General features: G+C 42.7%; 1 protein-coding gene, 1 long non-coding RNA gene and 1 other non-coding gene across 3 annotated transcripts; 1 reads left to right on the top strand and 2 right to left on the bottom strand.

Moving 5' to 3' along the window:
* Positions 1-17856: 17856 nt before the first annotated feature.
* Positions 17857-17965, bottom strand: LOC132535684 (U6 spliceosomal RNA). The gene has a single exon (XR_009547399.1). It is a non-coding gene; the product is annotated as a U6 spliceosomal RNA (small nuclear RNA).
* Positions 17966-18269: 304 nt separating this feature from the next.
* Positions 18270-19679, top strand: LOC103125132 (tripartite motif-containing protein 75-like). The gene has a single exon (XM_007535901.1). It carries the CDS (start codon positions 18270-18272, stop codon positions 19677-19679), a length of 1410 nt encoding a protein of 469 aa, XP_007535963.1.
* Positions 19680-29986: 10307 nt separating this feature from the next.
* Positions 29987-45316, bottom strand: LOC132535502 (uncharacterized). Its single transcript, XR_009547293.1, has 3 exons — positions 45279-45316; positions 44986-45063; positions 29987-30156 (listed from the first exon to the last, which is right to left on the bottom strand). It is a non-coding gene; the product is annotated as an uncharacterized LOC132535502 (long non-coding RNA).
* Positions 45317-72089: the final 26773 nt, after the last annotated feature.

The following is a 72089-nucleotide window of genomic DNA, read 5'->3' as shown; positions in this document are numbered from 1 at the left end:
TGAGTGTGGGAAGCTGTGTGATTGAGGAGAGTTAGAAGAATAACACAGTGACGCTGTTGTATCTGCTGATGGAGTCAACTCATCTAGTTTGCTTACCCTGGTATAGGAGACAGCTTGCCATCACTCATAGCAAGAACTGCTGATATGTATGTTGTTCTCGTCAGCACAGGGTGGCTGGATACATGTGGGCTCACTTCTGAGCTCTTGATTTCGTTCTACTGATTCAAATGGCCATAATTGTCCCATTAAAACCCTATTATTTTACTACTACTTTGTAGTATGCATTGAAATTGATGACTGTCACCCTCCTTTTTGTTTTTCTTTTTACTTGAAACACTTTGGCTATACTAATTTTTTGTTTCTTTTGTGGTTCCACACAAATTTTTGTTTATGTAGGTCAATTTCTTTGAATAATGTCATTGAAATCTTGGTAAGGATTTCATGTAAATTGTATATTGATTTTAGAAAAATGTCCATTTTAGTAATGGTTATTTTTCTAATCCAGGAGTAAGGAATGCTCCTCCATTTCTGTGCCCATGTTTCTATTTTTTTTTTTCTATTTCTATTTTTTAACAACGTCTTATAACTTTTCCCTGTAAATATGTTTTACCTCCTTAGTGAGATTTACCCCTGTACATTTTTGTTAGATTGTAAATGAAATTAAATATTTTATGTCCCTTTTATTTGACTCATTTGTATGCAGAAATGTCACATCCTGAAAGAAAATTCTTAGGGGCTCAAAGACACATGATGGGGTCCTCTGCCCAAGGAAGTTAGATTGGCATCATGGTATCATCTGGAACCTGGTGGTGGAAAAAGAGTTAAGATATAAAGCAGAACAAATTTTTGACTAATCATGAACCTAAAGGCATGAATATTGCAGATGAAGATTGTGGTCTCCTTTTTGGAAAACGCTAGTAGGTCTGTGTTAGGTATATTCCAGAGGGCCCATGACTTTACTAGTTTTTGCCTTCGCCTGGCATGTAATAGGCAGGTGGACTCAGGTTATTGTCTGGGGAGATGGTGTCATAGTTGGAAAAAGGACTAGGAAGCTGGATCAGGGAAGAGAGTATCTCCCAAATATGGGGAAAATATGTAAATATTTTTAACTGTAAGCCCCACTGGTTGATCTGGAGCCCATATTCAGCTTAGGAGCCTATGTAACCTGTGCATCCCTGTAGGTCTGGGCTCACATTCTGTGGTCACAGCTGGGAACATTCCAGGCTGCACTAATTAGGGAAAGAGAGAGACAGAGTATGGATCAACCTGCCAATGCCCATGTTCAGCGGAGAAGCAATTACAGAAGCCAGACCTTCCACCTTCTGTACCCCACAATGATCCTGGGTCCATACTCTCAGATGGATAAAGAATAGGAATGCTATCAAGGGAGGGCATGGGATATGGAGCTCTGGAGGTGAGCAATGTGTGGAAATGTACCCCTCTTATCCTATGGTCTTGTCAATGTTTTCATTTTAAAAACAAAAAAAAATAATTAAAAAAGGAAAAAACTCTTGCTCTTAAAAAGATCAGGCAGATATCCCTAGTATACATTTTCTGCTATAAAAGGTAGTGTTGCAATTAATATTCTCTCACAAGAAATTTTATAGATCCTTTGATCCAAAAGGAAATTACAGGGGCCAGCTGGTGGTGCACCTGGTTAAACGCATATATAACAGTGTGTAAGGACCCAGGTTCAAGCCCCTGGTCCCCACTTGCAGGGAGAAAGCTTCACAAGTGGTGAAGCAGAGGTGCAAGTGTCTCTCTGTCTCTTTCACTTTCTGTCTCCCTTCTCTTCTCAGTTTTTCTCTGTCTCTAATAGTAAAATTAAAAGAAATTATAAAAAAAGGAAAGTACACATCAAGTTTGGCACTTTCTTTTTGCTATGTATGACAGTTTTTATTGCAAAAAATTAATGTAAAAGTAAAAAAAGTCATGGAAGACATTTTTATAGCTGACTTTGCAGAACATTACATCATAATTTAATTAATGCACTTAGTGAAACTGTCTTAAGAGAGATATTTTTCTTTTCTTCAATATTTTTTTAAATTTCTTTATTGGAGAATTAATGTTTTACATTCAACAGTAAATATAATAGTTTTGTACATGCATAACATTTCCCAGTTTTCCATATAATAATACTCAAAATTTTTAAAGTATTTTATTTATTTTATTTTTGAGAGAGATACAGAGAAAGACACAGAGAAAAACACCAGAGCACTGCTCAGCTCTAGCTTATGGTGGTGGCAGGGATTGAACCTGGGACTTCAACTCAGGCATGAGAGTCTCTTTGCATAACCATTATGATATCTACCCCACCCAAGATATTTTCTTGTTTACAGCCCACATTTATTCTTTCTCCAGGCTTAATTGAATGCAAAAACTCCCATGTATATAATTGTTAATACTTGAGAATTTTTTGTTTCTGTTCACGAAGCATGAGATACATTTTTATGTGCTTTGTACTATATGTGTTGAAACAGCAATAACATTTCTCACAGCACTACAAAAATTAAACTAATGTGGTGATTTTAAGAGTAAAACTACTAGATTTAGTTAATAACAGAGAGATATTCTTCTAAAGATTAAGTGAAGATTTTACTTAAGACCAACTCAGCAAAGAAAATTAGGTTTTCAATTGTTATTTGGAATCTGTCAGGTAGCTTCTTAATGGCGTCATTTTATTATCTGGTAGCAAGTTTTTACTAGAAGTAATTTTCTGATTGACTTGCATTCTATCACATATTAATTATTTAAATAAGGTGAATTAATCACCTTTATTATAATTAGCACTGTACATACTGTGATCTCCATGAGCAATATCTATATGAAAAGATGGTTACCACAGACTGTTTCAAATATGTTACTTACCTGGATTCAACTTTTATTTTATATTTGTGAAAATATACTGCTTTACAAATATAATTTCATTGTCCAATGGAAACAAAGGTGTAGTCTGGGAGGTGACACAGTGAATAAAACACTGGACTGTCAAGCATAATGTCCTGAGTTCAATCCCCGGCAGCACATGTATCAGAGTGATGTCTGGTTCTTTTTGTCTCTCCTCCTATCTTTTTTTTTTTAATATTTACTTATTAATTTATTCCCTTTTTGTTGCCCTTGTAGTTTTATTGTTGCAGTTATTATTGTTGTTGTTACTGATGTCGTTGTTATTGGATAGGACAGAGAGAAATGGACAGAGGAGGGGAAGACAGAGGGGGAGAGAAAGATAGACACCTGCAGACCTGCTTCACCGCTTGTGAAATGACTCCCCACTAGAACCAGGATCCTTAGGAAGGTCCTTGTGCTTTGCGCTACATGCGCTTAACCTGCTGTGCTACCGCCCGACTCCCTCTTCATATCTTTCTAAAAAATTATATATATATATATATATATATATATATATATATATATATATATATAATTTATTTATTCCCTTTTGTTGCCCTTGTTTTTTTATTGTTGTAGTTATTATTGTTGTTATTGATGTCGTCATTGTTGGATAGGACAGAGAGAAATGGAGAGGGGAGGGGAAGACAGAGAGGGAGAGAGAAAGATAGATACCTGCAGACCTGCTTCACCTGCCAGGGGCTCGAACCGGGAGCCTTATGCCGGTCTTTGCGCTTCACGCCACATGCGCTTTACTCGCTGTGCTACCGCCAGATTCCCCTTAAATAAAATCGTTTAAAATTAAAAAAAAAAAAAAGAAAGAAACAAAGGCTTATTATAGCTAAGAACTTTACAAACTCAAATGTATCAGTTATAATAATTGCCAAGAAAAGGTTTATTTCTTGCCAGGGAGGTTAGTGCAGATGTTATCTTCCTGGCAAGAGAAAAAAAAAAAAGATATTCTTAGCACTTTCCTCCATCTGGGAGGAATCTTCCTCTACTTGCATAAAATCAAGGTTATTCCACACTCCTCTAGTTCCCATGGCACCATGTAAAAACTAGGGACAGAGGGGTTTAGGTTAGAATAATGATTGTGCAAAGAAGACTTTTATATCTGATACACCAAAGGCCCCAGGTTTAATTCTCAGCATTTTTTCTCTCCCGTTTTATATTCCCCTCCTATCTCAATTTCTCTTTGTCCTACCTAATAAAATTAAAGAAATAGAAAAAGATTTCCACTGGGAGCATTGGACTCCTAGTGCAGCAGCAGGCTTCAGTAATAAGCATGGTGATTTATGGAATATTCATGTATGAAAACCAAAGGTGAGGTGGGGATATATAACATGAGAGTTATGCAAAGATTCTCTCATGCCTGAGGCTCCACCATAAACTAAAGCTGAGCAGTACTTTGGAAAAAGGGAGGGAGAAACAAAGATATGACATTGCTCCAATGAGGAAGGCCTCCGGAAGCCTCTCTGTTCAGGAGCATGGCTCTGAAATAGAGTCTTTGTCTCATTACCCTGGTGGTGGGAAAGAACTGTGTGCTCACCTCCCAAATTACACATGTTGTACATGTGTAAATATGTACACTACAGGTTTTGGTGTCTGAGGGGACAATTGCCCGCCTCCAAGCAAAGACTGAAAGAAAATGCATCCTTGAGGGTACTGCTGGAGAGGTATTTTTTTTAAATAATTTATTTCTTTATTGGGGAATTAATGCTTTACATTCAACAGTAAATACGATAGTTTGTACATGCATAACATTCCCCAGATTCCCATTTAACAATACAACCCCCACTATGTCATTCATCATTTTTCATGGACCTGTATTCTCCCCACCCACCCACCCACTCCAGAGTCTTTTACTTTGGTGTAATACTCCAATTCCATTTCAGGTTCGACTTGTGTTTTCTTTTCTGATCTTGTTTTTCAACTTCGGCCTGAGAGTGAGATCATCCCATATTCATCCTTCTGTTTCTGACTTATTTCACTCAACATGATTTTTTCAAGGTCCATCCAAGATCGGCTGAAAACGGTGAAGTCACCATTTTTTACAGCTGAGTAGTATTCCATTGTGTATATAGACCACAACTTGCTCAGCCACTCATCTGTTGTTGGACACCTGGGTTGCTTCCAGGTTTTGGCTATTACAAATTGTGCTGCCAAGAACATATGTGTACACAGATCTTTTTGGATGGATGTGTTGGGTTCCTTAGGATATATCCCCAGGAGGGGAATTGCAGGGTCATAGGGTAGGTCCATTTCTAGCCTTCTGAGAGTTCTCCAGACTGTTCTCCACAGAGGTTGGACCAATTGACATTCCTACCAGCAGTGCAGGAGGGTTCCTTTGACCCCACACCCTGGAGAGGTGTTTTGAACAACATACCTCTTTACCTCTTCTTTCACATAGTGGCAAACCCCCCCCACCACCACCACCACCACCACACACCCTTTCAGGAAAAGTCTTTGCCAAAATTCACCTGGTTTCCTTTGCTGTTAGCTGCTATGTAACAAAGCTGCAGAAACAAATTGTGTCCATTTTCTTTCTTTCTTTTTTTTTTAATTTAAGAAAGGATTAATTAACAAAACCATAGGGTAGGAGGGGTACAACTCCACACAATTCACACCACCCAATCTCCATATCCCACCCCCTCCCCAGTAGCTTTCCCATTCTCTATCCCTCTGGGAGCATGGACCCAGGGTCATTGAGGGTTGCAGAAGGTAGAAGGTCTGGCTTCTGTAATTGCTTCCTCGCTGAACATGGGCATTCAGCCCATCTTGGATGGACCTTGAAAAAATCATGTTGAGTGAAATAAGTCAGAAACAGAAGGATGAATACGGGATGATCTCACTCTCAGGCCGAAGTTGAAAAACAAGATTAGAAAAGAAAACACAAGTCGAACCTGAAATGGAATTGGAGTATTACACCAAAGTAAAAGACTCTGGGGTGGGTGGGTGGGTGGGTGGGGAGAATACAGGTCCATGAAAAATGATGAATGAAATAGTGGGGGTTGTATTGTTAAATGGGAATCTGGGGAATGTTATGCATGTAAAAAAAAAAAAAAGAAGTAGAAACGCAAAAAAAAAAAAAAAAAAGGGCGACCAGTCAACACCCATTTTTTTTCTTTTATTAATTTTTATTTATAAAATGGAAATGATTGACATGACTATAGGATAAGAGGGCTGCATATCCACACAGTGCCCACCTCCGGAGCTCCATATACAATCCCCTTCCCTGATAGCTTCCCTATTCTTATCCTTCTGGAAGTATGGACCCTGGATCATTGTAGGGTGCAGAAGGTGGAAGGTCTGGCTTCTGTAATTTCTTCTCCACTGAACATGGGGGTTGGCAGGTCAAGTCGATCCACACTCCCAGCCTGTTTCTCTTTCACTAGTGGGGCAGGGCTCTGGGGAGGCAGGGCTCCAGAACATACTGGTGAGGTCATCTGCCGAGGGAAGTCGGGTTGGCATCATGGTATCATCTGGAATCTGGTGGCTCCTTCCAAGTCTGACTCAGGCATAATCTCTGAGATGAGACAACCCTGGCCAATTGTGTCCCTTTTTAATCAACTGCAGGAAAGGCTGAAACTGACAGACTTAGAGATTTTGTAGGGCTGGTGGGGGACCTGTGAGGTTTCCAAATCTAGCTTGGTTATTCTTTATGACCAAGGCTATTCTCTAAGGTATATATTTAGAACATTTGGGTACATGTTTTTAACCAAGACTGAGAAGACACGGGATGGTCACTCTCCCATGGTCTTTGTTCTTCAATCTGTACTCTAATCCTATCTCAGACTTCTCAGATCACAGTTCCAGGTTTCCTGGTGGGTTATTTCTAAATATAAGTAAGTTCAAGGTCCATCACATTCCTTTCCCCTTCAGGATACTAGTCAGGCAGGCATTGGATTCTATTGACCTAGAACATGCTTTTTATCAGTCATCAAGGACACAGACAACTGACTCTTGATGCCTGAGTTATTAGAAAAAAGTGTAAGTTATATAAAGGGACAAAATCATGAATACTCTTGCTTTGTTTGGCTGAACAGATAGATCACAAAAAATAGGAGACATGTTGTCTGAGTCTACATTGTAAAATTCCTAGAAATATGTGTATGTATACCAGATAGGCAGTGCAGTGCAAAAGTCATAAGTTCTCAAAGGAGGGGGGAATGTTAGAAATGGAGACGATAACTAGAGGGCTCTGAAAGTGAACAAGAAAAAATTAAGGACATTCAAAAATAGCAATGGGTATAGATGTGACTTAGGAAGAGAAGGTAGTACTATAGAAATAATAGTTCAACCCATATCTGTGACCTTTGGAGAACTACTGAAGTTTCCAGTGAAGGGAATACAGACACAGCAATTTTATGGTGGCAATGGTATAGAATCATATCCTTATTATTTCATATTCTTTTTAAATAGTATTATCTTTATTTATTTATTGGCTAGAGAAAGCCAGAAATTGAGAGGAGGGGTAGATAGGGTGAGAGACAGAGAGACACCTGCAGCCCTGCTTCACCACTTGTGAAGCTTCCTCCTGCAGGTGGGGTTATCTCATAATTTTGTAAGTCAATATTAAATCACTAATAATAAATGCCTTCAAAGTTTTTAAAAGTTCTAGAAATGTGTACCTCTATTGTCACTATAAGCATTACTTTGAGCAGAGGGTTAGGAATTATCAGAAAATCCAGAGAAATTCTTTTTTTTTTTGTTTTTAATTTCTTTATTGGGGAATTAATGTTTTACATTCAACAGTAAATACAATAGTTAGTACATGAATAACATTTCCCAGTTTTCTGTGCTCGCTTCGGCAGCACATATACATTTCCCAGTTTTCTATATAACAATACAACCCCCACTAGGTCCTCTGTCATCCTTCTTGGATCTGTATTCTCCCCACCCACCCACCCCAGAGTCTTTTACTTTGGTGCAATCAGAGCATTCTTTTAAATTCAGGGTAGAAATGCAAATACTCTGGCCCATTCTTAGACATCAAATTATCAAGGCTCAGGAGCCTCAAGAAATAAAATTTTCTCACTTAAGGCAAAAAAGTAGGAGCAAGCTCTTTAAAAAATTTCTTGAGTGGTCTGGGAGGAGGCGTAGTGGTAAAGCTTTGGACTCTCCAGCATGAGGTCCTGAGTTCGATCCCTGGCAGCACATGTGCCAGAGTTATGACTGGTTCTTTCTCTCTCCTCCTATCTTTCTCATAAATAAATTTAAAAAAAAACCTTCTTAGGTGGGTTGGCACATCTGGCAGAGTTCAAATACTACTAAAATCTTGTCAAGGGCCTGTAGACAGTATCATGGTTATGAAAAAGCCTTTATACCTGAAGCTTGGAAACTCTACAATCAGCAAGATCTGAGAAGGGCTTCTGTCTCTCTTTCTTTCTTTCTCTCTACACATTTTTTATTTTATTTTTTTTACCAGAGCACTGTTCAACTTTCTTATGGTGGTGTGGGAGATTGAACCTGGGACTTTGGAGCCCCAGGCATGAAAACCTGTCTGCATAACCATTATGCTACCTACTTTCCACCCTCTACACATTTCTCATGAAACTCAACTAAACCAAAATTTAAAAAAATAATAATAATAGGAGATATTTAAAATATACCACTGGGGACTGGTTGGTAGTGCAGCTGGTTGAGCACACATGTTACAATGCACAAGGACCTGGGTTCAAGTCCCCACTCCCCACCTGCAGGAGGAAAGCTTTTTGAGTGGTGAAGCAGTGCTGCAAATGTCTCTTTCTCTCTCCTTCTGTATCTCCCCTTACTCTCTAGATTTCTGAAAGTCTTTATCTATTAAACAAAGATGATTATAAAATAACACCATTCCAGTAGCTCATTTAAATGTGACAATGCAGGGCTGGGGAGACAGCATAATGAGTATAGAAATTACTTTCAGGGGAGTTGGGTCGTAGTGCAGCAGATTAAGCTCAGGTGGCTCAAGGACCAGCATGAGGATCCTGGTTCCAGTCCAAGGCTCCCACCTGCAGGGGAGTCGTTTCAGAAGCAGTGAAGCAGGTCTGCAGTTGTCTATCTTTCTCTCCCTCTCTTTGTCTTCCCCTCCTCTCTCCATTTCTCTCTGTCCTATCCAACAAAGGTGACATAAATAACTACAACAATAAAACAACAAGGGCAACAAAAGGGAATCAATAAATAAATATTTTTAAAAACTACTTTCAGTACTGAGGCTCTGAGCTCCCAGAATCAATCTTTCACTCCAAACCCCACGAACATTACCACCTGAATCAGAACTGAGTATCGTTACTGTAAAAAAAAAAAAAGTATGACCTTCTTATAATTTGCCTTTATAAATGCATGTAAGAGTCTGGTGTGGTATTTGCAAGGTAGTGCAATTTTTCCCCACAAGGTGCAGAAAGGCTTCTTGAGACATGAGATCCTCTGTCCTCTGCACTCGGCATCATACTACTCAGCAGCTCTGAATCTTTTTTAAATTTTTTTTATGTTTACTTATTTCCCCTTTTGTTGCCCTTTTTGTTTGACATTGTTGCTGTTATTGATTTCATTGTTGTTGGATAGGACAGAAAGAAATGGAGAGAGGAGGGGAAGACAGAGGGGGGAGAGAAAGATAGACACCTGCAGACCTGCTTCACCGCTTCTAAAGTGACACCTCTGCAGGTGGGGAGCCAGGGGCTCGAACCTGGATCCTTACTCTGGTCCTTGGACTTTGTGCCATGTGCACTTAACCCACTGCACCACCACCTGGCTCTCTAGCAGCTATGAATCTTAAGCACATGAAAATTGAGGTGTGTCAGGTTCCATGTACTGTCTCCATTCCTGGGGAGACTACACTCTCCATACTGAGCCTATGTTTGTTCTTCTTCAGAGGTGTTTCTATATTGAGCAAAGGAGATACACAGAGGCCATGCCATCTGTGAGGCACAGATATCATCCTTGCTTAAGGACCAGGATCTCAAAATGTATTTATTGTTGTGGTCTGGGAGATGGCGCAATGGATAAAGCACTGGATTCTCAAGTATGAGGTCCTGAGTTCAATCCCCGGCAGCACATGTACCAGAGTGATGTCTGGTTCTTTCTCTCCTCCTATCTCTCTCATGAATAAATAAATTAAAAAAATTTAAAAAATGTATTTATTGCTTTCCAACAGAGCTACCTGCCTGGCTTTCCTAATTCTCATCAGTGAATTTACTAGGCTATTTGATGTGGGAACACAAGCCACTGTTTGAGACTAAAATCTCCACACAGGCTAGCTAAAACAAGGAAAAATATTCCAAGATGTAATTTATTTTTAGGAAGTGCTGGTGTGAAAAACACTCTTCTGGGGCCAGGTGGTGGCACATCTGGTTGAGTGCACATATTGCAGTGCACAAGGACCTGGGTTCAAGCCCCCAGTCCCCACCTGCAGAGGGAAATGCAGAAAGATTTAAAGAGGGAAACCAGAGCACTGCTCAGTGCCTCATGCATGAAATTCATTAGCATAACCATTGTGCTCTCTCTCTCCCACCCAGGTCTGTTCTACTTCTTTAATTGAGAAGGTATTTGAAAACTACATATCTCACTCAGTTTAGTAGGATTGAGACACACACTAAGTGGGAGATACCTTTTTTAAAAAATTTATTTATTTTCCCTTTTGTTGCCCTTGTTGTCTTTTTATTGTTGCTGTAGTTGTTGTCATCATTGTTGGATAGAACAGAAAGAAATGGAGAAAGGAGGGAAAGACAGAGAGGGGCAGAGAAAGATAGACACCACCTACAGACCTGCTTCATCACCTGTGAAGCGATTCCTCTGCAGGTGGGGACCTTATGGTCCTTGAGCTTGGTGCCATATGTTCTTAACCCTCTGCATTTCCGTCCAACTCCCAAATTATTTTTTACCTTTATATTACCACATAAGAACCATGTTGGAAACTTTTGTACTCTCCTAGTCATATTCTACGTATTGTGTTAAGTCACTAGGACATTAACTAAACTGGTTTTATTACTCTTAGCCTAAAACAAAAGAGATATTTAAACATTCTTTAAGGATTCAAAATTGAAAAAATAAAAGAAACAGTGGTTGAGCATTTGATACAAGTTGCATTGATGTGACATATCACCCTCTTATAGCCCACAGCACCTCATGAGAACCCCTTTAATGATATCCCAATGATACCCCTTGACAGTATCAACTGTGGATATCAATTCATTGACAAGAAAGCAAGCATAGGGGCTGAGTGGCTGGTTGAGTGAACTCATTACATTGCCCAAGGACTCAGGTTCAAGCTCCTGGTCCCCAACCCACAGGGGGCAAGTTTTGCAAGTGGTGAAACAGAGCTGTAGGTGTGTCTCTGTCTCTCTCCCTATCTCTCTCTTTTTTTTTATTGTTTACCAGAGCACTGCTCAGCTCTGGTTTATGATGGTGTAGGGGACTGAACCTAGAACTATGGAGCCTCAGGCAGGAAAGTCTCTTTGCATAACCATTTTGCTATCTACCCCTGCCATCTCTCTCCTTCTCTATCTCCACCTCCCCTCTTCTTCTTGCGTTTGCCCTTCTTCCGTAGCCAGTCAACAGTGTCAGGTTGAAAGCTGTCAGGAGCTGCTTGTTGCTGGCTTTGAAAGTGACTGGGATCCATGTGGATTCAGTCGGCTAGGAAGGATCGTCAGTTTCCCCAATGAATGGGTACTCACAGGATGCACCACGAGAAGATCGATCCAATGCATCCCACCTCCCCTCTTAACTTCTGACTCTCTCTATCCAATAAATAAAGATAATTAAAAAAGGGTGGGGGTAGAAAGCATAATGGTTATGCAAAGTAACTCATGCCTGAGGCTCCAAGTCCCAGGTATAATCCCCTACACCATCATAAACCAGAGCTGAGCAGTGCTCTGGTAAAAATAAATAAATAAAAATAAAATGATACTATTAATAAAAATAGAATAAATAAGAGTCAATAAAAAAAGAAGTCAAGTATAATTTAAATATGAACAATTCTCAGCTTTGGTTTGTTTGTGGTGGGTGAAGGGTGGGGTTGGGTTGGTTGAATGTGAGTGCTCACAAGCATCCCAACAAAAGTCCTTTTCATGCTCATCCTGTTGATCTCCTGAACCTGCCTTACTTTAATGAGAAAAGTAGGTGTAGAGGACTGGTCACCAGAAGTTGGGCGGTAGTGCAAGGACAGGATTAAGGATCCCGGTTCAAGGCCCCCGGCTCCCTACCTGCAGGGAAGTCACCTCACAGGCAGTGAAGCAAGTCTACAGGTGTCTCTCTTTCTCTCCCTCTCTCTGTCTTCCCCTCCTCTCTCCATTTCTCTCTGTCCTATCCAATAATGACAACATCAATAAGAACAACGATAATGACTACATGAACAATAAAAAACAAGGGCAACAAAAGAGAATAAAGAAATACTTAAAAAACAGAAGACTGGTCACCATCAAATGCTTCATGACTGAGTAAGCAGACTGAATATCAGACATTTCATGGAACTGTATGATCTGGAATCATCTTTTTTTTTTTTTTTTTTTTTTTTTTTTTGTGAAAGGCTCCTATCAACTTCTGTCCTATGAATATTTTTTTCCTGACAATATCTTGTATAGTTTTCCACTTCTAGCAGGTATAGTGATAAAGAGAAGGTATTTGTTTATTATTCTTTTAGACTAGAACACTGCTCAGTTCTGGTTTATGGTGGGGCTGGGGATTGAATCTGGAAACTCAGAGCCTCAGGCTTAAAGGCTTTTGCATAACCATTATGCTATCTTCCTAACCCAAGATTAGGTATTTTTCTTTCACATTTCTATGTCACCTACTCTTCTAGAACATGGAAAAATAAAAAAGTCTAAGTATATAGTCCAATTTCACAAGACCCGGCATAATGCCCATTTAAGTTGGTGCTTGTATCCATGTGGCTCAGTAAACAAATTGTTGTTTCAAATACAAATTAAAGGCTATTAAACTTTTTTTAACTGCGAAAATTGATCCAAGGATCTTCCCTACTGAAACATGATTAATTAAATCTGAGGGACCAGAAGAATACTAGAGCTCTTCCAGATCTTCATGGGGCCTTGTTGGGGAGTGAACTTGTGGCTTCAGGCCTCAGCAGGCAAAGCTCGAATTTGATGGAATCACCAAAATCAGACCAACAAGGAGTTTACAGAGAGGAAAGGTGGGACAGAAAGGGAGGGGCAAACTGACAGGCAGGGAATGGCCCCATCCTGCAATGGGGCAAGAGGAAAGCTAGGAATCTCATTAAGTTTTGAAATTGACCAATGGGAGGGAAGAGAGGATGCACTCTAGAAGTATATAAAGTGGGCTTGTCTCTGCCCAGAGCAGTTAGCTGAGACTCTGACAGGCATTGAGTTCTCTGTACTGGATCTAGGCACCAGGCTGCTCTGAAGGAAGGAGACTGAGTACCTCAGCACAGGCCACACTTGGGCAGACTTTTACAGGAAACAGGTGAGAAGGACAATGAAGCTGCCAATGTGGAGGTGGGAACCCTGAGGTCAGACACCCCGGGGAAAGGTGGTTCTAGGATACTGGCAGCTGGGAGTATGTGTGTGTGTGTGGGGGGGGGGGGGTGCAGGGATACTGAGAGGACAGGCTTTCACTCTGACCCATTTGAATGTTATATCTGATACAGATGTGGGGGCCCCTTTCAGTCAGGTCCCACATCAGTATGGATCTATTTATTTATTTTTGCCTCCAGGGTTGTTTCTAGGGCTCCGTGCCTACACCACGAATTCACTGATCCTGGAGGCTTTCCCCCCCCCTTTTTGTTTTATTGCTGTTGTGGTTATTATTATTCTTGTCATTGGTGTCATTGTTGTTGGATAGGACAGAGAAATGGAGAGGGATGGGGAAGACAGAAGGGGAGAGAAAGACACCTGCAGACCTAGTTTACCGCCTGTGAAGTGATCCCCCGACAGGTGGGGATCCATTGGCCAAACCGGGATCTTTACGCAGGTCCTTATGCTTTGCACCATGTGCGCTTAATCCACTGCGCTACTGCCCAAACCCCTGGATCTATTTTCTAAATTACAAACTATCAGTTTTGTTGTTGGGTCTCTTACCTCACTGTAGATAGAACGTTTGCTGACATGTTTTTATTCAGTGAAATTTTGAACTTTCAGAAATCTCTGAAATTGCCCTTGTGACAAAGTGTGAAGAAAAAACAGCAAAATTAGTGGTCTGGAACATTTAGGGAGGGAAGGTATAAATACTAAGTTTTTTTTTTTTAATTTCCTTATGGGGAATTAATGATTTACATTCCACAGTAAATACAATAGTTTGTACATGCATAACATTTCTCAGTTTTCCATATAACAATAAAAGCCCTGCTAGGTCTTCTATCATCCTTCTTGGACCTGTATTTCCCCTCCCCCAACCCATCCCAGAGTCTTTTTTTTTTAATTTTATTTATTCCCTTTTGTTGTCCTTGTTGTTTTATTGTTGTAGTTGTTATTGTTGTTGTCGTCGTTGTTGGATAGGACAGAGAGAAATGGAGAGAGGAGGGGAAGACAGAGAGGAGGAGAGAAAGACAGACACCTGCAGACCTGTTTCACCACCTGTGAAGTGACTCCCCTGCAGGTGGGGAGCCAGGGCTCGAACCGGGATCCTTATGCCGGTCCTTGTGCTTTGTGCCACCTGCGCTTAACCCACTGCCCCGCTGCGCTACAGCCCGACTCCCCCAGCGTCTTTTACTTAGGTGCAATACACCAACTCCAGCCCAGATTCTACCTGTTTTTATCTTCTGATTTTTTTCTTTTATTTATTTTATTTATTCCCTTTTGTTGCCCTTGTTTTATTGTTGTAGTTATTATTGTTATTGTTGTTGGATAGGACAGAGAGAAATGGAGAGAGGAAGGTAAGACAGAGAGGAAAAAAGACACCTGTAGACCTGCTTCACCACCTGTGAAGTGACTCCCCTGCAGGTGGGGAGCCAGGGGCTCGAACTGGGATCCTTATGCCAGTCCTTGCACCACCTGCAGCTGCTGCTGCTCTGTAGCCCCACCTCCGGAAGTAATTCCTTGATCTTACTCTTCAAATTCTGCCTGAGAGTGAGATCATTCCATATTCATCCTTCTGTTTCTGACTTATTTCACTTAACATTATTTCTTCAAGGTCCATGCAAGATCACCTTAAAATGGTGAAGTCACCATTTTTTAGAGCTAAGTAGTATTCCATTGTGTATATATACCACAACTTGCCCAGCCATCTGTTGTTTTGGCAATTCTAGGTCTTTTCTGCTTCCAGATAAACATTTGTAGCATTTGCTCTATTCATCTCAAAAATGTGGTAGGGATCTTGATGGGGATAGCATTAAATTTGTAGATGGCTGTGGGTAGTATATTCATTTTCATGATGTTAATTCTTCCAATCCATGAACGTAGAATATCTTTCCACTTCTTTTTTTTTTCTTTTTTAAAATATTTATTTATTTATTCCCTTTTGTTGCCCTTGTTATTTTATTGTTGTAGTTATTATTGTTGTTGTTGTTGATGTCAATGTCATCGTTGTTGGATAAGACAGAGAGAAACGGTGAGAGGAGAGGAAGACAGAGGGGGAGAGAAAGACAGACACCTGCAGACCCGCTTTCTTTCCACTTCTTTGTGTCTTTTTCAATTTCCTTGAGTAGTGACTCATAATTTTCAATATACAAGTCTTTCACTTCTTTGGTTAGATTTACTCCTAGATATTTTATTGTTTTGTTGCTATAGTAAAAGGAATTGATTTCTGGATTCCAGTTTCTTCGAACTTTGTGTTTGTATGGAGGAGTGTCACTGACTTCTGAATGTTAATTTTGTAGCCTGACACCTTACTGTATTGCCTGATGATTTCCAAACACTTCTTGCTGGATTTCCTAGGTTTTTCTATGTATACTGTCATGTCATCTGCAAATAGGGAGAGTTTGACTTCTTCTCTTCCAATCAGTAACCCTTTAATTTCTTGCTCCTGCCTGAGTGCTATGGCAAGAGCTTCCAACACTATGTTGAATAGTAATGGTGATAGTAGGCAGCCCTGTCTAGTACTGATCTGAGGGGAAATGCTTCCAGTTTTTCACCATTGAGTATGATGTTGACTGTAGGTTTGCTATATATAGACTCCACTATCTTCAGGAATTTTCCATCTATTCCCATTTTTATAGTGTTTTGATCATAAAGGGATGTTGCATTTTGTTAAAAGCTTTCTCTGCATCTATTATTATGACCATGTGGTCTTTGGTCTTGCTTTTATTGATGTAGTGGATCACGTTGATTGATTTATGTATATTAAACCAACCTTGCATCCCTGGGATAAGCCCCACATGGTCATGATGAGCAATCTTTTTAATATACTGCTGTATCTGGTTGGCTAGAATTTTGTTCAACATTTTAATATCTATGTTCATCAGAGATATTGGTCTAGTTTTCTTTTTTGGTTGTGTCTCTGTCTGCCTTTGGTATCAAAGTGATGTTGGTTTCATAAAAGCTGGAAGGGAATATTCCAGTGTCTTCAATCTTCTCGAAGAGAGAAACACCTAAGTTTTTTGTTGTTGTTGTAGTTATTATTGTAGTTATTGATGTCTTTGTTGGATAGGACAGAGAGAAATGGAGAGAGGAGGGGAAGACAGAGAGGGGGAGAGAAAGATAGACACCTGCAGACCTGCTTCACCAGTTCTGAAGCAACTCCCCTGCAGGTGGGGAGCTTGTGTCTCAAACCGGGATCCTTATGCCCATCCTTGTACTTTGTGCCACCTGGGCGTAACCCGCTGCACTACCAACCGACTCCCTGATATAAATACTAAGTTATCTAACTTCAAATTCTTCTTCTTCTTCTTCTTCTTCTTTTTTTAACCAGAGCACTGCTCAGCTCTGATATATGGTAGTGTGGAGGACTGAACCTGTAATTTTGCTCTTTTTTTTTTTTTTTTTAAATCCGAGCACTACTCACCTCAGGTTTATGGTGGTACAGGGGATTGAACCTTGGACTTTGGGGCTTCAGGCATGAGAGTCTGTCTGTATAACCACTATGATATCTACCCTCACTCTCCAAATCATTCTTGTCCAGAGGCATTTAATTTCACAGAATTAAAAATGAGACATGAGGTATCACCTTGTTCCACTTTTCCCTGAAGTTTGTGAATCAAGAAACACAGAATCTGAGATGAGCCTAGAAACTTTCCACCTCTTGTCACACATAAAATTTTGGGTAAAAAGGAGGATCTATAGGTGAACTTCCTTGTCGTGTAAATGTTGGTGGACACCATACATGTGATGTTCCTCTTAGGGGATATGGGATTCCATGACACCTTTGAGAAAACCCAGGATGAGGGCTGGGGAGATAACATAATGGTTATGCAAACAGACTCCCAAGCCTGAGGCTTGCAGTGCTCAAATTCAGTCCCCTCGCACCAACATAAGCCAGAGTTGAGCAGTGCTCTGGTAAGAAGAATGAAAAAAAAAAAAAAAAAAAAAAAAACCTGTAGCTGAAAGAGCCCAGCCCAGGATGCATATAGTCTGAGAAGTTTTCAGTCAACCTTCAGTAAATGGAGTTATGGACAGGTTGATAACTTGAATGTTTGAACATCTTAGTTATATTATTGCAAATCTACTTGCTCATTTTAATTTATTATTATTATTACTAGAGCACAGCTCTTGTTTATGGTGGTTCAGTGTTTGAAAGTATACTTTAAAGAAAGAGAAAGTGAGACAAGAGTACAGATCAGCTCTAGCTTATGGAGCTACTGAGGACAGAGCCTGGATCCTCTGTATTTCAGGCATGAAGGACATTTCATAGACATTAAGCTCTCACTTTCTGTGATGTTAGCCCATTAGCAAGTGCCTTCCTTTCTTTCTTTCTTTCTTTCTTTCTTTCTTTCTTTCTTTCTTTCTTCCTTTCTTTCCTTTTCTTACCAGCAGTAGCTCAGCTCTGGCTTATGGTTGTGTGGGGGATTGAACCTGGGACTTTGGAGCCTCAGCTTCAGAGTCTCTTTGCATAAACATTATGCTATCTACTCCCACCCTTATTTTTTTTTTAAATATGGAATGCTTCATGAATTTGAGTGTCATTCTTGCTCAGGGGCCATGCTAATCTTCTCTGTATTGTTCCAATGTTAGTATATATGTGCTGCTGAAGCAAGCACAGGTGCGTTATTCTTAATGCTTGTTTAATTTGCATTACAATAGCTAAAGTTGTTCCTGTTCTTCACTATCTAAATTCTATGTTTCTACCTTGTCTTTGTCTTGTATGCATGTCTCTAGGATTATCTAGAGTCTTTCTGTTTCTACATCACTTGGGGAAGTCTGGCAAAGCATCAAGAGCAGACATTGTGATCTGATTCAATAGCAGCAGAGACAAAGGGAAGAAGAACCTTCCTTCAGGGATACAACCCTTACCGGCCCCAGGAACACCCTGAAGGTTCTCAGAAGCAGAGTAAAGAATTCACCATGGCACAGGAAGGCTTCCTGGAAAAACTGAGGGCAGAGGCCACCTGCCCTGTGTGCCTTGATTTCCTGAAATACCCTGTGACTCTTGAATGTGGGCACCACTGCTGTGCTGCCTGCCTCCAGCAGCGCTGGCAGGACCTGCTGGAAATCCTCCCTTGTCCTGTCTGCCAGCACCACTGTGCCTACAAGAAGCCTCAGAAGAACAGCCAGTTGGGTAACTTGGTTGACTTGATGAAGCAGCTGCCCAGCAGAGGGAGCAAGAAGCAGCAGCAGTTGCAGCCCCTGTGTGAGCAGCACCAGCAGGAACTCAGCCTGTTCTGTGAGAAGGACCTGGAGCTGGTGTGTACCCAGTGCAGGGGCTCCTGTGAGCAGCAGGGTCACCCCCTCACTCCCATCAAGGAGGCTGCTGCTCAGCAAAGAAGGAAGCTCAAATCCTACCTGCAGATTCTGAGGAAGCAGCTGGAAGATGCTCAAAAGGGGCTGGAAATGCAAACCAAAGAAATGAGTAATTTCTACGAGATGATGGAAAAGCAAGAGTTTGAAATACCCTGGGAATTTGAACATCTTAAGCACTCTTTGAGAGTGAATCAAAATGTCATTGATAATATATTACAAAAGGATGAAAGAGATCTTGCCAAGAAAATTACTGAATGCAGAGGCCAGATGTTAGCCTATGGCTCCACATTGAAGAGTCTGCTGAGAGAATTCACTGAAATGTTTTTGCAGACAGACCTGGATCTACTGCTGGGTATTAGAAAATACTACTTTCAGTGTAGCAGGTATCCAAACCTAGAGGTCCCAGCTACCTTTTCATACAAATTCAGTGAGGTTTCTCTCAGTCTCCCCTCTAACTATTTAGGCCTACGTAACATCATCAGTAAGTTTCAGGTCGATTTGACATTTGATTCTGACACTGCCCACCCTTCTCTCATTGTCTCTGAAGCAGGGAAGGTAGCCACATTTTCTCATGAAAGAAAGAATCCAGATCGGTTTCCCAAAACCAAGACATTCACTTCTCACACAGCAGTCCTAAGTTGTGAGGGCTTTGATGCAGGTAGGCATTTTTGGCAAATTGAATTTCAAGGTGCAGGTGTGTGGGCCTTTGGTGTGTGCAAAGAATCTTTCCCCAGAGATGCCCAGATCCCACTGTCCCCAAGCCATGGCTGTTGGCAGTATCAGCAGCCTGAAAGCGAACAACTTGACTCACAGGAGGTAAAGACTCGTGTTGGTGTTTTTCTGGATGATGAGTTGGGAGAACTTTCATTTTATAATATGGATCTGCTGTGCCACTTACATACAATCGCTGATAACTTTACAGAAAGACTGATGCCCTGTTTCTCTGCTAAGCCTTCTTCTTTGTCATTTGTCATGAGAATCATCAAAGCTGAACGCTCATGTTCTCCACTGTAATTAGGCATTTTGATAATAAAGATTTGAGCCATTATTCATGTGTGCATTCTGATAACTTTCATTTCCACCACTGGTTTCACTGTCTACTCCACACCTGGACAGAAATGTACTGTCCCAAGTTCCGTGGGATACTTACACTGCAGTTCTCAAGCTACTGGTTTTCTCATGCATGTGGGAACTGTATACCTATGCTTACCAGATTACTATACAGTGTGGGTGTTTTCTACATCATCTTTCTTATCTAATGTTTCTCACCTGCACTACCGATAATATCATTTTAAAATTTCTCTATTAGGGAATCAGTGTTTTACATTCAACAGTAAATACAACAGTTTGTACACGCATAACATTTCCCAGTTTTCCATGGAACAATACAACCCCCACTAGGTCCTCTGTTATCCTTTTTGCATCTGCATTCTCCCTTCCCACCCACCCCAGAGTCGTTTACTTTGGTGCAATATGCCAACTCCAATAATAGAATTAATTCAAGTTTCTTCCCTTGTTCTTGGCTGCAATGGTTGAATGAGGGTGCTCATCAACGGAATGACCTAGAATTCTTAGAATGAGGCCTCATGTGGGACATAGGATGCTCAGTGTGCCCTGGACTTGGATGTACCCTACCTAGGAGACATGAAAAACATGGAAATACTTATATCATAGGTAGTAATCATGATCCCACTTTGCAATTTCTTCTAGGAAAATTTATTCCTTTTTTTCTTTATTTTTAAGTATTTTATTTTGTTTTTTACTTTATTTTTTATATTCATTTTATTCATTCCCTTTTGTTGCCCTTGTTGTTTTATTGTTGTAGCTATTATTGTTGTTGAATAGGACAGTGAAATTGAGAGAAAGGGAGAGAAAAATAGACACTGGCAGACCTGATACACTGCTTGTGAAGCGACTCCCATGAAGGTGGGGAGCTGGGGGCTCGAACCGGCATCCTTCCACTGGTCCTTGTGCTTTGTGCCACATGCACTTAACCCGCTGTGCTACCGCCTGACTCCCTTTTATTGTATTTTTGAGAGATGCAGAGAGAAAGACACAGAGAAATACCAGAGTACTGCACAGCTCTGGCTTTTGGTGGTGCAGGGGATTGAACCTGGAACTTTAGAGCCTCAGGCAAGAGAGTTTCTTTGCATAACCATTATGCTATCTATCCCCACCCAATTATTTTTTGTTTTAAGAATATTTTTCTTGAAATTTCCTCTAGAAGGCTGAATGCTAGCTTTTCAGGAAAAAAACAAGAATGAAAACAATGCTTCTAAATCACTCTAGAAAGTAAAGATAATCATGCAGGTAAACTCACAACTAAAACATGTATCAAATTCTCCATTTGGGTAAAGTGGGGAGCAGAGATCTGGTGCTGGAAAAAGCCTGGTGGGAGGGAAATAAGCCCCACAGAAACAGATAATGGAGTTTTCTGTAGCTCCGAAGTCTAACATTTTCATGTATCTAGGTGATTTTCAATTTCAAAGGTGAGCTCTAGTATATTCTCATGCTGCTCTATCATGTAATGCACAGTCAGTAAGCAGAGAAGCTAGAATTGCACCTGAGGGGCTCATCCTAGGTGGATGGAGAATCAGGGCAGGGATTCAGAATCCTCCAGTATCCTAAGGTGTGGGGAGGCAGGGTGCATGTGTAGAAGGCAGAGGGGAATAAGGAGGCTCCTGATGGATAAAAGCACCCGTGGGACTGAGGGTGAGGACTCAAAGAGCACTTGGGAAACTCAGTGGACCCTGTATTCAGTGGGAGGAGGAGGCAGAGGTCTGAGTGCTAAGGTGGGGAGCAGCTTCAGAAAATGTGACTGGATGCTGAAGTAGAACCCAGAAGAGCTACTCTGTGGACTAGGGCTGGAGGCCGATGTGCAGGGCTCTGCCAGGGTGGAGATTCAGGCTCCACCTGAGGGTGGAGGCCAGAATCCCTCAGGTGGAAGCAGCAATGGAGTGCAGGCAGGAATCCTGGGGCTGAATCATATAAGACTGAATGAATTGGTGACCACAGGCCTATCCCTAGGGAAATAAATCTGATAGACCTCTTCTTGCAGCAAGTATAAATATGCCAGACTTCTAGCTGTGGAGAATAGAACTGATAAGTTTTCTTCCTGGGTGTCTGGAAGTGAAGTCACTTCCTTGACCACAGTCCCCAGTAGACCTTGGAGCAGCTGTAACCAGTCAGCCATTACAAAGACATTCTCTCATGCCTCACTCCCTTGGCCAGAGGTATGTGGCATAAAGGGTCCATACAGAGGGTTAAAGAATAGAAGGGGTGCATTGGATCGACCTTCCCGTGGTGCATCCCGTGAGTACCCATTCATTGGGGAAACTGACGATCCTTCCTAGCCAACTGAATCCACATGGATCCCAGTCACTTTCAAAGCCAGCAACAAGCAGCTCCTGACAGCTTTCAAGCTTTTCAACCTGACACTGTTGACTGGCTACGGAAGAAGGGCAAACGCTAGATGAAGAAAGAATAGGAAAGCTATCAGGGTAGGGGATGGTATACAGAGTTCTGGTGGTGCTAATTGTGTGGAGTTATACCACCTTTTTTTTTTTTTTTTCTAACCAGAGCACTGCTCAGCTCTGGCTTATGGCAGTTCTTCTTCTTCTAGCGTTTGCCCTTCTTCTGTAGCCAGTCAACAGCGTCAGGTTGAGCCTGATGTAGTTTCGAGACCTCCTTTGAATCTGGAGAGGTGGCAGTCGTTGACTATGTGGGTCATAGTCTGTCTGGAGCCGCAGGGGCAGTTCGGGTCGTCTCTGGCTCCCCAGCGATGGAACATAGCGGCGCACCGGCCATGGCCTGTTCGATAGCGATTGAGGAGGGCCCAATCATAACGTGCTAGGTCAAAGCCGGGTGGACGCTTGCAGGGGTCTGTGATGAGGTGTTTGTTCTTGACCTCAGCTGACTGCCAACTCTGTTTCCAAGAGTCTGGACAGAGAAGTTCAGTGTAGGCATAGGAGACCAGATTGGGTGACGAGACGTCAAGCGTTGGACAGGGTGGGCAAAGATATCCGCGTATATTGGCAGGTCCGGTCGAGCGTAGACGTGGGAAATGAACTTAGATGATGCCGCATCCCGACGAATATCTGGCGGGGCGATGTTGCTAAGAACTGGCAGCCATGGAACCGGGGTGGAACGGATGGTTCCAGAAATGATCCTCATGGAGGAATATAATTTGGAATCGACCAAGTGGGCATGGGGGCCACGGAACCATCCTGGGGCACAGTATTCTGCAGTGGAATAGCATAATGCCAGAGATGATGATCGTAGTGTGGAAGTGCTCGCGCCCCATGAGGAGCTGGCCAGTCTTGCAATGATGTTATTCCTCGCGCCCACCTTTGCTGCAGTTTTTATGAGATGTTCGTGAAATGGCTGTCCCTGTACAGATCCTGACTGCATCCCATGCCCAGGAAGGGCAAAGACACCTTTTTTTTTTTTTTTTTTCAAGAGAGCTTATTACATTTTTAACTCTTTACTTATTTTTATTCCTTTATTGGAGAATTAATGTTTTATATTCTACAGAAATACAAGAGGTTGTACATGCATAACATTTCCTACTAGGTCCTCTGTGTCATCCTTTTTGGATATGTATTCTCCCCGCCCGCCCCCCCCCCCCTGGCACCCATCCCAGCAAAGACACCTTTTGAGTGTCTGAGGAATTCACTTACTTGGCCAGTCTTCCTGGTATGTCCCCAACTTTCCCAAGTGCAGGTCAGTGTCCATGTCCTCTAGGAGGGATGGACCTTGGCTGTTTGGGGACCGGGTGGGTTGGATATTGTTGGTGCTGAAGATGCCCTTTGCTCCTGATGAACACAAGAGCAGTGGCCAGGGAGCCCCCTATAGCCCCTCTCTGTAGACCAGCATGGGTATGGAAAGAAAAAAGGTTGAGTGCGGGGGTGTCACACTGGCAGGGCTGGAGGCATGGATACAAAGGCAGCCGGCCCTTGATTCTTGAGATTTAGGAATCCTAGAGGCTGCTGCCCTGTGGGGCAAAAGCGCCAGGTCGTCTCCTCTTCTACATACGGCCGCCTGCTCCCAACACAAATACTGGATCCGCTCAGCCGCCCCCCCAACCCACTTGCCCTTTCCTTCCCTCCAGCTAGCAGGCTGCTTCTTTGTGGGTCCACACCCAAGACACAAGCAAGGTCTGTGGGCCAGGCTGGGGTTCTCTGGCTCCAGCAGACTCCCACCAAAGGTTGAGTCTCAGCAGCCCAAGCCTGGCCCTTGACTGCACCTCCCCTTCCCCCCACACCACCATAAATGCAGGGGGGAGGCTTGACCAGCAGGCCTGCACACCAGCTGTCTCAAGTACCTCTGGATTGCTCTCTGCCTCTTCCCAACCAATCCACAGATCCATCCATCCATCCATCCATACACTCACCAATCAACCAAGCTAAGCAGAAAGGAGACATGTCGGGGGTCGGATGGTAGCGTCATGGGTTAAGCACATGTGGCACAAAGCATGAGGGCCGGCTTAAGGATCCCAGTTCAAGCCACTGGCTCCCATATGTTTCTAGGAATTGTTCCACTTCTTCCAGATTCTCTAGCTTGGTGGCGTATAGTTCTTCATAGAAGTTTCACATGATTCTCTGGATTTCTGTGGTGTCAGTTGTGATATCTCCTCCATCGTTTACAATTCTATTAATTTGAGTCTTCTCTCTTTTTTGTTTGGTAAGTCTGGCTAGGGGTTTGTCAATTTTGTTTAATCTTTCAAAGAACCAACATTTGGCTTCATTGATCTTTTGTATGGTTCTTTTATTTTCGATGTTGTTTATTTCTGCTCTAATTTTAGTGATTTCTGTCCTTCTGGTTGCTTTAGGGTTCCTTTGTTCCTCTTCCTTTAAGTCCTTGAGGTGTGCAGTAAGGTCGTTCATTTGAGCTTCTTCTTGGTGTTTAATATGTGATTGTATGGCTATAAGTTTCCTTCTCAGTACTGCTTTAGCTGTGTCCCAAATATTTTGATAGGTTGTGTCTTCATTTTCATTTGTTTCCAGGAACATTTGAATTTCCTGCTTGAGTGAATCTCTGACCCATTGGCTCTTAAGGAGTATGTTGTTTAGTTTCCAAATTCTGTGACTTTTAATAATTTTCTGTTTGTTGTTAAATGTTAGTTTTACTCTACTGTGGTCTGAGAAGATACTTGGGATGATTTTGATGCTCTTGAATTTATTGATGCTGTCTTTGTGGCCTAACATGTGGTCTATCCTTGAGTATGTGTTATGTGGATTTGAAAAGAAGTTGTATTACAGTTTTTTGGGGTGAAAGACTCTGAAAATGTCCAAGAGGTCTAGTCTGTCAATCTTTTCATTTAATTCTCTTGTATCTTTGTTGGTTCTCTGCATTGTTGATCTGTCTAAGTGTGAGAGTGGGGTATTGAATTCTCTCACTATTATTGTATTACTATTGATGTATTTTTGAAATTCTTTAAGTAAGTGCTTGACATATTTAGATGGTCCCTCATTGGGTGCATAGATGTTAATAATTGTTAAGTCTTCTTGACTGATTGATCCTCTAATAATTATGTAATGTCCTTGCCTATCTTTTATTACTTTATTTAATTTAAAATCTATTGTGTCTGAGTTGAGAAAGGCTGTTCCTACCCTTTTTTGTGGTCCGTTAGCCTGTATGATAGTTTTCCATCCTTTCACTTTAAGTCTGTGTTTATTTTGTTGTGACAGATGGTATTCTTGCAAGCAGCATATGGTTGGGTTATGTTTTCTGATCCATGCCCCACTCTGTGCCTTTTGATGGGTGAGTTTAAGCCATTGACATTTATTGATATTATGGATTTAATGTATTGTAGTGCCATTGTTCAAAATAAATTTTTGTTTGCTTTGATATATTGCAAGTATTATAGTGATGTTCTTGTTTATAAGAGGTCTTTTAGAACCTCTTTCAGGGCTGGTTTGGTGATGGTTGCTTCCTTTAACTGTTGTTTGTCTAAGAAGGTTTTGATCCCTCCATCTAGTTTGAATGAAAGCCTAGCAGGAAATATTATCCTTGGTTGAAACCCTTTTTCATTCAGGGCTTGATAGATATCTTGCCATTCTCTTCTGGCTTTTAGAGTTTGAGTGGAGAAGTCTGCTGATAGTCTTATGGGTTTTCCCCTGTGTGTGACTTTTTGTTTCTCTCTTGCAGCCTTTAGGATCCTTTCTCTATCCTTACTCCTTCTCATTGTGACTATGATGTGTCTTGGTGTCTTCAGGTCTGGGTTGATTCTGTTTGGAACTCTCTGGGCCTCTTGAATCTTGATGTCCTTTCTGTTATTCAGGTCTGGAAAGTTTTCTTCTATTATTTCCTCTAGAATGTTTTCTTCCCCTTCCTCTCTTTCTTCCTCTGGCAGGCCAATTATACGAATGTTACTTCTTTTGAGATCATCCCATATGTCTCTGTTGTTTTCAGTGTCTCTCAATCTCTTTTTTAGCTCTTTCACCTCTTTCTTAGTTTTCTCTAACTCATCTTCTGTCTGACTAATTCTGTTTTCTGCTTCTGTTAATCTGCTTTCCCTTCCCTCAGCTTCTTTCTTCATTACAGCTATTTCAGCTTTCAGTTCTCTAATTGCTTCAAGATAATCAGTATTTTCCTTGGGGGTCTCAACTGTTGTTTCCCTAATACTGCCATTTCTTTCCTCTGATGTTGTTTTCATTTCTGTGATTAATAAGTTTATTATTGCTTGTATACTTTTCTTATCTATGGTTACTTCTGGATGATTTGTAGTTTCTTCTGGGCTCTTATCTTCATTCATTGGAGTAGCAGTTTTATTTGTTTTTGATCTACCCATTTTTTTATTTATGTGTTTCTTTTTTATGCTCTGTTGTTCCTCAGTTGTTGTGTCTTGAGTACAAGCAACACTGTACTAAATACCTTTATGACAAATGCACTCACCAACCTCAGGAATTACAATAGCAACTGAAGCAAGTATTGAAGCAGTTTAATCACTACCAGTTAGCCAAACAATGTCTCCAGTCCGTGAAAAAATAGCAACCAAGTCCAAGTGAAGAAGAAAGAGAAAAGAAATAAGGGATAGCAAGAATAGACAGTTATGCAAATCTACTATCCACTGTATATTCTAGGGGTAATAAGAGGAGAAAGGGAAGTAGAGCAGAGATACACACATAGAGAGTCCACTCTGAGTCAGTTTCTTCCCCAAAATAATTCACAAATTCAGAAAGGCAACGAAGAAGGAAGGAAGAAGTGTATGACAAGATTAAAAAAAAAGAGAGAGAAACAAGAGAGAGGAAAGAGAAAAGATAAGAAAAAGAGCTGTAATAAAAGAGCAGTGAAAGGAAAAATTTTTTAAATTGATTATTTTATTTTATTTTATTTATTTATTTTTTTAATTAGTTAGGAGGAAGAAGGGGAGAGTCTGTAGAGGAAGTAGGAGTAATGAGACAAGTTCCTCTCACAATAGATAAGATGTCCACCACTTCACTTCAGATTGTGTCCAGAGACTTCACTTGTGGAATGACAACCCTTCAGCTTCATTACTTGGGTGAGACCTTTCCTTTCATAGTATACTCTAATTTCATCTCAGGTGGTTCACTTTCTAACAAAGTCCCAAAACCTAGATATACACCAGTTTCTGTGAGAGAGAGCATATCTTCACATGTATCTATAAACTACTGCAAAATATATACCTGAAAGCAGAAGTACACTAGAGCTTGCAGTGAGTACCTCCCTAATACTTCCTCTCCACTGTTCCAAGCTTTGGGTCCATGATTGCTCAACAATTTGTTTGGCTTTGTATGTTAACTCTCTTTTCAGTCACCAGGTTCCAGATGCCATCAGCATGCTGGCCAGGCTTCCCTGGATTGAAGACCCCACCAATGTGTTCTGGAGCTCAGCTTCCCCAGAGACCCACCCTACTAGGGAAAGAGAGAGGCAGACTGGGAGTATGAACCGACCAGTCAACGCCCATGTTCAGTGGGGAAGCAATTACAGAAGCCAGACCTTCTACCTTCTGCAACCCACAATGACCCTGGGTCCATGCTCCCAGAGGGATGGAGAATAGGAAGGCTATCAGGGGAGGGGGTGGGATATGGAGATTGGGTGGTGGGAATTGTGTGGAGTTGTACCCCTCCTACCCTATGGTTTTATTAATTATTCCTTTCTTAAATAAAAAAAAAAAAAGATAAGATGCCCACTACCATAGCAATGAAAGATACCCTAAGAGTTAATTCTGATCAACCTAAGGGGGGGAAGATATATGCCTTTATATAATATTAATAATAAAATAGAGCAGGGTAAAACACACTGTCCAAGATTGCCTCAAGCCTCCTGAGCAGAGGCAGCTGATTGTTAAGAAAGAAAGAAAGAAAGAAAGAAAGAAAGAAAGAAAGAAAGAAAAAACCCTCAGGACTAGACAAGGATAGCAGGAATAGACAGTTATGCAAATCTACTATCCATTGTATATTCTAGGGGTAGCTAAAGGAGGAAGGGAAGTTGATCAGAGATATTCGCAGAGAGAGTCCACTCTGAGTCAGATTTCTTCCCCTAAAGAATTCCCAAACATGTATCAGTGAATTCAGAAAGTTGTAGGATTAAGGAAGAAAGGACGGCAAGAATGAGAAGAAACAAAAAAAAAAGAAAGAGAGAAGAAAGAAAAAGATAAGAAAAGAACAGTAATAAAAAGGACTGAAAGAGTTTTTATTTATTTATTTTTTATTATTTAGCTAGCTATGGGGGGGGAGGGGAGCTGTTGTGCAGAGGCAGCTCGTTGGCTACTTAGAAAGAAAAAAGGCCAGAGGTTTCAGAAGGGAATAGACTTAGAATGAATGATACTCCCTGGTGGGACAGGAATCTTGGTAAAGAAAGAAGTTCAGCAGGGGAGCCTGCTAGGAGCCGGTCCCCAGGGACTGGTTATGGGGGGGGGAAGGGGGAGGAGGTGCGCTTTGGGAGTAATAATTTAAAAGAAAAAAAATTTTCCCTTTCTACTCTATTTTTTAACCCAAATTAAGTTATAGTCACCTCCTTGGTGTCACCACTAGGACCCCTTATTGACTGGCCTACTAAAGACAGAAAATCCTACCGTTTCCAGGAGATGTGGTCAGAGCTCAAGCCACTAGCAGCTTCTCAGTCCGCCATCTTCGAGGAACCCCTCGCCACCGGCTTCCAACCTGCAGGGGAGTCTCTTAACAGGCACTGAAGCAGGTCTGCACCTGTCTATCTTTCTCTCCCCCTGTCTGTCTTCCCTTCCTCTCCCCATTTATCTCTGTCCTACCCAACAACGAATGGCATCAACAATAATAATAATAACCACAATGAGGCAACAACAACAAGCACAAAAAATGGGGAAAATGGCCTCAAGGAGCAGTAGATTCATGGTGCAGGCACTGAGTCAGCTCCAGGAATAACCCTGGAGACAAAAAAAAAAAAAGGAAAAAAAAAGACATTTTTTTGAATGATAAATTCAATCAACCCTGTACAGGTAGGTTGCCAGGTGGCCACGTTGGCTGGGGAGGGCAGCAGGGCTGAACAAGGTGTGGGATTAGGGGGTGTGGGTGGGGTGATCAGAAGCCTGTGAGCTGGGGCCTCCAGTGAGCCGGCCGGAGGGATGCTGTCCTGAGAGCCCCGTAATCAGGGCTGGAACTGGTGAGCAGGGCATCCGGAAGAGAGAATAAACAATAGGAGAGGAGAGGAGAGGAGAGGAGAGGAGAGGAGAGGAGAGGAGAGGAGAGGAGAGGAGAGGAGAGGAGAGGAGAGGAGAGGAGAGGAGAGGAGAGGAGAGGAGAGGAGAGGAGAGGAGAGGCGTTGGGAAACCCATCTTGACAGCGGCAGGCATACAGGCAGCCCGGCAGCCAGGCAGCCAGTCAGTTGTTACCCATGCTCCCATGCTCCCGAGAGAAACTCCACCTTTCCTCTCTTGGCTGCTACCCCTGAGGTTTGACATCTGGCAGCACTGTCCTCCTGTCCTTCAGTCCATCTGTGCTAGGGCCTTGAGGTCATGGCGCTGCCTCCCTAGCGGTGGCGGTGGGGCAGTTGCACTGCCCAGTGCCAGCAACAGTGTTTGAGACGTCATGAACTGGCTGCCCTCACATCCTTAGAACTCTCCTCTGAGAGGTGCTGCTCTCCTCTTCCATCCGGGGTGGGCTCTGTGAACAGGCCACAGGCAGGAGCCAGCCCTCTGCAGGGATGGCAAAGGCTGCCTGGGAGGCCATGGCATAGCAACTGTGCACCAGGGTCCACGGGGGAGCCTGCAGCTGGGCCAGCGTGCCCTGGGCCTCCTGAGGCAACTGTGTCAGCAACTCATAGGTGGATTCTGACATGAAGCTCAGTGAAGACACCAGGATTTTTCTCAGGGGAGGTGGATGGGAGGCTGCTGGCCTGAGGGTTTGGGACCTCTGCCTGTGTCCAGTCAATCTTCTCTTGTGTGTGCAGGGGCTTGATCTGGGATATCTATGGTTCTCATGGCCACCATCCAGAGTCTTCCTTTTTCTGGTATTTGAGGAGTGTTCATTGTGTCCTTCTGCTGGAGAGGTACCTGTGGGGAAGAAGAGTGAGAAAGCTGCAGGTTCCTCACCCTGGGGGCCCCACCCAGAAATGTCAGTCTGCTTGCACACCTGGGGAGCACCCATTCCTGTTGACCTTGCCTTCCCTCACTTTGACAGACAAGGTCTTCTCCCCCCACTCCTTGTACTCAATGAGCACACCATGCTAAACCCCATTTGAATCCCACAGCCCATAACTCTCTGCTCTTACACCCAGAACCCTTGTCCTCCTCTCTGACTTTGCACCTGGGGACCCAGAAAGTAAGCTTTACCTGTTGCTTTGGGGGTGAAATTCCAGGAGCAGTTTCTCCACTTTTTGGGACTCTGTTCATCACAGCTGCTTTCTGAATCTGTGGACACAAGATGGAGTGAGTGTCTTTGTCAGTGGGAGACCCCAAACCTCAGGGCTCTGAACACACAGGGCACAGGCTGGACCAGATTGGGCTCCAACTCTGTCCTGAGTGTAGGACCATAACACCCTGAATGCAAGAACCAGATATCACTGTGGTACGTGTGCTGCTGGGGATTGAACTCAGGACTTCATCCTTGAGAGTGCAGTGATGTATCCACTGAGCCACCTCCCAGACCACTTGATTTACAAATTTTGGGGACAACTGGAACTAAGTCATAGATCAACTCACTCTCTCCACACAAGAATAATTTAGAATGGGACAGATACCTCCTTCCTAATCCTCTGAAAATTAATGTTAATGTTTTTTCCATACTTTTTTAAAAATTTCTTTCTTGATGAATTAATGTTCTACATTCGACAGTAAATACAATAGTTTGTGCATGCATAACATTTCCCAGTTTTCCATATATCAATACAACCCCCAGTAGGTCCTCTGTCATCCTTCTTGGATCTGTATTTTCCCCACCCACCCACCCCAGAGTCTTTTTTGGTGCAATACGCCAATTCCAATTGAGATTCTATTTGTGTTTCCTCTTCTGAGCTTGGTTTTCAACTTCTGCCTGAGAGTGAGATCATGCCATATTCATCCTTCTGTTTCTGACTTATTTCACTTAACATAAATTTTTCAAGGTTCATCCAAGATCGGCTGAAAATGGTGAAGTCACCATTTTTTATAGCTGAATAGTATTCCATTTTAGTATTCCATATAGACCCCAACTTGCTCAGCCACTCAACTGTTGTTGGACACCTGGGTTACTTCTAGGTTTTGGCTATTACAAATTGTGCTGCCAAGAACATATGTGTACACAGATTTCTTTTTGGACAGGTTGTTGGGTTCCTTAGGATATATCCCCAAGAGAGGAATTGAAGGATCATAGGGTAGGTTCATTTCTAGCCTTCTGAGAGTTCTCCAGACTGTTCTCCACAGAGGTTGGGCCAATTGACATTCCCACCAGCAGTGCAGGAGGGTTCTTTTGACTTCACAACTTCTCCAGCACTTGCTGCAGTTACCTTTTCTGATGTATGACATTCTCAAGGAAGTGAAGTGGTATCTCATTGTTGTCTTGATTTGCATTTTTCTGACAAGCGGAGACTTGGAGCCTTTTTTCATGTGTTTCTTGGCCTTTTGGATCTCTTCTGTGGTGAATATTCTGTCCATGTCCTCCCCCCACTTTTGGATGGGGTTATTTTTTTTCTTGCTGTTGAGATTTGCAAGTTCTTTATATATTCTGGTTATTAGCCTCTTGTCTGATGTATGGTATGTAAAGATCTTCTCCCTTTCTGTGAGGGGTCTCTCGGTTTGAGTAGCAGATGCTTTTTAATTTGATGTACTCCGAGAGGTTTATGCTTGCCTTTGTCTTCCTTGTAATTGGATTCGTTGCTTTGAAGATGTCTTTAAAATGTATACTGAAAAGACTTCTGCCAATATTTTCCTCTAAGTATCTGATAGTATGTGGTCCAACATCCAAGTCCTTAATCTACTTGGAGTTTACTTTTTTATTTGGTGAAATATAGAGGTTCAGTTTCATTCTTTCGCATGTTTCAACCCATTTTTTCCAACACCATTTGTTGAAGAGACTCACTTTCCCTATTTAATAGTCTGGGCACCTTTATCAAATATTTGATGTCCAGGGAGTTGGGCTGTAGTGCAGTGGGTTAAGCGCAGGTGGTGCAAAGCACAAGGACCGGCATAAGGATCCCAGTTCGAACCCCGGCTCCCCACCTGCAGGGGAGTCGCTTCACAGGTGGTGAAGCAGGTCTACAGGTGACTATCTTTCTCTCCTCCTCTCTGTCTTCCCCTCCTCTCTCCATTTCTCTTTGTCCTATCCAACAACGATGACAACAACAATAATAACTACAAAAATAAAACAACAAGGGCAATAAAAGGGAATAAATAAATTAAATTAAATAAATTTAAAAATATATATTAGATGTCCATAGGTGTTGGGGCTTACTTCTGGGCTCTCAATTCTATTCCACTGGTCAGTGTTTCTATTCATATTTCAGTACCAAGCAGTTTTGATGACAATGGCCCTATAGTTCAACTTTCTAGGTCTTTTCTGTTTCCAGGTAAACATTTGTAGCATTTGTTCTATTTGCCTAAGAAATGTGGTTGGGATCTTGATGGGGATAGCATTAAATTTGTAGATGGCTCTGGGTGTATATTCATTTTGATGATGTTAATTCTTCCAACCCATGAACATGGAATATCTTTTTCATGTTTCTTGAGTAGTGACTCATAATTTTCAGTATACAAGGCTTTCACTTCTCTGGTTAGGTTTATTCCTAGATTTTTGATTGTTTTTGTTGCTATAGTAAAAGGAATTGATTTCTGGAATTCAATTTCTTCTTAGTGTTTGCATAGAGGAATGCCACTGACTTTTGAATGTTAATTTTGTAGCCTGACACCTTACTGTATTGCCTGATGATATCCAAAAGGTTCTTGCTGGATTTCTTAGGTTTTTCTATGTATGCTGTGATGTCATCTGAAAATAGGGAGAGTTTGACTTCTTCTCTTCCAGTCTGTATGCCATTAATTCCTTGCTCCTGCTGGATTGCTATGACAACAACTTCCAAAACTATGTTGAATAGTAATGGTGATAGTAGACATCCCTGGGTAGTACCTTATCTGAGGGGAAATGCTTCCAGTATTTCACCATTGAGTATGATGCTGGCTGTAAGTTTGTTATATATAGACTCCACCTTTTTGAGGAATTTTTTATCTATTCCCATTTTTTGTATTGCTTTGATCATAAAGGGATGTTGTATTTTGTCAAAGGCTTTCTCTGCATCTATTGATATGACCATGTGGTTTTTGGTCTTGCTTTTATTGATGTGGTAGACAACGTTGATTGATTGACGTAGATTAAATCAACCTTGCATCCCTGGGATAAACCCCACTTGGTCATGATGAACAATCTTTTTAAAATACTGCTGTATCCGGTTGGCTAGAATTTTGTTCAATATTTTATCATCTATGTTCATCAGAGATATTAGACTGTGGTTTTCCTTTTTGGTTGTGTCATAGTCTACTTTTGTTATGAAAGTGATGTTATCTTCATAGAAGCTGAAAGGGAGAATTCCAGTGACTTCTATCTTCTGGAAGACTTTTCTTTCTTTTTAAAATTTTTTTATATTTATTTATTTATGTATTCCCTTTTGTTGTCCTTGTTGTTTTATTGTTGTAGTTATTATTGATGTCATTGGTGGATAGGACAGAGAGAAATGGAGAGAGGAGAGGAATACATACAGAGAGGGGAGAGAAAGACAGACACCTGCAGACCTGCTTCACCACCTGTGAAACAACTCCCCGGCAGGTGGGGAGCCCTGGGCTCGAACCGGGATCCTTACCCTGGTTCTTACACTTTGCGCCACGTGCACTTAACCTGCTGCACTACTGCCCGATTCCCCTGGAGGACTTTTAAAAGGAGAGGTATAAGTTCTTCTTTGAAGGTTTTGTAGAATTCATTTGTAAAACCATCTGGTCCAGGACTTTTATATTTGAGAAGATTTTTGATAACTGTTTCAATTTCATTAGCTGCGATGGGCCTGTTCATGCTATCTACTTCCTCCTTACTAAGTTTTGGAAGTTTGTAGGTATCTAGAAAATGAACCAGTTCTCCCAGGTTCTCTAGCTTAGTGTGGCATATAGTTGTTCATAGAAAACTCTCATGATGTGCTGAATTTCTGCAGTGTCTGTTGTGATATCTCCTCTTTTATTTATGATCTGATTTATGTGGGTCTTCTCCCTTTGTTTGTTTTGTGAGTCTGGCTAAAGGTTTGTTGATTTTGCTCACTCTTTCAAAGAACCAACATTTACTTTCGTTGATCTTTTGTACGGTTTTCTTATTTTCAATGTTATTGATTTCTACCTTAACTTTAGTGATTTCTGTCCTTCTGATTGCTGTAGGGTTGGTTTGTTCTTCTTTTTCCAGGTCTTTAAGATGTGCAGTCAGGCTGTTTCTTTGTGCTTTTTATTGTTTCCTAATGTGTGCTTGTATGGCAATGAACTTCCCTCTCAGTACTGCCTTAGCTATGTCCCGAATATTCTGATAGCTTGTGTCTTCATTTTCACTGAAATCTCGAAACATTTTGATTTCTTCCTTGATTTCCTCTTTGACCCAGAAGTTGTTAAGAAGTGTACAGTTGAGCTTCCACATTTTGGGACTATTACTACTCTTTTGTTTATTGTCAAGTGTTAGTTTCATTCCACTGTGGTCTGAGAAGATGCTTGGGATGATTTCAATGCTCTTCCATTTGCTGATGCTGTCTTTGTGGCCTAACATAGGGGTCTATCCTTGAGAATGACCCATGGGGACTTGAGTAAAATGTGTATTCCAGTTTCTTGGGATGAATGACTCTGAAAATGTCCAATAGTTCTAGTTTATCTATTTCTTCATTTACCACCCTCATTTCTTTATTGATTTTCTGCCTGGATGATCTGTCAAATTGAGACAGTAGGGTTTTGAAGTCCCCTACTATGACTGAGTTGCAGCTAATATATTGCTGTAGCTGTTTCAGTAGCTGTTTGATGTGATTAATTGGTTTCTCACTGGGTACATAGATGTTAATAATTGTTAAGTCCTCTTGATTGACTGATCCTTTGAGCATTAAGTAATGTCCACCCCTATCTTTTTAAATTTTATCTATTTTAAAGTCTGTCTTGTGAGATATGAGAATAGCTGTTCCTGCCCTTTTATTGTGGACAATTGGCTTTCCATGCTTTCACTTTGAGTCTGTATTTGTCTTGTTGAGTTAGGTGGGTTTCCTGTAGACAGCATATAGTTGGCTTGTTTTTTCTGATCCACCTTCCTACTCTGTGTCTTTTAATAGGTGAATTCAGGCCATTGACATTTATTGACATCAAAGATTGAAGATTTTTTAACACCAGTTTTGTAGAGTTTTAGAGTGTTCTGATATATGGCCTATTTTTTGGTGGTCTGTTTGTTTATAGGAGATCTTTCAAAACTTCTTTAAGGGCAGGTTTGTTGTTAGTTGATTCCTTGAACTTTTGCTTGTCTGACAAGGTTTATATGCCTCCATCTAGTCTGAATGAAAATCTAGCAGGATACGGTATTCTTGGTTGAAAGCCTTTCTCCTTGAGCACTCGACAGATATCTTGCTATTGTGTTCCGGCCTGTAGTGTTTGTGTGGAGAAGACTGCTGCTAATCTTGTGGGTTTTCCTCTGTAGTTGACTCTTTGTTTTTTCTCTTGCAGCCTGCAGGATCCTTTCTTTATCCTTATTCCTTTCCATTCTAAATATGATGTGTCCTATTGTCTTTAAGTCTGGGTTAATTCTGTTTGGGATCCTCTGTCTTCTTGAGCCTGTATGTCTTTGATGTTGACTAGACTGGAGAAGTTTTCAGCTATTATGGCCATCTGAAGATTGCTTTCTCCCTCTCCTTCTCTTTCTTGCTCTGGTAAGCCAATAATGCATATATTGATTCTTTGAAAGTCATCTCATAGGTCTCTGTTGTTGTTTTCAGTATCTCTTAATCTCTTTTTGACATCTCTTAATTTTTTTTAGTTGTCTCTAATCTGTCCTCAATCTGGCTAATTCTGCCTTCAGCCTCATTGGTTCTATTCTCTCTCCCCTCTGCTGTTTTCTGGAGTTCATCTAATTTGTTACCCTGTTCTGATACTGTTTTAGCTTGTTCAGCTAGCTGTGTTCTTAGCTCATCAATTTCAGCTTTCAATTCTCTAATAACCTTGAAATAACTAGTGTTTTCTTCCAGAGTCTCAGTGGTTGTTCCTGCATTTCTGATGACAATTCTTTCTTTTTAAAAAAATATTTATTTATTTATTCCCTTTTGTTGCACTTGTTGTTTTATTGTTGTTATTGATGTCATTGTTCTTGGATAGGACGGAGAGAAATCGAGAGAGGAAGGGAAGACAGAGAGGGGGAGAGAAAGATAGACACCTGCAGACCTGCTTCACTGCTTGTGAAGCGACTCCCCTGCAGGTGGGGAGCCAGGGACTCGAACCCGGATCCTTATGCTGGTCCTTTCGCTTTGTGCCACCTGCGCTTAATCCACTGCACTACTGCCAGACTCCTGACAATTCTTTCAAACACTTTACTCACACTTGTGATTATTTCCTTAACTAGTGTTTGGATATTGACCTCATTATTTTGTACTTCACCCTTTGGGGGGCTTTTAGCTGGACTGTTGTCCTGATTCATTTCTAAAATATTTCTTCTTGTTACTTTAACCATTCTGTATAGTATGTCATGAGGTACCTCTCTCAGTACTTTTCAAATTACTGATCACTCTTGCCTAGATTTGACTTGTGTCTAAGTAAGGTAATCAAATGGTTCCCAGTTGTGGAAGTTAATAGTTGTTTCATTAGTATTCTAATCCCTGATTTGATGTTCATTGGCTTTAAAACCTCTTTTGTGCTTTTTTTCCCTGTAAGCTATGGGAGCCTGAGGGTTTTAAACTATAAGTAGGCTTTTTAGCTTAATCACTGACTGCTGACCAAGAGATAAAGCAGGGTGTGGCAGAGATAATCCAGTGAATATGCAAAGAGACTCTCATAGCCCCACTACTAGGCCATGGAGGTATAGATCTTCTCCTGAGTTTCCTGGTTAGCTCTCTGTCCCTTGGTGTCAGCTCAGGCCCCCCACACCCCCACTGTTGCTCCAGATTCTGAGTGCAGTAGCAATGAAGACTCACAGTTGCATTTGGTGGGTCTCAGAGGAGTCCTCTCCTCCCTTTAGCTGTCCCCTTGTTGGTGAAATAGAGTGGAGGTGGTGTCTCAACTGATAAACTGCAGGACTGTTACCAGCCACTTAAACTCTCCATAAGTGTCTCTCTGTCCACCAGACACAAGTGTTTGCACACACAGGTGATATGGCAGGTTGCTGAAGTCGTTCTAGTACTGTCTTGTTTCAGTCCCAGGTGGTCTGCTTTTATATTCCTAGTTCATTCAGGAGAGAAGAGGCGAGAAACACAGTTGCTGCTTGTTGTAGCCTCTCTTCCGGAAGTCCTCCATACATTCTTTAAAGGGCAATGTACTTTTTTTTCTTTTTTTAACCAGAGCACTGCTCAGCTCTGGCTTATAGTGGTGCAGGAGATTGAACCTGGGACTTCAGAGCCTCAGAATGACAATCTATTTACATAACCAATATGCTGTGTACCCTGCATAAGGGCAATTTCAGAGATCTCTGAACCACCCCTCGAAAAGAGTCCACTGAACCAAAGCAAGTCAACAGAGATTCATTTTTTTTCTTGCAGTTTAATTTATTGGTTATTTGAGGGAGTCATTTATAATTTCCACAATGATTTTGCATATATATATATATATATATATATATATATATATTCTCATAGGTTAAAAATACTAACTGCTTTTGAGGGTGTCAGTAAACATTCTATCTACAATGTGATGATAAACCCAATAAATAAGAAAACTGACAGTTTGTGATTTAGAATGAAAATAGCTCCACAGTGATGTGGAGCCAGAGTTCAAGGAGTCCCTATATCCATATCTAGAGGCAGCTCACCTATTGATCCTCCTACTCTGAACCCAGCATTTCAAGTTGTTTGACCTGTAAGTCTTCCAAATTGGCCAGAGTGGGAGCCTGCCCTCAATGAAATTTCCCACCCCCAAGCCCAGACACTCAGCTGACAGTGTTCCAATGCCACCTCTCCACTGGGTGCATGACCTCAGAGCTTCCATCCTCAGATGGGTGGTTTCACTGTCCCGCTCAACTGGACTCTGGAAAGCGCTGCCCAGCTGTGGCCTCTGCTGTAGTGGTAGGGCCCCTTCTTCCTACAGATCAGCCTGGTTTTGGCACACTGCATAGAAGACTCTGCCTCTCAGGTTCTCTGATGGCTGGTCAAGGCAGAAAGGTAGAGAAAAGAGAGAGAAGAGAGAGAATTCTATGCTGTGTTTTATAAACCTGTAGGGTGTGTCTGTTGCTCTATCATTGACCAATTTCATTTATTTTTTATAACTTATTTTTATTTATTTATTGGGTAGGGAAAGAAATTGAGAGAGGAGGGAGACAGACAGAAAGACACCTGCAGCTCTGCTTCAACACTGATAAAGCTATCCCGCTGCAGGTGAGGACCAGGGGCTTGAACCTGCAACCTTGCACACCACTGTAATGTGTGTGCTTAACCAGGAGCATCACCACCTGGCCCTCATTGACCAATTTTAAATCCTAATTGAATTGAGTCTTGAGGAGATTCTTAGTTTCCCTCCTGCCACATCTTCTGTGCAGGATGGGGCCTTTCCCTACCTGCCAGCTGTCCCTCCCTTGTTGTCCCACCCATTATATCAGTAAACTCCTTGATGGTCCAATAAAGACTCATAAAATTAGAGCTTTGCCTGCCTGAGGCCTAAAGCCACAGATCCACTCCCCAACAAGCTCCCATGAAGATCTGGAAGGGCTCTGGTATTCTTATTCAGTTACCTTAGATTTAAATAATCATGGAACAATAGAGAAGATACTGGGACAATTTAGCTCAATTGTCTTGATATTTTTATTTGAAACCATTTGTTTACTAAATCATATGGATATGAGCACCAATGTAATGGACATTGTGTTGGGTCTTTGAAATGGGATTGCATACTGTAGACTTTTATTTTATTTTCCCATGTCCTAGAAGAGTAGATGACATAAAAATGTGATAGGAAAAGAACTTGTCTTTATCATTCTCCCTGGTGAAAGAGAAGATGGTACAGGATAATAGCGGGATAGCATAAGATCCATAGGACAGAAGTTGATAGGAAGCTATCACAAAAAGAAAAAAAAAAAAGATTCCAGATCAAGCTAATTGTTACAATATCTCTTCTACCCATGCTGCTCACTCAACTACAAATCATTTGTTGGGGAATCACAGTCCTCTACAAGTACTTTACTCATTAAACTGAGATAGCACAGGTTCAGGACTGCATCATGGGTATGCAAAGGACTTTCACTGAGATGCTGTGAGCTCCCATCAACCCAGCTCCCTCCCTCCACCATCACAAATAGGCCAAAGCCGAGAATTGTTCAGATTTAAAGAGTTCTTGTATTTTTGTCAATGAATTGACATGTATTTTTGATATTTTGAAAGGGTTCCATTGAGATGTCATTAATGATGTTTTCACTATGTGCTTTCTGCTACATCCCCAAGAGGGCAGTATATCAGCAGTGTAAATTGTATGGGAGACTCCTCCAATGCTCAACATCTGGCTTTTCTCTTGTTCTTATTTTTTTCTTTCAGTGATGTATGCAGACAGGTGACTTACACAACATTTGAAACATTCCCAACTTTTTTTTCTTTATTTTATTTTATTTTATTTATTTATTCCCTTTTGTTGCCCTTGTTGTTTTATTGTTGTAGTTATTATTGTTGTTGTCGTTGCTGGATAGGACAGAGAGAAATGGAGAGAGGAGGGGAAGACAGAGAGGAGGAGAGAAAGACAGACACCTGTAGACCTGCTTCACCGCCTGTGAAGCGACTCCCCTGCAGGTGGGGAGCCGGGGTTCGAACCGGGATCCTTATGCCAGTCCTTGTGCTTTGCGCCACCTGCACTTAACCCGCTGCGCTACAGCCCTACTCCCACATTCCCAACTTTTTAATATTTTCATTTAATTATTATTGGATATACACAGATAGAATTTGAGAGGAGTGAGGGAGGTAGAGAGGAAGACAGACAGAATGACACCTGCAACACTGCTTCACCACCTGTGAAGCTTCTCTTGGCAGGGTGGAGCAAGGCCTGGAACCTACATCCTGTGTGCTTAACCAGGTGTTCCACTGTCTAGCCCCCATTTCCTGGTCTTTTTATTACCGAAGACTGCCAGGCCCACAGAGCTTGCATTTTGGGGGCTATGGGTTTTATTCTACCACCATTGATAATGGTGTATTTTCAAGATTTGTCTTTCTGTCTTGGATAACACTATATCTGTCTCCTGAGGGACAATTCACACACCTCACAGAGAGAGAGGGAGAAGGGAAGATCTAATGCTGAGTGAGATCACCTATGATTACAATGGGCCAACATGTGTTCATTAATTCAAAGACTCCACAGCATCACTTCTCACACTGTGCCTCTCAGTCTCATACTAGCTCATTTTTCCTAGAGGCTGCCTGAGTATGGGACCAGGGAGTCAGCACAGCCTAGGCATCATGATCTGTACTCCGGAGTCAGCCACTTACTGATCTGTTACCTAATCTCAGCAAAATCACTGTGGAATCTGATATCATGTTATGTGTTAGAATGACATTCTGATTCTCAGTCTCCTTGAACAATTTAAGTAGAATCCTATGATTTAAGAAAGAACAATAGAAAGACTGGACATGTACAGAAAACCATTCAGTGTCAAAACACAGAAACTGCATCCCAGAAGTCTAGGCTGTGGTGCATTGGCTAGTCACATACCTGGGCTGGCTGACACTCTTCTCAATCAGATTCTCTCTCTCTCTCTCTCTCTGTACTCTAATATACAAATGAATGGTCTATTTCAAGAGGATCTGCAAAACAATTTGAAGTCACAATACCATCTCAATTTGGTCACAACAAACCAATGCAAACCAGACCTGTACAGTTAAGACTATCCTGAGAGGGGGCTGGGTGGTGGCACACCCATTTCAGTGCTCATAGTACTATGCAGAAGACCACAAATATGGACCTGGGTTTCAGGCCCCAGACTCCAACTACAACAGGGATGCTTCACAGGTTGAGAAACAGATCTGCCAGTATCTATCTTTCCCTCTCCCTGTCTACTCTCTCCTCTGTCACTTCCCTTCTATCCTATTATATAGGATTAAAAAGAAAAAGGACGGTGGTCCAGAAGGTGGCACGGTGGATAAGATGCTTGACTTCCAAGTGTGAGGTCCTGAGTTCAAGCCCTGGCAGTACGTGTACCAGAGTGATGCCTGGTTTTTTCTCTCTCTTCACCTATCTTTCTTTTTTTCTCTTTTTAAGATTGTTTTTGTTTTTAAATATTTATTTATTTATTCCCTTTTGTTGCCCTTGTTTTATCGTTGTAGTTGTTGATGTTGTCGTTGTTGGATAGGACAGAGAGAAATGGAGAGAGGAGGGGAAGACTGAGAAAGGGAAAGAAAGATAGACACCTGCAAACCTGCTTCACTGCTTGTGAAGCGACTCCCCTGCAGGTGGGGAACTGGGGGCTCGAACCCGGATCCTTGTGCTTTGCGCCACCTGCGCTTAACACGGTGTTCTACCGCCCGACTACCATCCACCTATCTTTCTCATCAATAAATATGTAAAGGAAATAAATTTTAAAAAAGGAAAAATGTCCTTCAGGAGCAGTGGAGTGGTCCTGCTAGAACCTTATGATAACCCTGAAGGGAAAAAAAAAAAAAGGCCAACTAGAGATTGTGACAGACAGTGTCTATCAACTAGCAGAACCATTTCACATGAAGCTTCCAGAACAATAAAGAGCTGACTCATTGACCCACATGAACTGAGAGGTGAAGATAGCCTGCTGGAAAGATGAAAACCTTCTGGAAGGAGGAAAAGACTTTTCGATACAAAATTATTACTAAATTGTTATGTCTACACAAATATTAAAAAAAACACCAGAACCAAAGTCTTCCTAAGATTCTGAGAGAACTACTGTGATTATCATTGGGAGAGTGGGTGGTGGCTGTTAGTAGTGTAAAATAGTGTTAGTAACAAATAGAAAAGACGTAGAAAGTAAAAGTCTGCAGCATACAGTCCAAAAGAAGAGTGTACTGAAAAAAAATGCATGAAAATGTATCACAAATGAGGCATGATGTTTTAAATAACTATCTACACGTGGACTCGGTTCGGTATAGTCCAAAAATATGTCCTGCATGCACACTGATTTGCAACCAACTGTCCTTCAACTGTCCCCAAGTAGGGATGATGAGGTCCCACCCCCCACACCTGACTGGCACTGTGAGCCTCAGAAATTCAAAGTGCAGGTGAAGTAGGTACAGACGGGAAAAGAGACCCCTAGCCATTCCAGGCAGTTAATTTCAATAGGACATTGTCTGGGTGGAGATGGAGAGCATAATGGTTATGCAAAGAGACTCTCACACCTGAGGCTCCAGAGTCCTAGGTTCGAACTTCAATTAAACCACCATAGGCCAGAACTGAGCAGTGCTCTGGAAAAAATAAAAGGGCAGTATATGTGATTTTGCCAATTAGGATATTCTTGAACTCACTAATGTTCTTTCAAACACTATGTGATGTGAAATGACCAGAAAGAAGACAAAATATACTAGCATTTTAATTTATTACAAAAGATGTAAATTATATACATGAGATGCCATGGTACAAAATACAGATAAATTTAGGAAAAGGAAAGTCACACAGTGCAAATCCAGGACAATGATTTCAGTTCAGTTTAATACAAAACAGAATTGAGTGATAGCTAATAAATTATTAAAGTCTGAGAGATTTAGATCAATATATAAATCACTAAGCATTTCATAGATTTCACTGTAAAAATAGTGTAATTTCAATGAAAATACTACAAGTGACATGATTTAATACAGCAGACAATTTAAAGGAAACGCAGAGCTCCAGTCCCTTGGCTGTGGAAGGCTCTAGATTTCCCTCAGAGGTGTGGAGGGGAGAGAAGGCAAACTTTCAGCCTCCATTTCTAAGAGGGAGTAAAAATGCTTGCAGTCACGAGTGTGAGGAATTCACAGGCATGAATGTCCAACAACCTGCTATTGTTTGATCTCCTGATAAGCTGTCCTTGCTGGCTGCCAAGTTGAAAGTCACCACAGCCCAAGCAAGCATCACCTTGGTGCCCTGGGAGCTGAACACCTCATCATGAGTCCAACTTGCTTTTCTTCCTGAGACCACCTGCAAGTCTCTGATTGTGTCACAGGCCTGTGGGTCTTCTGACTGAGGAATAGCAGGCTGCCTTGTGCTCCCAGAGTTGAATGCCATGGTGCTGTAGAGGGGCATCCATTATGTGCCATCTTCTGCAAGCCCTGGCACTTCAGCTTCAAGGTTGTTTTTTTTTTTTGGGGGGGGGCAGAGGGTGAAAGGTCTCTTGTAGCCCATAAGAGCTTGCTTGGAGGATCTATCAGGCAAGCACAGGTACTCATAGACGATCAAAGGAAGTCAGATTTGCTTCTAGTTGGGAAACGTCGTCCTCTTTGACCAAACAAGCATCTTCAGAGAGATGCACATGGAGAAGTGAGGGGGGTGGGGGACCTGCTTAGCCAGCCAGAGGAGCCAAATGAACCCTGGTGAGCAACAGTGTTTGAGACGTCATGACCTGGCTGCCCTCACATCCTTGGAACTCTTCTCAGAAAGGTGCTGCTCTCCTCTTCCATCCTGGGTGGGCTCTGCAGAACAGTCCACAGGCAGGAGCCAGCCCTCTGCAGGGATGGCATAGGCTGCCTGGTGGGCCATGGCATAGCAGCTGTGCACCAGGGTCCACAGGGGAGCCCGCAGCTGGGCCAGCGTCCCCTGGGGCTCCTGAGGCAGTTGGGTCAGCATGTCATAGGTGGATTCTGACATTAAGCGCAATGAAGACACCAAGAATTGTCTCAGGGGAGGTGGATGGGAGGCTGCTGGCCTGAGGGTTTGCGACCTCTGCCTGTGTCCACTCAACCTTCTCTTGCGTGTGTAGGGGCTCGATCTGGGATATCTATGGCTGTAGGGGCTCGATCGAGGATGTCTATGGCCACCATCCAGAATCTTTGTTTTTCTGGTATTTGAAGAGTTTTCATTGTGTCCTTCTGCTGGAGAGGTCCCTGTGGGGAAGAAGAAGAGTGAGAAAGCTGCACGTTCCTCGCCCTGGGGTGTTGGGCTGAGCTTCACTGACAGGAGACAGGAGACAGAAGACCAGGGACTCATGGCTGAGCTGTATGCAGTATCTCTTTATTCATGCAGAACGCAGCACAATCTCAGCCAACTAAGCTAAACTAAAACTAAACTGAAAACTCACAAACCTATCCTATATATACTGGCCAAGTAGGGTGTAAACTGGATGTGACATAGAGAGGGTGGAGCAAAAAGAGATTGGTGAAAATCAGGGTGTGACAGACAAGGAGAGGGAGCAGAGCAGGTGAGAATTCTACCAGGGAACCACCAGTGCCCTGGAGGGAAGGTGGTGCTTAGTTAACAGTGGTTATGTAAATAGAATACAGTGTTAAGCAGGGGGGATTAAACCAAATTTAAGAGAAGGGGTTTTTAGAAGAAGAATTAGAGGCATGCCAACACTGGGGGCTCCACCCAGAAATGTCAGTCTGCTTGCACACCTGGGGAGCACCCATTCCTGTTGACCTTGCCTTCCCTCACTTTGACAGACAAGGTCTTCTCCCCCCACTCCTTGTACTCAATGACCACACCATGCTAAACCCCATTTGAATCACACAGCCCATAACTCTCTGCTCTCACAACCAGAACCCTTGTCCTCCTCTCTGACTTTGCACCTGGGGACCCAGAAAGTAAATTTACCTGTTGCTTTGGGGGTGCAATTCCAGGAGCGGTTTCTCCACTTTCTGGGACTCTGTTCATCACAGCTGCTTTCTGAATCTGTGGACACAAGATGGAATGAGTGTCTTTGTCCGTGGGAGACCCCAAACCTCAGGGCTCTGAACACACAGGACACAGGCTGGGACCAGATTGGGCTTCAACTCTGTCCTGAGTGCAGGACCATAACACCCTAAACGCAAGCTCCCATCCAGGCCTCTTAAAGGGCACTGGGTTCCCCCCTGGCCAACCTCTCCTCCCTGGACAGGGAATCTCACCTGATAGCCTAGTCAAAATGTCTGTGCCTTTCTGCTCCTTTTCTGGAGAATTCTCCTTCTTTGTCTTGGATTCAGACCCTAGGAGAAAAGAAGTCATTTAGGCGACTGGCCTCCCTGAAGCCTCTGCTCCTCACCTTACCTAGCTTTGGGGCTATGAACTTCCCTGGACATCATTCATCTCTCACCAAAATAAAAACAGGATTTAGAGGGAATAGGTTCTCAGGAATGAAGCCCGAGTTACCATATTGACCAAAGTCTGAGAAATGTCTTAGCCAAAAACAATTATCAAAAGAAACGTACAAAAAAAATTAGCAAGCCATCTAAATCAAACCAGAAATATTTTCATGAAAGATACAGTCTTCCTCTGTTTCCCTCATCCCCACCTTGCTGGTAACCTCCATGCTAACAGACCACTTCCATGTTTCAACTTAATTTGGGAGTCAGTTGAGGGGAAGAAATTCTCTTACACTTTTCATGCTTTGCTGTCTCCTCCACATCTGAGCATTTTTCCTCACAGGAGGGCTGCAGGCACAGATCCTCCTCAGAGGGGGTTGGGTTGTTTGGACTCTTGGAGTGCAGGTCTTGAGTTCTGGATTCCATCCTGAAGGTCTGAAAAGATCCTCTCTGTGGCTGAAGTAGCTGAAAAGTGAAGGTTGGACTGCTCTGCCTGGCTTTTGTAGGTTCAGGTCCTGAGCAAGTCTAGCTCCCATTGGCTGGAAAGAGCCCGACTTCCTGCCAGTCTCCGGATCCTATCACCTGAAGGCTAACTAACATAGCCTCTGAGATCTGGGTGAATTTTGCCTCAGGGCTTTTGCCTGTGTGGATGGTGTACCTTCAAGAACTCTTTGCATATTTAATAGGGGCTGTAATCCCATCATCTGGATGCTTTCCACCTTCTATTATCTCCTCCCAATGCCCCTAGGACCTGAGGTCAACTAAGTAGGATTTAAGATTTCAGTAGAAGGCTTTGGGCACACAGGGTCACAGCACCCAAAATTATGTGACTTCCTAAGCTAACTATGGGCCCCAGATCACATCACATTGATGGAGTTTGAAGTCAACAATATTTATACCCCTTTGCCATATTAGGGAGCAACTCTCTTCCCTGATCCAGCTTTCTGGCCCTTTTCCAGCCATGACATCATCTCCCCAACAATAACTTGGATCAACCTGCATATCAGACTTCAGGCTCAGGCAAAAAACAAACAAAGAAACAAAAACACACTAGGATAGCCACAAGCCCTTTTAAATATGACTAAAATATGCCTACTAGCTTTCAACCAAATGGAGGACCTCTGCAACACTTCTTCTGCACTATTCCCGACTTTAGGTCCATGATATTCAACAATTTGTTTGGCTTTGTATGTGAACTCCCTTTTCAGCCACCAGGTTCCCAGAAGCTAGCAGGATGTGATCAGACTTTTCTGGACAGAAAACAATGTGACTTGGAGCTCTGCTTTCCCAGAGCCCTTCCCACTAGGGAAAGAGAGAGGCAGTCTGGGAGTATGGATCAGTCTGTCAACACCTATGTGCATCGGGGAAGCAATTACAGAAGCCAGACCTGACACATTATGCAGCCCACAATTATCTTGGGTCCATACTCCCAGAGGGTTAAAGAATAGGAAAGCTATCAGGGGAGGGGATGGATATGGACGTCTGGTGGTAGGAATTGTGTGATGTTACAACCCTCTTATCCCGTAGTTAAAAGAAATGGGGTAGGTTCTTGGCTCACCTCAGACCCTTTTTTCCTTGATTTACAAACTTTCAAAAATATTTTATTTATTAATGCTAAAGGAGGAGAGAGAGAAAGACCCAGATAATAGTGTGGTATATGTGCTGCTGGGCATTGAACTCAGGACTTCATCATTGAGAGTGCAGTCATGTATCCACTGAGCCACCTCCCAGACCACTGGATCTGTAGTCTCCCCACCCACCCAACCCAGAGTGTTTTACTTTGGTGCAATATGCCAATTCCAGTTCAGGTTCTGTTTGTGTTTCCTCTTCTGATTTTGTTATTCAACTTCTGCCTGAGAGTGAGATCATCCATCCCATATTCATCCTTCTATTTCTGACTTATTTCACTGAACATGAATTTGTCAAAGTCCATCCAAGTTCGGCTGAACACTGTGATGTCACCATTTTTTACAGCTGAGTAATATTCCATTGCATATATATATATACCACAACTTGCTCAGCCACTATCTTTTGTTGAACACCTGGGTTCTTCCAGGTTTTGGCTATTAGAAATTGTGCTGCCAAGAACATATGTGTACACAGATCTTTTTGGATGGGTGTGTTGGGTCCCTTAGGATATATCTTCAGGAGATGAATTGAAGGATCATAGGGTAGGTCCATTTCTAGCCTACTGAGAGTTCTCCAGACTCTTCTACACAGAGGCTTGACCAATTGACATCCCACCAGAAGGACAGGAGGGTTCCTTTGACCCCACAACCACTCCAGCATTTGCTGCTATTACCTTCTCTGATGTATGACATTCTCACCACAGGAGTGAAGTGGTATCTCATTGTCGCCTTTTTTTTTTTTTTTTTTTTTTGCATTTCTCTGACAAGCAGAGACTTGGAGCATTTTTTTTCATGTGTTTCTCGGCCTTATGGATCTCTTCTGTGGTGAATATTCTGTCCATGTCCTCCCCCCATTTTTGGATGGGGTAATTTGTTTTCTTGCTGTTGAGGTTTGCAACTTCTTTATATATTCTGGTTATTAGCCTCTTGTCTGATGTGTGGCATGTAGAGATCTTCTCCCATTCTGTGAGTGGTTTCTTTGTTGTATAGTAGTTTCTTTAGCTGTGCAGAAGATTTTAATTTGATGTAGTCCCATAGGTTTATGCTTGCCTTAGTCGTCTTTGTAATTACACACATATGGACCTGGGTTTGAGGTCCCAGATTCCAACTACAGCAGGATGCTTCGCAGGTTGAGAAACAGATCTGCCGGTATCTATCTTTCACTCTCCCTGTCTACTCTCTCCTCTGTCACTTCCCTTCTATCCTATTATATAGAATTAAAAATAAAAAGGACGGTGGCCCAGGAGGTGGCACGGTGGATAAGATGCTTGACTTCCAAGTGTGAGGTTCTGAGTTCAAGCCCTGGCAGTACGTGTACCAGAGTGATGCCTGGTTTTTTCTCTCTCTTCACCTATCTTTCTTTTTTTCTCTTTTTAAGATTGTTTTTGTTTTTAAATATTTATTTATTTATTCCCTTTTGTTGCCCTTGTTTTATCGTTGTAGTTGTTGATGTTGTCGTTGTTGGATAGGACAGAGAGAAATGGAGAGAGGAGGGGAAGACTGAGAAAGGGAAAGAAAGATAGACACCTGCAAACCTGCTTCACTGCTTGTGAAGCGACTCCCCTGCAGGTGGGGAGCTGGGGGCTCGAACCCGGATCCTTGTGCTTTGCGCCACCTGCGCTTAACACGGTGTTCTACCGCCCGACTACCATCCACCTATCTTTCTCATCAATAAATATGTAAAGGAAATAAATTTTAAAAAAGGAAAAATGTCCTTCAGGAGCAGTGGAGTGGTCCTGCTAGAACCTTATGATAGCCCTGAAGGGAAAAAAAAATGGCCAACTAGAGATTGTGACAGACAGTGTCTATCAACTAGCAGAACCATTTCACATGAAGCTTCCAGAACAATAAAGAGCTGACTCATTGACCCACATGAACTGAGAGGTGAAGATAGCCTGCTGGAAAGAAGATAACCTTCTGGAAGGAGGAAAAGACTTTTCGATACAAAATTATTACTAAATTGTTATGTCTACACAAATATTAAAAAAAAACACCAGAACCAAAGTCTTCCTAAGATTCTGAGAGAACTACTGTGATTACCATTGGGAGAATGGGTGGTGGCTGTTAGTAGTGTAAAATAGTGTTAGTAACAAATAGAAAAGACGTAGAAAGTAAAAGTCTGTAGCATACAGTCCAAAAGAAGAGTGTACTGAAAAAAAACGCATGAAAATGTATCACAAATGAGGCATGATGTTTTAAATAACTATCTACATGTGGACTCGGTTCTGTATAGTCCAAAAATATGTCCTGCATGCACACTGATTTGCAACCAACTGTCCTTCAACCTTCCCCAAGTAGGGATGATGAGGTCCCACCCCCCACACCTGACTGGCACTGTGAGCCTCAGAAATTCAAAGTGCAGGTGAAGTAGGTACAGATGGGAAAAGAGACCCCTAGCCATTCCAGGCAGTTAATTTCAAAAGGACATTGTCTGGGTGGAGATGGAGAGCATAATGGTTATGCAAAGAGACTCTCACACCTGAGGCTCCAGAGTCCTAGGTTCGAACTTCAATTAAACCACCATAGGCCAGAACTGAGCAGTGCTCTGGAAAAAATAAAAGGGCAGTATATGTGATTTTGCCAATTAGGATATTCTTGAACTCACTAATGTTCTTTCAAACACGATGTGATGTGAAATGACCAGAAAGAAGACAAAATATACTAGCATTTTAACTTATTACAAAAGATGTAAATTATATACATGAGATGCCATGGTACAAAATACAGATAAATTTAGGAAAAGGAAAGTCACACAGTGCAAATCCAGGACAATGATTTCAGTTCAGTTTAATACAAAACAGAATTGAGTGATAGCTAATAAATTATTAAAGTCTGAGAGATTTAGATCAATATATAAATCACTAAGCAGTTTCTAGATTTCACTGTAAAAATAGTGTAATTTCAATGAAAATACTACAAGTGACATGATTTAATACAGCAGACAATTTAAAGGAAACGCAGAGCTCCAGTCCCTTGGCTGTGGAAGGCTCTAGATTTCCCTCAGAGGTGTGGAGGGGAGAGAAGGCAAACTTTCAGCCTCCATTTCTAAGAGGGAGTAAAAATGCTTGCAGTCACAAGTATGAGGAATTCACAGGCATGAATGTCCAACAACCTGCTATTGTTTGATCTCCTGATAAGCTGTCCTTGCTGGCTGCCAAGTTGAAAGTCACCACAGCCCAAGCAAGCATCACCTTGGTGCCCTGGTAGCCGAACACCCTATCATGAGTCCAACTTGCTTTTCTTCCTGAGACCACCTGCAAGTCTCTGATTGTGTCACAGGCCTGTGGGTCTTCTGACTGAGGAATAGCAGGCTGCCTTGTGCTCCCAGAGTTGAATGCCATGGTGCTGTAGAGGGGCATCCATTATGTGCCATCTTCTGCAAGCCCTGGCACTTCAATTTCAAGGTTTTGGTTTTTTTTTTTGGGGGGGGCAGAGGATGGAAGGTCTCTTGTAGTCCAGAAGACCTTGCTTGGAGGATCTATCAGGCAAGCACAGGTACTCATAGACGGTCAAAGGAAGTCAGATTTGCTTCTAGTTGGGAAACGTCGTCCTCTTTGACCAAACAAGCATCTTCAGAGAGATGCACATGGAGAAGTGAGGGGGGTGGGGGACCTGCTTAGCCAGCCAGAGGAGCCAAATGAACCCTGGTGAGCAACAGTATTTGAGACGTCATGACCTGGCTGCCCTCACATCCTTGGAACTCTTCTCAGAAAGGTGCTGCTCTCCTCTTCCATCCTGGGTGGGCTCTGCAGAACAGTCCACAGGCAGGAGCCAGCCCTCTGCAGGGATGGCATAGGCTGCCTGGTGGGCCATGGCATAGCAGCTGTGCACCAGGGTCCACAGGGGAGCCCGCAGCTGGGCCAGTGTCCCCTGGGGCTCCTGAGGCAGTTGGGTCAGCATGTCATAGGTGGATTCTGACATTAAGCGCAATGAAGACACCAAGAATTGTCTCAGGGGAGGTGGATGGGAGGCTGCTGGCCTGAGGTTTTGCGACCTCTGCCTGTGTCCACTCAACCTTCTCTTGCGTGTGTAGGGGCTCGATCTGGGATATCTATGGCTGTAGGGGCTCGATCGAGGATGTCTATGGCCACCATCCAGAGTCTTTGTTTTTCTGGTATTTGAGGACTCTTCATTGTGTCCTTCTGCTGGAGAGGTCCCTGTGGGGAAGAAGAAGAGTGAGAAAGCTGCACGTTCCTCGCCCTGGGGTGTTGGGCTGAGCTTCACTGACAGGAGACAGGAGACAGAAGACCAGGGACTCATGGCTGAGCTGTACGCAGTATCTCTTTATTCATGCAGAACGCAGCACAATCTCAGCCAACTAAGCTAAACTAAAACTAAACTGAAAACTCACAAACCTATCCTATATATACTGGCCAAGGAGGGTGTAAACTGGATGTGACATAGAGAGGGTGGAGCAAAAAGAGATTGGTGAAAATCAGGGTGTGACAGACAAGGAGAGGGAGCAGAGCAGGTGAGAATTCTACCAGGGAACCACCAGTGCCCTGGAGGGAGGGTGGTGCTTAGTTAACAGTGGTTAGGTAAATAGAATACAGTGTTAAGCAGGGGGGATTAAACCAAATTTAAGAGAAGGGGTTTTTAGAAGAAGAATTAGAGGCATGCCAACACTGGGGGCCCCACCCAGAAATGTCAGTCTGTTTGCACACCTGGGGAGCACCCATTCCTGTTGACCTTGCCTTCCCTCACTTTGACAGACAAGGTCTTCTCCCCCCACTCCTTGTACTCAATGAGCACACCATGCTAAACCCCATTTGAATCCCACAGCCCATAACTCTCTGCTCTCACACCCAGAACCCTTGTCCTCCTCTCTGACTTTGCACCTGGGGACCCAGAAAGTAAATTTACCTGTTGCTTTGGGGGTGCAATTCCAGGAGCGGTTTCTCCACTTTCTGGGACTCTGTTCATCACAGCTGCTTTCTGAATCTGTGGACACAAGATGGAATGAGTGTCTTTGTCCGTGGGAGACCCCAAACCTCAGGGCTCTGAACACACAGGGCACAGGCTGGGACCAGATTGGGCTCCAACTCTGTCCTGAGTGCAGGACCATAACACCCTAAACGCAAGCTCCCATCCAGGCCTCTTAAAGGGCACTGGGTTCCCCCCTGGCCAACCTCTCCTCCCTGGACAGGGCATCTCACCTGATAGCCTAGTCAAAATGTCTGTGCCTTTCTGCTCCTTTTCTGGAGAATTCTCCTTCTCTGTCTTGGATTCAGACCCTAGGAGAAAAGAAGTCATTTTGGCGACTGGCCTCCCTGAAGCCTCTGCTCCTCACCTTACCTAGCTTTGGGGCTATGAACTTCCCTGGACATCATTCATCTCTCACCAAAATAAAAACAGGATTTAGAGGGAACAGGTTCTCAGGAATGAAGCCCGAGTTACCATATTGACCAAAGTCTGAGAAATGTCTTAGCCAAATAAAATTATCAAGAGAAACGTACAAAAAAAATTAGCAAGCCATCTAAATCAAACCAGAAATATTTTCATGAAAGATACAGTCTTCCTCTGTTTCCCTCATCCCCACCTTGCTGGTAACCTCCATGCTAACAGACCACTTCCATGTTTCAACTTAATTTGGGAGTCAGTTGAGGGGAAGAAATTCTCTTACATTTTTCATGGTTTGGTGTCTCCTCCACATCTGAGCATTTTTCCTCACAGGAGGACTGCAGGCACAGATCCTCCTCAGAGGGGGTTGGGTTTTTTGGACTCTTGGAGTGCAGGTCTTGAGTTCTGGATTCCATCCTGAAGATCTGAAAAGATCCTCTCTGTGGCTGAAGTAGCTGAAAAGTGAAGGTTGGTCTGCTCTGCCTGCCTTTTGTAGGTTCAGGTCCTGAGCAAGTCTAGCTCCCATTGGCTGGAAAGAGCCCGACTTCCTGCCAGTCTCTGGATCCTATCACCTGAAGGCTAACTAACATAGCCTCTGAGATCTGGGTGAATTTTGCCTCAGGGCTTTTGCCTGTGTGGATGGTGTACCTTCAAGAACTCTTTGCATATTTAATAGGGGCTGTAATCCCATCATCTGGATGCTTTCCACCTTCTATTATCTCCTCCCAATGCCCCTAGGACCTGAGGTCAACTAAGTAGGATTTAAGATTTCAGTAGAAGGCTTTGGGCACACAGGGTCACAGCACCCAAAATTATGTGACTTCCTAAGCTAATTATGGGCCCCAGATCACATCACATTGATGGAGTTTGAAGTCAACAATATTTATACCCCTTTGCCATATTAGGGAGCAACTCTCTTCCCTGATCCAGCTTTCTGGTCCTTTTCCAGCCATGACATCATCTCCCCAACAATAACTTGGATCAACCTGCATATCAGACTTCAGGCTCAGGCAAAAAACAAACAAAGAAACAAAAACACACTAGGATAGCCACAAGCCCTTTTAAATATGACTAAAATATGCCTACTAGCTTTCAACCAAATGGAGGACCTCTGCAACACTTCTTCTGCACTATTCCCGACTTTAGGTCCATGATATTCAACAATTTGTTTGGCTTTGTATGTGAACTCCCTTTTCAGCCACCAGGTTCCCAGAAGCTAGCAGGATGTGATCAGACTTTTCTGGACAGAAAACAATGTGACTTGGAGCTCTGCTTTCCCAGAGCCCTTCCCACTAGGGAAAGAGAGAGGCAGTCTGGGAGTATGGATCAGTCTGTCAACACCTATGTGCATCGGGGAAGCAATTACAGAAGCCAGACCTGACACATTATGCAGCCCACAATTATCTTGGGTCCATACTCCCAGAGGGTTAAAGAATAGGAAAGCTATCAGGGGAGGAGATGGATATGGACGTCTGGTGGTGGGAATTGTGTGATGTTACAACCCTCTTATCCCGTAGTTAAAAGAAATGGGGTAGGTTCTTGGCTCACTCAGACCCTTTTTTCCTTGATTTACAAACTTTTAAAAATATTTTATTTATTAATGCTAAAGGAGGAGAGAGAGAAAGACCCAGATAATAGTGTGGTATATGTGCTGCTGGGCATTGAACTCAGGACTTCATCATTGAGAGTGCAGTCATGTATCCACTGAGCCACCTCCCAGACCACTGGATCTGTAGTCTCCCCACCCACCCAACCCAGAGTGTTTTACTTTGGTGCAATATGCCAATTCCAGTTCAGGTTCTGTTTGTGTTTCCTCTTCTGATTTTGTTATTCAACTTCTGCCTGAGAGTGAGATCATCCATCCCATATTCATCCTTCTATTTCTGACTTATTTCACTGAACATGAATTTGTCAAAGTCCATCCAAGTTCGGCTGAACACTGTGATGTCACCATTTTTTACAGCTGAGTAATATTCCATTGCATATATATATATATACCACAACTTGCTCAGCCACTATCTTTTGTTGAACACCTGGGTTCTTCCAGGTTTTGGCTATTAGAAATTGTGCTGCCAAGAACATATGTGTACACAGATCTTTTTGGATGGGTGTGTTGGGTCCCTTAGGATATATCTTCAGGAGATGAATTGAAGGATCATAGGGTAGGTCCATTTCTAGCCTACTGAGAGTTCTCCAGACTCTTCTACACAGAGGCTTGACCAATTGACATCCCACCAGAAGGACAGGAGGGTTCCTTTGACCCCACAACCACTCCAGCATTTGCTGCTATTACCTTCTCTGATGTATGACATTCTCACCACAGGAGTGAAGTGGTATCTCACTGTCGCCTTTTTTTTTTTTTTTTTGCATTTCTCTGACAAGCAGAGACTTGGAGCATTTTGTTTCATGTGTTTCTCGGCCTTATGGATCTCTTCTGTGGTGAATATTCTGTCCATGTCCTCCCCCCATTTTTGGATGGGGTAATTTGTTTTCTTGCTGTTGAGGTTTGCAACTTCTTTATATATTCTGGTTATTAGCCTCTTGTCTGATGTGTGGCATGTAGAGATCTTCTCCCATTCTGTGAGTGGTTTCTTTGTTGTATAGTAGTTTCTTTAGCTGTGCAGAAGATTTTAATTTGATGTAGTCCCATAGGTTTATGCTTGCCTTAGTCGTCTTTGTAATTACACACATATGGACCTGGGTTTGAGGTCCCAGATTCCAACTACAGCAGGATGCTTCGCAGGTTGAGAAACAGATCTGCCGGTATCTATCTTTCACTCTCCCTGTCTACTCTCTCCTCTGTCACTTCCCTTCTATCCTATTATATAGGATTAAAAAGAAAAAGGACGGTGGCCCAGGAGGTGGCACGGTGGATAAGATGCTTGACTTCCAAGTGTGAGGTTCTGAGTTCAAGCCCTGGCAGTACGTGTACCAGAGTGATGCCTGGTTTTTTCTCTCTCTTCACCTATCTTTCTTTTTTTCTCTTTTTAAGATTGTTTTTGTTTTTAAATATTTATTTATTTATTTATTCCCTTTTGTTGGTCTTGTTTTATCGTTGTAGTTGTTGATGTTGTCGTTGTTGGATAGGACAGAGAGAAATGGAGAGAGGAGGGGAAGACTGAGAAAGGGAAAGAAAGATAGACACCTGCAAACCTGCTTCACTGCTTGTGAAGCGACTCCCCTGCAGGTGGGGAGCTGGGGGCTCGAACCCGGATCCTTGTGCTTTGCGCCACCTGCGCTTAACACGGTGTTCTACCGCCCGACTACCATCCACCTATCTTTCTCATCAATAAATATGTAAAGGAAATAAATTTTAAAAAAGGAAAAATGTCCTTCAGGAGCAGTGGAGTGGTCCTGCTAGAACCTTATGATAACCCTGAAGGGAAAAAAAAATGGCCAACTAGAGATTGTGACAGACAGTGTCTATCAACTAGCAGAACCATTTCACATGAAGCTTCCAGAACAATAAAGAGCTGACTCATTGACCCACATGAACTGAGAGGTGAAGATAGCCTGCTGGAAAGAAGATAACCTTCTGGAAGGAGGAAAAGACTTTTCGATACAAAATTATTACTAAATTGTTATGTCTACACAAATATTAAAAAAAAACACCAGAACCAAAGTCTTCCTAAGATTCTGAGAGAACTACTGTGATTACCATTGGGAGAGTGGGTGGTGGGTGTTAGTAGTGTAAAATAGTGTTAATCACAAATAGAAAAGACGTTGAAAGTAAAAGTCCGTAGCATACAGTCCAAAAGAAGAGTGTACTGAAAAAAAACGCATGAAAATGTATCACAAATGAGGCATGATGTTTTAAATAACTATCTACACGTGGACTCGGTTCGGTATAGTCCAAAAATATGTCCTGCATGCACACTGATTTGCAACCAACTGTCCTTCAACTGTCCCCAAGTAGGGATGATGAGGTCCCACCCCCACACCTGACTGGCACTGTGAGCCTCAGAAATTCAAAGTGCAGATGAAGTAGGTACAGACCGGAAAAGAGACCCCTAGCCATTCCAGGCAGTTAATTTCAATAGGACATTGTCTGGGTGGAGATGGAGAGCATAATGGTTATGCAAAGAGACTCTCACACCTGAGGCTCCAGAGTCCTAGGTTCGAACTTCAATTAAACCACCATAGGCCAGAACTGAGCAGTGCTCTGGAAAAAATAAAAGGGCAGTATATGTGATTTTGCCAATTAGGATATTCTTGAACTCACTAATGTTCTTTCAAACACGATGTGATGTGAAAAGACCAGAAAGAAGACAAAATATACTAGCATTTTAATTTATTACAAAAGATGTAAATTATATACATGAGATGCCATGGTACAAAATACAGATAAATTTAGGAAAAGGAAAGTCACACAGTGCAAATCCAGGACAATGATTTCAGTTCAGTTTAATACAAAACAGAATTGAGTGATAGCTAATAAATTATTAAAGTCTGAGAGATTTAGATCAATATATAAATCACTAAGCATTTCATAGATTTCACTGTAAAAATAGTGTAATTTCAATGAAAATACTACAAGTGACATGATTTAATACAGCAGACAATTTAAAGGAAACGCAGAGCTCCAGTCCCTTGGCTGTGGAAGGCTCTAGATTTCCCTCAGAGGTGTGGAGGGGAGAGAAGGCAAACTTTCAGCCTCCATTTCTAAGAGGGAGTAAAAATGCTTGCAGTCACAAGTGTGAGGGATTCACAGGCATGAATGTCCAGCAACGTGCTATTGTTTGATCTCCTGATAAGCTGTCCTTGCTGGCTGCCAAGTTGAAAGTCACCACAGCCCAAGCAAGCATCACCTTGGTGCCCTGGGAGCTGAACACCTCATCATGAGTCCAACTTGCTTTTCTTCCTGAGACCACCTGCAAGTCTCTGATTGTGTCACAGGCCTGTGGGTCTTCTGACTGAGGAATAGCAGGCTGCCTTGTGCTCCCAGAGTTGAATGCCATGGTGCTGTAGAGGGGCATCCATTATGTGCCATCTTCTGCAAGCCCTGGCACTTCAGCTTCAAGGTTGTTTTTTTTTTTTTTTTGGGGGGGCAGAGGGTGAAAGGTCTCTTGTAGCCCAGAAGAGCTTGCTTGGAGGATCTATCAGGCAAGCACAGGTACTCATAGACGGTCAAAGGAAGTCAGATTTGCTTCTAGTTGGGAAACGTCGTCCTCTTTGACCAAACAAGCATCTTCAGAGAGATGCACATGGAGAAGTGAGGGGGGTGGGGGACCTGCTTAGCCAGCCAGAGGAGCCAAATGAACCCTGGTGAGCAACAGTGTTTGAGACGTCATGACCTGGCTGCCCTCACATCCTTGGAACTCTTCTCAGAAAGGTGCTGCTCTCCTCTTCCATCCTGGGTGGGCTCTGCAGAACAGTCCACAGGCAGGAGCCAGCCCTCTGCAGGGATGGCATAGGCTGCCTGGTGGGCCATGGCATAGCAGCTGTGCACCAGGGTCCACAGGGGAGCCCGCAGCTGGGCCAGCGTCCCCTGGGGCTCCTGAGGCAGTTGGGTCAGCATGTCATAGGTGGATTCTGACATTAAGCGCAATGAAGACACCAAGAATTGTCTCAGGGGAGGTGGATGGGAGGCTGCTGGCCTGAGGGTTTGCGACCTCTGCCTGTGTCCACTCAACCTTCTCTTGCGTGTGTAGGGGCTCGATCTGGGATATCTATGGCTGTAGGGGCTCGATCGAGGATGTCTATGGCCACCATCCAGAATCTTTGTTTTTCTGGTATTTGAAGAGTTTTCATTGTGTCCTTCTGCTGGAGAGGTCCCTGTGGGGAAGAAGAAGAGTGAGAAAGCTGCACGTTCCTCGCCCTGGGGTGTTGGGCTGAGCTTCACTGACAGGAGACAGGAGACAGAAGACCAGGGACTCATGGCTGAGCTGTATGCAGTATCTCTTTATTCATGCAGAACGCAGCACAATCTCAGCCAACTAAGCTAAACTAAAACTAAACTGAAAACTCACAAACCTATCCTATATATACTGGCCAAGTAGGGTGTAAACTGGATGTGACATAGAGAGGGTGGAGCAAAAAGAGATTGGTGAAAATCAGGGTGTGACAGACAAGGAGAGGGAGCAGAGCAGGTGAGAATTCTACCAGGGAACCACCAGTGCCCTGGAGGGAGGGTGGTGCTTAGTTAACAGTGGTTAGGTAAATAGAATACAGTGTTAAGCAGGGGGGATTAAACCAAATTTAAGAGAAGGGGTTTTTAGAAGAAGAATTAGAGGCATGCCAACACTGGGGGCTCCACCCAGAAATGTCAGTCTGCTTGCACACCTGGGGAGCACCCATTCCTGTTGACCTTGCCTTCCCTCACTTTGACAGACAAGGTCTTCTCCCCCCACTCCTTGTACTCAATGAGCACACCATGCTAAACCCCATTTGAATCCCACAGCCCATAACTCTCTGCTCTCACAACCAGAACCCTTGTCCTCCTCTCTGACTTTGCACCTGGGGACCCAGAAAGTAAATTTACCTGTTGCTTTGGGGGTGCAATTCCAGGAGCGGTTTCTCCACTTTCTGGGACTCTGTTCATCACAGCTGCTTTCTGAATCTGTGGACACAAGATGGAATGAGTGTCTTTGTCCGTGGGAGACCCCAAACCTCAGGGCTCTGAACACACAGGACACAGGCTGGGACCAGATTGGGCTTCAACTCTGTCCTGAGTGCAGGACCATAACACCCTAAACGCAAGCTCCCATCCAGGCCTCTTAAAGGGCACTGGGTTCCCCCCTGGCCAACCTCTCCTCCGTGGACAGGGAATCTCACCTGATAGCCTAGTCAAAATGTCTGTGCCTTTCTGCTCCTTTTCTGGAGAATTCTCCTTCTCTGTCTTGGATTCAGACCCTAGGAGAAAAGAAGTCATTTAGGCGACTGGCCTCCCTGAAGCCTCTGCTCCTCACCTTACCTAGCTTTGGGGCTATGAACTTCCCTGGACATCATTCATCTCTCACCAAAATAAAAACAGGATTTAGAGGGAATAGGTTCTCAGGAATGAAGCCCGAGTTACCATATTGACCAAAGTCTGAGAAATGTCTTAGCCAAAAACAATTATCAAAAGAAACGTACAAAAAAAATTAGCAAGCCATCTAAATCAAACCAGAAATATTTTCATGAAAGATACAGTCTTCCTCTGTTTCCCTCATCCCCACATTGCTGGTAACCTCCATGCTAACAGACCACTTCCATGTTTCAACTTAATTTGGGAGTCAGTTGAGGGGAAGAAATTCTCTTACACTTTTCATGCTTTGCTGTCTCCTCCACATCTGAGCATTTTTCCTCACAGGAGGGCTGCAGGCACAGATCCTCCTCAGAGGGGGTTGGGTTGTTTGGACTCTTGGAGTGCAGGTCTTGAGTTCTGGATTCCATCCTGAAGGTCTGAAAAGATCCTCTCTGTGGCTGAAGTAGCTGAAAAGTGAAGGTTGGACTGCTCTGCCTGGCTTTTGTAGGTTCAGGTCCTGAGCAAGTCTAGCTCCCATTGGCTGGAAAGAGCCCTACTTCCTGCCAGCCTCCGGATCCTATCACCTGAAGGCTAACTAACATAGCCTCTGAGATCTGGGTGAATTTTGCCTCAGGGCTTTTGCCTGTGTGGATGTTGTACCTTCAAGAACTCTTTGCATATTTATTAGGGGCTGTAATCCCATCATCTGAATGTTTTCCACCTTGTATTATCTCCTCCCAATGCCCCTAGGGCCGAAGGTCAACTAAGTAGGATTTAAGATTTCAGTAGAAGGCTTTGGGCACACAGGTGCACAGCACCCAAAACTTCCTAAGCTAATTATGGGCCCCAGATCACATCAAATTGATGGAGTTAGAAGTCAACAATATTTATACCCCTTTGCCATATTAGGGAGCAACTCTCTTCCCTGATCCAGCTTTCTGGTCCTTTTCCAGCCATGACATCATCTCCCCAACAATAACTTGCATTAACCTGCATATCAGACTTCAGGCTCAGGCAAAAAATAAACAAAGAAACAAAAACACACAAGTATAGCTACAGGCCCTTTTAAATATAACTAAAATATGCCTACGAGCTTTCAACCAAATGGAGGACCTCTGCAACACTTCTTCTGCACTATTCCCGACTTTAGGTCCCTGATATTCAACAATTTGTTTGGCTTTGTATGTGAACTCCCTTTTCAGCCACCAGGTTCCCAGAAGCTAGCAGGATGTGATCAGACTTTTCTGGACAGAAAACAATGTGACTTGGAGCTCTGCTTTCCCAGAGCCCTTCCCACTAGGGAAAGAGAGAGGCAGTCTGGGAGTATGGATCAGTCTGTCAACACCTATGTGCATCGGGGAAGCAATTACAGAAGCCAGACCTGACACATTATGCAGCCCACAATTATCTTGGGTCCATACTCCCAGAGGGTTAAAGAATAGGAAAGCTATCAGGGGAGGAGATGGATATGGACGTCTGGTGGTGGGAATTGTGTGATGTTACACCCCTCTTATCCCGTAGTTAAAAGAAATGGGGTAGGTTCTTGGCTCACTCAGACCCTTTTTTCCTTGATTTACAAACTTTTAAAAATATTTTATTTATTAATGCTAAAGGAGGAGAGAGAGAAAGACCCAGATAATAGTGTGGTATATGTGCTGCTGGGCATTGAACTCAGGACTTCATCATTGTGAGTGCAGTCATGTATCCACTGAGCCACCTCCCAGACCACTGGATCTGTAGTCTCCCCACCCAACCAACCCAGAGTGTTTTACTTTGGTGCAATATGCCAATTCCAGTTCAGGTTCTGTTTGTGTTTCCTCTTCTGATTTTGTTATTCAACTTCTGCCTTAGAGTGAGATCATCCATCCCATATTCATCCTTCTATTTCTGACTTATTTCACTGAACATGAATTTGTCAAAGTCCATCCATGTTCGGCTGAACACTGTGATGTCACCATTTTTTACAGCTGAGTAATATTCCATTGCATATATATATATATATATATATATATATATATATATATATATATATATACCACAACTTGCTCAGCCACTATCTTTTGTTGAACACCTGGGTTCTTCCAGGTTTTGGCTATTAGAAATTGTGCTGCCAAGAACATATGTGTACACAGATCTTTTTGGATGGGTGTGTTGGGTCCCTTAGGATATATCTTCAGGAGATGAATTGAAGGATCATAGGGTAGGTCCATTTCTAGCCTACTGAGAGTTCTCCAGACTCTTCTACACAGAGGCTTGACCAATTGACATCCCACCAGAAGGACAGGAGGGTTCCTTTGACCCCACAACCACTCCAGCATTTGCTGCTATTACCTTTTCTGATGTATGACATTCTCACCACAGGAGTGAAGTGGTATCTCACTGTCGCCTTTTTTTTTTTTTTTTTTTTTTTGCATTTCTCTGACAAGCAGAGACTTGGAGCATTTTTTTTCATGTGTTTCTCGGCCTTATGGATCTCTTCTGTGGTGAATATTCTGTCCATGTCCTCCCCCCATTTTTGGATGGGGTAATTTGTTTTCTTGCTGTTGAGGTTTGCAACTTCTTTATATATTCTGGTTATTAGCCTCTTGTCTGATGTGTGGCATGTAGAGATCTTCTCCCATTCTGTGAGTGGTTTCTTTGTTGTATAGTAGTTTCTTTAGCTGTGCAGAAGATTTTAATTTGATGTAGTCCCATAGGTTTATGCTTGCCTTAGTCGTCTTTGTAATTACACACATATGGACCTGGGTTTGAGGTCCCAGATTCCAACTACAGCAGGATGCTTCGCAGGTTGAGAAACAGATCTGCCGGTATCTATCTTTCACTCTCCCTGTCTACTCTCTCCTCTGTCACTTCCCTTCTATCCTATTATATAGAATTAAAAATAAAAAGGATGGTGGCCCAGGAGGTGGCACGGTGGATAAGATGCTTGACTTCCAAGTGTGAGGTTCTGAGTTCAAGCCCTGGCAGTACGTGTACCAGAGTGATGCCTGGTTTTTTCTCTCTCTTCACCTATCTTTCTTTTTTCCTCTTTTTAAGATTGTTTTTGTTTTTAAATATTTATTTATTTATTCCCTTTTGTTGCCCTTGTTTTATCGTTGTAGTTGTTGATGTTGTCGTTGTTGGATAGGACAGAGAGAAATGGAGAGAGGAGGGGAAGACTGAGAAAGGGAAAGAAAGATAGACACCTGCAAACCTGCTTCACTGCTTGTGAAGCGACTCCCCTGCAGGTGGGGAGCTGGGGGCTCGAACCCGGATCCTTGTGCTTTGCGCCACCTGCGCTTAACACGGTGTTCTACCGCCCGACTACCATCCACCTATCTTTCTCATCAATAAATATGTAAAGGAAATAAATTTTAAAAAAGGAAAAATGTCCTTCAGGAGCAGTGGAGTGGTCCTGCTAGAACCTTATGATAACCCTGAAGGGGAAAAAAAATGGCCAACTAGAGATTGTGACAGACAGTGTCTATCAACTAGCAGAACCATTTCACATGAAGCTTCCAGAACAATAAAGAGCTGACTCATTGACCCACATGAACTGAGAGGTGAAGATAGCCTGCTGGAAAGAAGATAACCTTCTGGAAGGAGGAAAAGACTTTTCGATACAAAATTATTACTAAATTGTTATGTCTACACAAATATTAAAAAAAAACACCAGAACCAAAGTCTTCCTAAGATTCTGAGAGAACTACTGTGATTATCATTGGGAGAGTGGGTGGTGGGTGTTAGTAGTGTAAAATAGTGTTAATCACAAATACAAAAGACGTTGAAAGTAAAAGTCCGTAGCATACAGTCCAAAAGAAGAGTGTAATGAAAAAAAAAACGCATGAAAATGTATCACAAATGAGGCATGATGTTTTAAATAACTATCTACACGTGGACTTGGTTCTGTATAGTCCAAAAATATGTCCTGCATGCACACTGATTTGCAACCAACTGTCCTTCAACTGTCCCCAAGTAGGGATGATGAGGTCCCACCCCCCACACCTGACTGGCACTGTGAGCCTCAGAAATTCAAAGTGCAGATGAAGTAGGTACAGATGGGAAAAGAGACCCCTAGCCATTCCAGGCAGTTAATTTCAATAGGACATTGTCTGGGTGGAGATGGAGAGCATAATGGTTATGCAAAGAGACTCTCACACCTGAGGCTCCAGAGTCCTAGGTTCGAACTTCAATTAAACCACCATAGGCCAGAACTGAGCAGTGCTCTGGAAAAAATAAAAGGGCAGTATATGTGATTTTGCCGATTAGGATATTCTTGAACTCACTAATGTTCTTTCAAACACGATGTGATGTGAAATGACCAGAAAGAAGACAAAATATACTAGCATTTTAATTTATTACAAAAGATGTAAATTATATACATGAGATGCCATGGTACAAAATACAGATACATTTAGGAAAAGGAAAGTCACACAGTGCAAATCCAGGACAATGATTTCAGTTCAGTTTAATACAAAACAGAATTGAGTGATAGCTAATAAATTATTAAAGTCTGAGAGATTTAGATCAATATATAAATCACTAAGCAGTTTCTAGATTTCACTGTAAAAATAGTGTAATTTCAATGAAAATACTACAAGTGACATGATTTAATACAGCAGACAATTTAAAGGAAACGCAGAGCTCCAGTCCCTTGGCTGTGGAAGGCTCTAGATTTCCCTCAGAGGTGTGGAGGGGTGAGAAGGCAAACTTTCAGCCTCCATTTCTAAGAGGGAGTAAAAATGCTTGCAGTCACAAGTATGAGGAATTCACAGGCATGAATGTCCAACAACGTGCTATTGTTTGATCTCCTGATAAGCTGTCCTTGCTGGCTGCCAAGTTGAAAGTCACCACAGCCCAAGCAAGCATCACCTTGGTGCCCTGGTAGCCGAACACCCTATCATGAGTCCAACTTGCTTTTCTTCCTGAGACCACCTGCAAGTCTCTGATTGTGTCACAGGCCTGTGGGTCTTCTGACTGAGGAACAGCAGGCTGCCTTGTCCTCCCAGAGTTGAATGCCATGGTGCTGTAGAGGGGCATCCATTATGTGCCATCTTCTGCAAGCACTGGCACTTCAATTTCAAGGTTTTGGTTTTTTTTTGGGGGGGGGCAGAGGATGGAAGGTCTCTTGTAGTCCAGAAGACCTTGCTTGGAGGATCTATCAGGCAAGCACAGGTACTCATAGACGGTCAAAGGAAGTCAGATTTGCTTCTAGTTGGGAAACGTCGTCCTCTTTGACTAAACAAGCATCTTCAGAGAGATGCACATGGAGAAGTGAGGGGGGTGGGGGACCTGCTTAGCCAACCAGAGGAGCCAAATGAACCCTGGTGAGCAACAGTATTTGAGACGTCATGACCTGGCTGCCCTCACATCCTTGGAACTCTTCTCAGAAAGGTGCTGCTCTCCTCTTCCATCCTGGGTGGGCTCTGCAGAACAGTCCACAGGCAGGAGCCAGCCCTCTGCAGGGATGGCATAGGCTGCCTGGTGGGCCATGGCATAGCAGCTGTGCACCAGGGTCCACAGGGGAGCCCGCAGCTGGGCCAGCGTCCCCTGGGGCTCCTGAGGCAGTTGGGTCAGCATGTCATAGGTGGATTCTGACATTAAGCGCAATGAAGACACCAAGAATTGTCTCAGGGGAGGTGGATGGGAGGCTGCTGGCCTGAGGGTTTGCGACCTCTGCCTGTGTCCACTCAACCTTCTCTTGCGTGTGTAGGGGCTCGATCTGGGATATCTATGGCTGTAGGGGCTCGATCGAGGATGTCTATGGCCACCATCCAGAATCTTTGTTTTTCTGGTATTTGAAGAGTTTTCATTGTGTCCTTCTGCTGGAGAGGTCCCTGTGGAGAAGAAGAAGAGTGAGAAAGCTGCACGTTCCTCGCCCTGGGGTGTTGGGCTGAGCTTCACTGACAGGAGACAGGAGACAGAAGACCAGGGACTCATGGCTGAGCTGTATGCAGTATCTCTTTATTCATGCAGAATGCAGCACAATCTCAGCCAACTAAGCTAAACTAAAACTAAACTGAAAACTCACAAACCTATCCTATATATACTGGCCAAGGAGGGTGTAAACTGGATGTGACATAGAGAGGGTGGAGCAAAAAGAGATTGGTGAAAATCAGGGTGTGACAGACAAGGAGAGGGAGCAGAGCAGGTGAGAATTCTACCAGGGAACCACCAGTGCCCTGGAGGGAGGGTGGTGCTTAGTTAACAGTGGTTAGGTAAATAGAATACAGTGTTAAGCAGGGGGGATTAAACCAAATTTAAGAGAAGGGGTTTTTAGAAGAAGAATTAGAGGCATGCCAACACTGGGGGCCCCACCCAGATATGTCAGTCTGCTTGCACACCTGGGGAGCACCCATTCCTGTTGACCTTGCCTTCCCTCACTTTGACAGACAAGGTCTTCTCCCCCCACTCCTTGTACTCAATGACCACACCATGCTAAACCCCATTTGAATCCCACAGCCCATAACTCTCTGCTCTCACACCCAGAACCCTTGTCCTCCTCTCTGACTTTGCACCTGGGGACCCAGAAAGTAAATTTACCTGTTGCTTTGGGGGTGCAATTCCAGGAGCGGTTTCTCCACTTTCTGGGACTCTGTTCATCACAGCTGCTTTCTGAATCTGTGGACACAAGATGGAATGAGTGTCTTTGTCCGTGGGAGACCCCAAACCTCAGGGCTCTGAACACACAGGGCACAGGCTGGGACCAGATTGGGCTCCAACTCTGTCCTGAGTGCAGGACCATAACACCCTAAACGCAAGCTCCCATCCAGGCCTCTTAAAGGGCACTGGGTTCCCCCCTGGCCAACCTCTCCTCCCTGGACAGGGAATCTCACCTGATAGCCTAGTCAAAATGTCTGTGCCTTTCTGCTCCTTTTCTGGAGAATTCTCCTTCTCTGTCTTGGATTCAGACCCTAGGAGAAAAGAAGTCATTTAGGCGACTGGCCTCCCTGAAGCCTCTGCTCCTCACCTTACCTAGCTTTGGGGCTTTGCAGTTCCCTGGAGATCATTTGTCTCTCACCAAAATAAAAACAGGATTTAGAGGGAACAGGTTCTCAGGAATGAAGCCCGAGTTACCATATTGACCAAAGTCTGAGAAATGTCTTAGCCAAATAAAATTATCAAAAGAAACGTACAAAAAAAATTAGCAAGCCATCTAAATCAAACCAGAAATATTTTCATGAAAGATACAGTCTTCCTCTGTTTCCCTCATCCCCACCTTGCTGGTATCTCCATGCTAACAGACCACTTCCATGTTTCAACTTAATTTGGGAGTCAGTTGAGGGGAAGAAATTCTCTTACATTTTTCATGGTTTGGTGTCTCCTCCACATCTGAGCATTTTTCCTCACAGGAGGGCTGCAGGCACAGATCCTCCTCAGAGGGGGTTGGGTTGTTTGGACTCTTAGAGTGCAGGTCTTGAGTTCTGGATTCCATCCTGAAGATCTGAAAAGATCCTCTCTGTGGCTGAAGTAGCTGAAAAGTGAAGGTTGGTCTGCTCTGCCTGCCTTTTGTAGGTTCAGGTCCTGATCAAGTCTAGCTCCCATTGGCTGGAAAGAGCCCGACTTCCTGCCAGCCTCCGGATCCTATCACCTGAAGGCTAACTAACATAGCCTCTGAGATCTGGGTGAATTTTGCCTCAGGGCTTTTGTCTTTTTTTGTATTTCTATATTGGGGAATTAATGTTTTACATTCAACAGTAAATACAATAGTTTGTACATGCATAACATTCCGCAGTTTCCTGTATAACAATACAACCCCCACTAGGTCCTCTATCATCCTTCATGGACCTGTATTCTCCCCACCCACCCACCCCAGAGTCTTTTACTTTAGTGCAATATGCCAGTTCCATTTCAGGTTCTATTTGAGTTTTCTTTTCTGATCATTTTTTTCAACTTCTGCCTGAGAGTGAGATCATCCCATATTCATTCTTCTGTTTCTGATTTATTTTACTTAACATGAATTTTTCAACGTCCATCTAAGATCGGCTGAAAACCGTGAAGTCACCATTTTTTTTCTTTTTTATTTAAGAAAGGATTAATTAACAAAACCATAGGATAGGAGGGGTACAACTCCACACAATTTCCACCACCCAATCTCCATGTCCCACCCTCTCCCCTGTTAGCTTTCCCATTCTCTATCCCTCTAGGAGCATGGACCCAGGGTCATTGTGGGTTCCAGAAGGTAGAAGGTCTTGCTTCTGTAATTGGTTCCCCGCTGAACCTGGGTGTTGACTGGTCGGTCCATACTCCCAGTCTGCCTCTCTTTTTCGCTAGTAGAGTGGGTCTCTGGGGAAGTGAAGCTCCAGGACACCTTGGTGGGGTCTTCAGTCCAGGGAAACCTGGCCGGCATCTTGATGACATCTGAAACCTGAAGTCACCATTTTTTACAGTTGAATAGTATTCCAATTTGTATATATACCACAATTTGCTCAGCCACTTATCTGTGGTTGGACACTTGGGTTGCTTCCAGGATTTGGCTATTACAAATTGTGCTGCCAAGAACATATGTGTACACAGGTCTTTTTGGATGGATGTGTTGGGTTCCTTAGGATATATCTCCTGGAGAGGAATTGCAGGATCATAGGGTAGGTCCATTTCTAGCTTTCTCAGAGTTCTCCAGACTGTTCTCCACAGAGGCTGGACCAATTGACATTCCCACCAGCAGTGGAGGAGGGTTCCTTTGACCCCACACCCCCTCCAGCATTTGCTGCTGTTACCTTTTCTGATGTATGACATTCTCACAGGAGTGAAGTGGTATCTCATTGTTGTCTTGATTTGCGTTTCTCTGACAATCAGAGACTTGGAGCATTTTTTTCATGTGTTTCTCGGCCTTTTGTATCTCTTCTGTCGTGAATATTCTGTCCAAGTCCTCCCTCAATTTTTGGAAAGGTTATTTGTTGTCTTGTTGTTGAGTTTGTCCAACTCTTTATATATGTTGGTTATTAAACACTTATCTGATGTATGGCATGTAAAGATCTTCTTCCATTTTTTGAGGGGTCTCTTGGTTTGGGTAGTGGTTTCTTTTGCTGTGAAGAAGCTTTTTAATTTGAGTTCCATAGGTTTATACTTGCCTTAGTCTTCTTTGTAATTGGATTCATTTCATTGAAGATGTCTTTAAAATTTATGTGGAAAAGAGTTCTGCCAATATTTTCCTGTAAGTATCTGATAGTTTGTGGTCTTACATCCAAGTCCTTGATCCACTGGAATTTACTTTTGTATTTGGTGAAATACAGTGGTTCAGTTTCATTCTTCTGCATGTTTCAACCCATTTTTTCCAACACCATTTGTTAAAGAGACTCTGCTTCCCCCTCTTAATAGTCTGGGCACCTTTGTCAAAGATTAGATGTCCATAGGTGTGGGGGCTCACTTCTGGGCTCTCAATTCTATTCCACTGGTCAGTGTGTCTGTTCATGTTCCAGTACCAAGCAGTTTTGATGACAATGGCCGTATAATAAAGTTTGAAATCTGGGAGTGTGATGCCTCTGTTTCTGTTCTTTTTTCTCATGATTGTTTTGGAAATTCTAGGTCTATTCTGGGTCCAGATAAACATTTGTAGCATTTTTTCTATTCTCCTAAAAAATGTGGTTGCAATCTTGATGGGGATAGCATTAAATTTGTAGATTGCTCTGGGTAGTATATTCATTTTGATGATGTTAATTCTTCCAACCCATGAACATGGAATATCTTTCCACTTCTTTGTGTCTTTTTCAATTTCTTTGAGTAGTGACTCATAATTTTCAGTATACAAGTCTTTCACTTCTTCAGTTAGATTTACTCCTAGATATTTTATTTGTTTTTGTTGCTATAGTAAAAGGAATTGATTTCTGGATTTCAATCTCTTCTAACTTAGTGTTTGCATAGAGGAATGCCACTGACTTTTGAATGTTAATTTTATAGCCTGACACCTTACTGTATTGTCTGATGATTTCCAAAAGCTTCTTGCTGGATTCCTTAGATTTTTCCATATAGACTATCATGTCATCTGCAAATAAGGAGAGTTTGACCTCTTCTCTTCCAATCTGTATCCTTTTAATTCCTTGCTCCTGCCTGTTGCTACGGCAAGAGCTTCCAACACTATGCTGAATAGTAATGGTGATAGTGGGCAGCCCTGTGTAGTACCTGATCTGAGTGGAAATGCTTCTAGTTTTTCACCATTGAGTATGATGTTGGCTGTAGGTTTGCTATAGATGGATTCCACTATCTTCAGGAATTTTCCATCTATTCCCATTTTTGTAATGTTTTGATCATAAAGGGATGTTGTATTTTGTCAAAGGCTTTCTCTGCATCTATTGATATGACCATGTGGTTTTTGGTCTTGCTTTTGTTGATGTGGTGGATAACATTGATTGATTTATGTAGATTAAACCAATCTACATGCCTGGGATAAACCCCACTTGGTCATGATGAAAAATCTTTTTAATATACTGTTATATCTGGTTGGCTAGAATTTTGTTCAATATTTTCACATCTATGTTCATCAGAGTTATCGGTCTGTCGTTTTCATTTTTGGTTGTGTCCCTGTCTGCTTTCGGTATCAGAGTGATGTTGGCTTCATAGAAGCTGGCAGGTAGTATTCCAGTGTCTTCAATCTTCTGGAAGACTTTTAAAAGTAGAGGTATTAGTTCTTCTTTGAAGGTTTTGTAGAATTCATTTGTAAAACCATCTGCTCCAGGACTTTTATTTTGGGGGAGATTTTTGACAACTGTTTCAATTTCATTAGCTGTGAGGGCCTGTTCATGTTATCCACTTCCTCTTGACTTAGTTTTGGAAGTTGGTAGGTATCTAGGAAATTGTCCATTTCTTCCAGGTTCTCTAGCTTGGTGGCATATAGTTGTTCATAGAAGCCTCGCATGATATGTTGAATTTCTGCAGTGTCTGTTGTGATATCTCCTCTTTCATTTACTATCCGATTTATTTGGGTCTTCTCCCTTTTTTATTTTGTGAGTATAGCTAAAGGTTTGTCGATTTTGTTCACTTTTTCGAAGAACCAACATTTACCTTTGTTGATCTTTTGTATGTTTTTCTTATTCTCAATGTTATTGATTTCTGCCCTAACTTTAGTGATGTCCGTCCTTCTGGTTGCTTTAGGGTTCCTTTGTTCTTCTTCTTCCAGGTCCTTAAGATGTGCAATCAGGCTGTTTATTTGTGCTTTTTCTTGTTTCCAAATGTGTGCTTGTGTAGCTATGAACTTCCCTCTTAGTACTGCCTTAGCTGTGTCCCAAATATTTTGATAGCTTGTGTCTTTATTTTCATTGAAGTCCCAAAGCATTTTGATTTCTTCCTTGATTTCCTCTTTGACCCAGAAGTTGTTAAGAAGTGTACTGTTGAGCTTCCACATTTTGGGACTGTTGCTAATCTTTTGTTGATTGTTATGTGTTAGTTTCATTCCACTGTGGTCTGAGAAGATGCTTGGGATGATTTCAATGCTCTTGAATTTGCTGATGCTGTTTGTGGCCTAACATATGGTCTATCCTTGAAAATGACCCATGTGGATTTGAGTAAAATGTGTATTTCAGTTTCCTGGGATGAATGACTCTGAAAATGTCCAATAGTTCTAGTTTATCTATCTCTTCATTTAGCTCCCTTATGTCTTTATTGATTTTCTGCCTGGATGATCTGTCAAGTTGAGAGAGTGGGGTGTTGAAGTCCCCTACTATGACTGTGTTGCTGTTAATATATTGCTGTAGCTCTTTCAGTAGACGTTTGATGTATTTAGATGGCTTCTCATTGGGTGCATAGATGTTAATAATTGTTAAGTCCTCTTGATTGACTGAACCTCTGAGCATTAAGTAGTGTCCACCCCTATCTTTTTTAATCTTATCTATTTTAAAGTCTATAGTGTCACATATGAGAATAGCTGTTCCGGGAGTTGGGCTGTAGTGCAGCGGGCTAAGCACAGGTGGTGCAAAGCACAAGGACTGGGATAAGGATCCTGGTTTGAACCCTGGCTCCCCACCTGCAGGGGAGTCGCTTCACAGGTGGTGAAGCAGGTCTGCAGGTGTCTATCTTTCTCTCCTCCTCTCTGTCTTCCCCTCCCTCTCTCCATTTCTCTCTGTCCTATCCAACAACGACAACAACAATAATAACTACAACAATAAAACAACAAGGGCAACAAAAGGGAATTAATAAATAAAATAAATATAAAAAAAGAGAGAGAGAATAGCTGTTCCTGCCCTTTTATTGTGGGCCATTGGCTTTTATGATAGTTTTCCATCCTTTCACTTTAAGTCAGTGTTTGTCTTGTTGAGTTAGGTAGGTTTCCTGTAGACACCATATTGTTGGGTTGTGTTTTCTGATCCGTCTTCCTACTCTGTGTCTTTTAATAGGTGAATTCAGGCCATTCACATTTATTAATATCAAAGACTGAAGATCTTTTAATGCCATTCTTGTAGAGTTTTAGAGTGTTCTGATATATGTCCTATTTATGGTGGTCTGATTGTTTATAGGAGAACTTTCAGAACTTCTTTCAGGGCAGGATTGTTGATAGTTGATTCCTTCAACTGCTGCTTTTCTGAGAAGGTTTTTATGCCTCCATCTAGTCTGAATGACAGTCTAGCAGGATACAGTAGCCTCGCTTGAAAGCCTTTCTCATTGAGCACTTGATAGATATCTTGTCATTCTCTTCCGGCCTGTAGTGTTTGTATGGAGAAGACTGCTGCTAATCTTATGGGTTTTCCTCTGTAGGTGACTTTTTGTTTTTCTCTTGCAGCTTTCAGGATCCTTTCTTTATCCTTATTCCTTTCC

This window comes from Erinaceus europaeus, chromosome 23, assembly GCF_950295315.1.
Source record: "Erinaceus europaeus chromosome 23, mEriEur2.1, whole genome shotgun sequence".
Lineage (NCBI taxonomy): Eukaryota > Metazoa > Chordata > Mammalia > Eulipotyphla > Erinaceidae > Erinaceus > Erinaceus europaeus.
Note: the sequence above shows the minus strand (reverse complement) of the source record. Positions and strands in the feature narration are given on the sequence as shown.

Coding starts and splice junctions, on each gene's coding strand:
- LOC103125132 (XM_007535901.1), top strand. CDS start 18,270: ATGGCACAGGAAGGCTTCCTGGAAAAACTGAGGGCAGAGGCCACCTGC.